Below are 72089 nucleotides of genomic sequence, written 5' to 3'. Positions count from 1 at the left end.
GGGTGTGGGCAAGGATAATACTGACATCTCAGCTGCGTAGCCAAATGTTGCACTCAAACATATTTACTAGGAAACAGTTCTAGGATTCCGCCCCCCCCCCCCCCCGACACACACACACACACACAGTTCCACCATTTTTCTTTCCTGTGAATGGGATGCTGGAAACTGACTTGGAAATGGAAATAATAAATTTCCATTAATTGGAAACTGAAGGGGCAAGATAGAATGGAATCAGAAATCTTTGGGTACAGATTTCTTTCTTGACTGGTTACATGTATAGTAGAGAGAAGATAAGACAATATTCAAATTTAGAGATCACCCAGTTCCCTCCTGTGACTGGCAGAGTTACTCTTGTCAGGTCATGTTATAACTGCCATATTTCTGCTGCCCTTGATGCCAGATATGATCCCACAAACCCTGATAATCTTCCCAAGAGCACCAGATACCTTGGTGCTGCCAACTTAAAGAAGGTAGACTGAGGCAAACTCAAATTACCCAGAAATTGCTTTTATTCAGGAATAGCAGAGACAATTGGGCAAATGCATGGTGTAGCAAGCTGTCAGCTAATTCTTGGAGGTTTAGGGGTGGGCTTTATTGGCAGGCAAAGAATGAAAAGAAGCCAAAGTCCAGCCAGAGTCTTAGCAGTACATTCACTGACATAAGGATGGGGAGAGATTGTTGGCAGATATTTATTGGTCTCTTATAAATCATGAATTAATGGAAATCAGTATCTAAGCTCTTAAGTTCCATTCTTCTGAGGGTGTGAGTATGAGATTCCCCATTTCACACCCCCCAGTTCCATTTTAAAGTCCATTTACACAGAAGCAGGTAACATTTTAAGGGACTAGATCTGATAGACAGAATGCCTGATGAACTATGGACGGAGGTTCATGACATTGTACAGGAGACAGGGAGCAAGACCATCCCCAAGAAAAAGAAATGCAAAAAAGCAAAATGGCTGTCTGAGGAGGCCTTACAAATAGCTGTGCAAAGAAGAGAAGCAAAAAGCAAAAGAGAAAAGGAAAGATATACCCATTTGAATGCAGAGTTCCAAAGAATAGCAAGGGGAGATAAGAAAGCCTTCCTCAGTGATCAGTGCAAAGAAATAGAGGAAAACAATAGAATGGGAAAGACTAGAGATCTCTTCAAGAAAATTAGAGATACCAAGGGGACATTTCATGCAAAGATGGGCACAATAAAGGACTGAAGTGGTATGGACCTAACAGAAGCAGAAGATACTAAGAAGAGGTGGCAAGAATACACAGGACTGTACCAAAAAATCTTCACGACCCAGATAATCACAATGGTGTGATCACTCACCTAGAGCCAGACATCCTGGAATGTGAAGTCAAGGGGGCCTTAGAAAGCATCACTACAAAAAAGCTAGTGGATATGATGGAATTCCAGTTGAGCTATTTCAAATTCTGAAAGATAATGCTATGAAAGTGCTGCACTCAATATGCCAGCAAATTTGGAAAACTCAGCAGTGGCCACAGGACTGGAAAAGGTCCGTTTTCATTCCAATCCCAAAGAAAGGCAATGCCAAAGAATGCTCAAACTACCTCAAAATTGCACTCATCTCACAGGCTAGTAAAGTAATGCTCAAAATTCTCCAAGCCAGGCTTCAGCAGTACGTGAACCATTAACTTCCAGATGTTCAAAAGATGGTTTTAGAAAAGGCAGAGGAACCAGAGATCAAATTGCCAACATCTGTTGGATCATCAAAAAAGCAAAAGAATTCCATGAAAACAACTATTTCTGCTTTATTGACTATGCCAAAGCCTTTGACTATGTGGATCACAATAAACTGTGGAAAATTCTTCAAGAGATGGGAGTACCAAACCACCTGACCTGCCTCTTGAGAAACCTGTATGCAGGTCAGGAAGCAACAGTTGGAACTGGACATGGAACAACAGACTGACTGGTTCCAAATAGGAAAAGGAGTATGTCAAGCCTGTATATTGTCACCCTGCTTATTTAACTTATATACAGAGTACATCATGAGAAACACTGGATTGGATGAAGCACAAGCTGGAGTCAAGATTGCCGGGAGGAAAAACAAAGATTGCCGGGAGAAATATCAATAACCTCAGATATGCAGATGACACCACCCTTATGGCAAAAAGTGAAGAACTAATGAGCCTCTTGATGAAAGTGAAAGAGGAGAGTGAAAAATTTGGCTTAAAGCTCAACATTCAGAAAACTAAGATCATGGCATCCGGTCCCATCACTTCATGGCAAATAGATGAGGAAACAGTCAAAAGAGTTTAAAGTCAAAAGACAGACTTTAATTTTTTGGACTCCAAAATCACTGCAGCCATGAAATAAAATGATACTTACTCCTTAGAAGAAAAGTTGTGACCAACCTAGACAGCATATTAAAAAGGAGAGACATTACTTTGCCAAGAATGGTCTGTCTAGTCAAAGATGCTTTTTCCAGTAGTCATGTATGGATGTGAGAGTTGGACTATAAAGAAAGCTGAGCAATCAAAAGTATTGATGCTTTTGAACTGTGGTGTTGGAGAAGACTCTTGAGAGTCCCTTGGACAGCAAGGAGGTTTAACCAGTCCATCCTAAAGGAAATCAGTCCTGGATGTTCAATGGAAGGACTGATGTTGAAGCTGAAACTCCAATACATTGGCCACCTGATACAAAGAACTGATGCATTGGAAAAGACCCTGATGCTGGGAAAGATTGAAGGTGGGAGGGGAAGGGGACGACAGAGGATGAGATGGCTGGATGGCATCACTGACTCAATGGACATGAGTTTGAGTCAACTCTGGGAGTTGGTGATGAACAGGGAGGCCTGGAGTGCTATAGTCCATGGGGTCGCAAAGAGTTGGACACAACTGAGTGACTGAGCTGAACTGAACTGATGTTAACACTTAGTGGGATAGGTGCCTCAGTACTCCCTTCTTCTCTTCCGAGAAGAACAGCTTTCTCTATCATTGCTTTGCTCCCTCTCAAAGACAGAGACAGATGTATCCAGAGAAGACATATGGCAAGGGTTGTCAGGTATAGCAATAAAAATAGGAAATATCCAAATTTGAATTGTGGATAAATAAGGGACATTTTCGGAGAAGGCAATGGCACCCCACTCCAGTACTCTTGCCTGGAAAATCCCTTGGATGGAGGAGCCTGGTAGGCTGCAGTCCATGGGGTCACTAAGAGTCGGACATGACTGAGCGACTTCACTTTCACTTTTCACTTTCATGCATTGGAGAAGGAAATGGCAACCCACTCCAGTGTTCTTGCCTAGAGAATCCCAGGGACGGGGGAGCCTGCTGGGCTGCCATCTATGGGGTCGCACAGAGTTGGACACGACTGAAGCAACTTAGCAGCAGCAGCAGCAGCAAGGGACATTTTTGGTATAAATATCTCCTATGCAATACTTAGGACATAGTTATGTTTTTTAAAAAAATCTGTTATTCACCTGAAATTCAGGTTTAACTGGATGGCCTTATTTTGTCTGGAAACCCCATAAATGGCAGAGTGAAAAGTCTTGGGGTTTATCAGAAAAGGAAATCAATGATCTGAGAGAACAGCATCGAAACATGTATATTATCAAGTGTGAAACAGATCGCCAGTCCAGGTTGGATGCATGAGACAAGTGCTCGGGGCTGGTGCACTGGGATGACCCAGAGGGATGGGATGGGGAGGGAAGTGGGAGGGGGATTTAGGATGGGGAACACATGTAAATCAATGGCTGATTCATGTCAATGTATGGCAAAAAACACTACAATATTGTAAAGTAATTAGCCTCCAACTAATAAAAATAAATGGAAAAAAAAATAAAACAGCTTATAAATTGATTTAATCTTTCTGGAGGGCAACTTGGCAATAAATGAAAAACCTTGAAAACACTTAAGACAGATTTTGGAAAGCATGCATGTGTGTAGAAATAAGACAGAAACGCAAAAAAAAAAAAAAAAAAAGAATTCAATCCCACTTCTGCTACCTTGCAGATGGGTGCCTTTGGGAAATTTACTTAGTCTTTCTGAGTCTGTTTCTTCCTTTGAACAACAAAGATAATAGTACTAAAGTATCACAAGCTTGGTGAGAAGATTAAATATACTGATATGAACTATGTGGCTCAGATGGTAAAGAATCTGCCTACAATACAGGAGACCCAGGTTCAATCCCTGGATCAGGACGATCCCCTGGAGAAGGGAATGGCAACCCACTCTAATATTCTTGCCTGGAGAATTCCATGGACAGAGGACCCTGGAGGGCTACAGTCCATAGGGTTTCAAAGAGTTGGACATGACTGAGTAACTAACATACTTTCACACATGTAAAATGCCTATTAACTGAAGGACCTCAATAAAGATGGCTCCATCTAGGGCACAGCAGTTCAGAAAAGAAAGTGAAAGTCACTCATTTGTCTGACTTTTTGTGACCCCAAGGAATATACAGTCCATGGGATTCTCCAGGCCAGAATACTGGAATGGATAGCAGTTCCCTTCTCCAGGGGATCTTCCCAACCGAGGGATCAAACCCAGGTCTCCTGCATTGCAGGTGGATTCTTTACCAACTGAGCTATCAGGGAAGTATTTAGGGGGTCCCATGAAAACTGATAACAATGATTTATGATAGAGTTTGAAAACTCTTCTGAAAGGGTTTTCTTGTCTAGATGCATGATCAGTATTTGATTTTCACGTAAATGTTGAGATAGTCTTAATTTCTGAAGGATGTAGGGTAGTTTTCTATGTAAAATATTTCAAAATCTAACTGAAATCAACTAGAGTCAGTGTTCCCTTGTAAATTCATCCTCTAAAAATTTGCTTATCACATGACTATGTTTGATTCCCTCTGCTAGGTAGCTGCTCTGCACACTCCCTTTTTATCTCACTAATATACGTGAATTCTGCAGACTGACTCCTGGCCACTGAGTTCTCAGTCTCTGTGTCTCTCTGTTTCTCTTTCTCATAGAAACTCTCCCTCTATCTCTTATACACATCCCCACACACATACCTACTTTTACCTGGGGAAAAAAAGAGCCCATTTGTCTGTCTCAAAGAGAATAGCATAGGTGTTCCAGAGATTTTTTAAAAATGTATTTTCTATTTAGAGAGGAGAGAGAGAAAGGAGGAGGAAGAAAGATAACCCCCACGAAAGTCAAACTATCTATTTATTTAGCTATGTGTTTTGGGTTGCATTTTGCATTAATCGCCACACACACAGGAGCCCTGCAATTTATTATTGGTGATAAGTGTGGACAGTAGCTATTATTTTCTCTCCCTTTTCTAAAATGTGGCATAGTGGGACACTTAGATTTATGGAACATACATTATTCAAAACTCTAGTTCTGGGATGCTCAGCAGGAAGACTCCCAGCTATTTCCATAACCTTTTTTTTCAAAATTCTTCCTCACTTGCTTTCTTCGTTTCCATATCAGGTGTTAAAAATCACTCGAAACTCAGAAGTGAGAGAATTCATCATGGAAATCTATCAGTACAGTATCTTTCACAAATAGGAATGACTAGGAAACCCCTATTCTACAAAATCCACTGAAAACCCCTGGAGGAAGAAAGTAGATTTTCATTAGAAGTAATGAGATGAGCACCTACATAATTCTCTAGTGAATTCCTTAGGTGTTAAAGACCCAAATGATATAACCATTCCCCATGCCCCCCACCACCAAACTTGAGTGTGCTAGTAACCAGAGATTATTTATCAGCAATCATTTTGCTTTTTTTCACTCCACATCCTAGTGCTTCATACATGTGCAATATACTTGAAAAAAATCAAATTAGAAATCTAAGAAAAGTATATAATAAAAAATTATAGTATAAAATATCAAGAAAATAAACTATACACATAATATACTGTATTAACACTGCTATATTTAATATAAAGCCATTTGGAATTGTCAGAGTATAATGCTTATAATTGCTACTAATATTAATCATCTTTTTGTATGTAGAATTTTATGAGAGGCTCTATATAAATTTAAATTAAGAATTATTGTTACAAAATAAACAGCTTGCTATGGATAAGAAATCCATCTGAAAATGGCTCTGAACTAACAACGAGAGGTGTAAACTCTTAGAAGGATTTGGAACACCCACCAATGAGAGGAGTGTGAAAACAGCATTTGACACTATGGTAACCTACAGTGAATTGATGGAATCATTGACTATAAACAATACAGAAGAGAGAGATAATATAGAGGTGTGGTTAGAAGTCTGATTTCAAGATAGTTGCCATATAGTTCTGATTCTAATAACAATTATTTCTCTAGCTTTCAAAAGATTTGTTGTCTGATTTTCTTCAGATTTGTGAAACTATGAATTTCTTAAGGGCAGGAACCATATATCACATTCTATGGTTCCTAAATGCTTAGGTTTGTGCCGTCATCCATACTCATTTGTTTTTGTGATGATAAATAACCATATACAGACACCATCTGTGTGTCAGCCACCATGATACAGATGCATTATTCCAACCCCCACTCCAAGATCTTAGTGAATTCTTATATCACACTGAAGAAGACTTTATTAATAGCCCTCTATTTACAGATGCTTAAAAGGGGAGAAAGTTTGTTGAATTCCTAAGGAATTTCTCAATGCTGAGATAAGATGAAGTTTTGGCTCACTGAAACCAGCAATGACATGAAAGTTAAGGCATGTTTTATGATTCTTACAGCTGGGGACTTCTGGGCTCAACCCAGCAATGAAAAGGGCTCAGACTGGATCTAATTTCTTCCATCTGACCTAGACCTCTTCTCTGGCCCATTTCACTATAGCATAATGGTTAAGGACTGTGACTAGACCACTTGCAGTTGAATCCCAGTTATGCCATTGATTAGAATATGGCCCTGAGCAAGTTATTCAGGTGTGTGTATCGGCTGTAGCCATATAATGAGTTTGCGTGAGGAAGCCATATAATGAATTTATGTGAGGAAGCCATATAATGAACTTGTGTGAGGAAGCCATATAATGAGTTTGTGTGAGGATTTAATGAGTGAATAATTATGAATGACAAAGCAGCAGGGCTTCCCACGTGGCTCAGCAGTAAAGAACCTGCCTGCCAATGCAGGAGACGTGGGTTCAATCCCCGAGTTAAGAAGATCCCCTGGAGAAGGAAATGGCAACCCATTCCAATATTCTTGCCTGGGAAATCCCATGAACAGAGGATCCTGGGGGCTACAGTCCATGGGGTCATGAAAGAGTTGGATATGACTTAGTGACTAAACAACAAAAACTTCAAGCAGTGCCTGGCATATAGTGAGTACTATGTAAGTGTTATCTTTTAATTACCTGTACTCTTGTTGTATCCTGGGTGAACTGGGAATAAACAGGGGCCTTTAGACAAGTTCAGGGGAGGACCCCTGCTCTATTAGGTTGGGAAGGAGAAATAAGGTATAACTTTGCCTTTCCACTGCTGTCTCCTTACGTGAGTTCACAATTTTGTAGGGAAAATAGGATTGGCAATTCAGGCTATTTTGAATATGTTATGATTCTAATTGGAGAGAATGAGAGCATGCTACCAGTCAGATATAAAACTGAATCCAAGGTGACCCCTTAAGTGGAAATCTTCTGAGAAGAGCCTCTTCTAGAGAAGGGCAATTTTGTCTTTCCATGGTATATCACATTCGAGAATGTTCTACTCACGTACGTGAGACACATCCTTAAAACAAACACTTTTCTTTTTCCCCTTGTTTACTTGATTGGTGTGTATGTATGGGTGGGTGATTTGGGAAAAGTAAGGATTGGGAGAAAAAAGGAGGAAGCAGGACAATTGGAAGTGTTCTGAAAAAGTTACCTTAATTGTTGCATGTTTGTGTTGGATTTCCAGGAGTGACTAAGACCTCTGAGGTCAATTCTGAGTTAGGAAAGGTAATAAATACAGTAGGTTAAATAATCTGCTTACATAAAACTCAAGAAAACCTATTGTATGACCTGTGAACTGTTGAAGATAAGCTTAATTTAACATCAGTCCCATCTTCCTCTTTGAGCTTCTATTGTTGGAGTGTTGCCTAATACATTAGTGTTTGAAACAACAAGTCAGTGCCTGTAGAAACTCACATTATTCCTTTTTACCTGTTCTCCCTTTCTGTCTTGGCTTTTCCAGAGTCTAATTCAGAGATGGGAGGATTAGCATCAGATAGGATACTAGGTACATCCAGAAATTCTGTTGCTCCCATCAGCCGCTAGCTGTAGGGAAGATTAACAAGCAGTAGTGTTTCCCTGGAAGTGCCCACCAGAAGCCCCTGGACTGGGCTCTAGCGATCTTTGAGGAGTATGGCATTTGAGAACCTCAGAACAGTGATTATTTACCCAACTCAATGGAAATATCAATATCTTGATATTTTAATGGCCACTAGGACTAGTACTGGTGTGCCTGTTGAATAGAAACCCTCAGTTCAGTTCAGTTCAGTCACTCAGTCGTGTCCGACTCTTTGCGACCCCATGAATCACAGCACGCCAGGCCTCCCTGTCCATCACCAACTCCCAGAGTGTACTCAAACTCATGCCCATAGAGTCAGTGATGCCATCCAACCATCTCATCCTCTGCCGTCCCCTTCTCCTCCTGCCCCCAATCCCTCCCAGCATCAGGGTCTTTTCCAACGAGTCAACTCTTCTTTGGCCAACCATCAGGTGGCCAAAGTATTGGAATTTCAGCTTCAGCATCAGTCCTTCCAATGAACACCCAGGACTGATCTCCTTCAGGATGGACTGGTTGGATCTCCTTGCAGTCCAAGGGACTCTCAAGAGTCTTCTCCAACACCACACTTCAAAAGCATCAATTTTTCAATGCTCAGCTTTCTTCACAGTCCAACTCTCACATCCATACATGACCACAGGATAAACCATAGCCTTGACCAGACGGACCTTTGTTGGCAAAGTAATGTCTCTGCTTTTTAACATGCTATCTACGTTGGTCATAACTTTCCTTCCAAGGAGTAAGCATCTTTTAATTTCTTGGCTACAGTCACCATCTGCAGTGATTTTGGAGCCCCCAAAAATAAAGTTTGACACTGTTTCCACTGTCTCCCCATTTATTTCCCATGAGGTGATGGGACCAGATGCCATGATCTTAGTTTCCTGAATGTTAAGCTTTAAGCCAACTTTTTCACTCTCCTCTTTCACTTTCATCAAGAGGCTTTTTAGTTCCTCTTCACTTTCTGCCATAAGGGTGGTGTCATCTGCATATCTGAGGTTATTGATATTTCTCCTGGCAATCTTGACTCCAGCTTGTGGTTCTTCCAGCCCAGCGTTTCTCATGATGTACTCTGCATATAAGTTAAATAAGCAGGGTGACAATATACAGCCTTGACGTACTCCTTTTCCTATTTGGAACCAGTCTGTTGTTCCATGTCCAGCTCTAACTGGTGCTTCCTGACCTGCATACAGGTTTCTCAAGAGGCAGGTCAGGTAGAGACCCTATTCACATGTACATTTAAGCCCCCATGCTTTTATTAATATTTAACATTATTTGGTAAATCTTTTATAAAAAGCCATATTACTTAAAGTGATAAAGTGGCCAGAATAAAATTTAGGCCTTCCCTAATTTCCTTAGTCTTTTCCTTCCTCTTCAAAGTTGTGGTCTTGTAAATTCTGATATCAAAAGTATGTCAAGAAAATATTTTGGAATAAAAGTTTGTTTTCTATTTTCAACTTTATCAAGCACACTTTTTTTCAAGACATGAAGTCTAATCAGAAACTAATATCTACTTGGAGGAAAGTTTAAACAAATGGACACTGCAGAAAACACCATAATAACCAAAAGAGAAGAAAACTCAGAAGAAAAGATGCTGTGAGCATTGGGCTTTTCATAGTTCCCTTGGTTTATATTTGTGGTTTAAATAGGGAGATGTTGTCATAGCCTGGACTTATGGTATGCAAATGTTGTACTATATCATTCACTTGCTTTCTACTTATTGGTCATGAATATGGATGCCATTTACCCTGTAATTAAAATATAGTCTAGTAATTTATACCTGAATTCCATTACAGCCTTAAAATAGTTTCTCCACTAAAATCTTACAAAAAAACTCTGGGTTGTTTAGCTCCTGTTCTCATAGTGAATGATAATACTGGCCAAGTCTTGGCCTACCAGTCATCCATCCCTCTTGCTAGGCACTCTTAGAGGTTTCTTTCCATGTTTCAGACTCCTTAACCCTCATGCAATCATATAGCATGCTTGATGAACATTTACTCTACTTCCCATCTCAGGAAAGTACAATATAATATTTTATATGTCTATGCCATATTTACCATAATTCTGTGTTAATCCTTATCGTTTTGCAACTTATTTTTACCTCTTTCCCACTAACATATGCAGTTCTAGAGAACAGATATTTGTCCATTTCACATTGTCATCTTTGTGGTTAGCATGCTTACATATAGCAAGTATTGGATTGGCCAAAAAGTTTTTTTGGGTTTTCCATGAGAAGTTCCTGAGTGAACTTTTTGGACAACTCAATATTTAAAATGGGTTGATTCATGAATGAAAAAACAAGGAATGCAATGTAACAAACGCCACAGTGGATAAAAATATTGTTATCTCAGTGCTTATTTTTAATGCTGGTTTAAAAAAAAGTTATGAGGGATGCACTTAGGTAGAAGAATATAATAACTGTTTTTAACTATGTTTGTTTCAAAGTGTGACAGATTTATTCTAAATACTTGCTGTCATTGTTGTTGTTCAGTCAGCAAGTCATGTCCAACTCTTTGTGACCCCATGGACTGTAGCATGCCAGGCATCCCTGTCCCTCACCATCTCCCAGAGTTTGCCCAAGTTCATATCCATTGAATCAATGATGCCATCCAAACATTTCATCCTCTGTTGCCCCCTTCTCCTCCTGCCCTCAATCCTTCCTAGTATCAGGGTCTTTTCCAATGAATAGGCTGTTTGCATCAGCTGGCCATGTACTGGTGCTTCAGCTTCAGCATCAGTCCTTCCAATAAATATTCAGGGTTGATTTCCTTTGGAATTGACTGGTTTGATGTCCTTGCTCTCTAAGGGACTCTCAGGAATCTTCTCCAGCACCAAAATTCAAAAGCATTAATTCTTTGCCACTCACCCTTCTTTATGGTCCAGCTTTCAATTCCACACATGACTACTGGAAAGATCAGTAGCCTTGACTATACGGACCTTTGTCAGCAAAGTGATGTCTCTCCTTTTAAATACACTGTCTAGGTTTGTCATAGGTTTCCTGCCAAGAAGCAATTGTCTTCTAATTTCATGGCTGCAGTCACCATCCACAATGATTTTAGAGCCCAAGAAGAGGAAATCTGTCACTGCTTCCATGAAGAGGAAGTGCCATGATGGGACTGGATGCCATGATCTTAGTTTTTTAATACTGAGCTTTAAGACAGCTTTTTCACTCTCCTCTTTCACCCTCATCAAGAAGCTCTTTAGTTCCTCTTCATTTTCTGCCATTAAAGTGGTATCGTCTGCATATCTGAAGTTGTTGATATTTCTCCTGGCAATCTTGATTCCAGCTTGTAACTCATCCAGCCTGGCATTTCACATGATGTGCTATGCGTAGAAGTTAAATATACAGGGTGACAATAAACAGCCTTGTTGAACTCCTTTCTCAATTTTGAACCAGTCATTTGTTCCATATAAGGTTCTAACTGTTGCTTCTTGACCCACAAACAGGTTTCTCAGGAGGCAGGTAAGATGGTCTGGTATTCCCATCTCTTTAAGTTTTCCACAGTTTGTTATGATCCACAGAGTTAAAGGCTTTAGTGTAGTCAATGAAACAGAGGTAGATTTTTTTTTCTGAAATTCCCTTTCTTTCTCTCTGATCCCATGAATATTGACAGTTTGATCAACAGTTCCTCTGCCTTCTCTAAACCCAGCTTCAACATCTGGAAGTTTTCAGTTCACATGATGCTGGAGCCTACCTTGAAGGAATTTGAGCATAAACTTGCTAGCATGGGAGATGAGTACAGTTGTGCAGTAGTTTGAACATTCTTTGGTACTACCCTTCTTGGGAATTGGGATGAGGATTGACCTTTTCCAGTCCTGTGGCCACTGCTGGATTTCCCAAATTTGCTAACACCCTAAAGGCAGCAATTTAATAGCATCATCTTTTAGGATTTTAAATAGCTCAGCTGGAATTCCATCACCCCAACTAGCTTTGCTTGTAGTAATGCTTCCTGAGGAGCACTTGACTTCATACTCCAGAATGTCTGACTCTGGGTGAGCAACCACACCATTGTCGTTATCCAGGTCATTAAGTTCTTTTTTGTATAGTTCTTCTGTGTATTCTTGCCATCTCTTCTTGATCTCCTCTGTTTCTATATTAGGTCTTTACTGTTTCTGTCCTTTATTGTGCTCATCTTGGGATGAAATGTTCCTTTGATATTTCCAATTTTCTTTAAGAGATCTCTAGTCTTTCCCCTTCTGCTGTTCTTCTCTCTTTCCCTGTATTGTTCATTGAAGACGGCCTTCTTGTCTCTCTTTGCTTTTCTCTGGAACTCCGTGTTTAGTCGTGTTTACCTTTCGCTTTCTCCCTTGCTTTTTGTGTCTCTTCTTTCCTCAGCTATTTGTAAAGCCTCCTCAGACAACCACTTTGCCTTCTTGCATTTCTTTTCCTTTGGGATGCTTTTGTACAGTGTTACAAACCTCAGTCCATAGTTCTTCAGGCACACTGTTTACTAGATCAAAACCCTTGAATCTATTCATCACCTCCACTGTATATTCATAAGGGATTTGGTAAGTTCTACCTGACTTGCCTAGTGGTTATCCCCACTTTCTTTAGTTTAAGCCTGTAATAACCCCACTCTTAAAAACACTTCATGAGTGTGTCATTCATTATTTATCTAAACTTTTCTAACCTGTATCTCATATTGATGTAAGTTGGATGTAAGTCTAGTCTTGAAACAGTTTGTCTTTTTTTTTTACAAAGATAATAGTAAACTTTCCAACTTACATCAATATGAGATACAAGCTCTGTTTGATTATAAAGGAAATTTGTGGGTAAGCTCACTTTGATCCCATCCATAACTTTCATTGGTTTGGGGCTCATATGCCTCCGTGACCTCATCTTAACAGCATGAAGAATTTTTAGAGTTTGGATCTGCCATCACAGTGCATCATTGCTTGCTGCCATTCCCTTGATAATTTTAACCACATAAGTGTGTTTTATTTCTTGAAGAGAAAAAATGACAAAAAATTAGTATACCAGTTTAAATGAGAAAAAAATGTGATTTTGTTATGTATAAGATTGTGATTTGGATGTTATTTCCAATTTCCTTCCTAATGAAGATCATTCTCCTGTTGCTTATATTTTTATTCTACAGAAACACTAGTTCAGACTTTTCAAGGATTAATCAGAACAGGGGCTTCCCTGGTGGCTCAGAGGGTAAAGAATCTGCCTGCAATGAGAGAGACCTGGGTTCCATCCCAGGGTTCAGAAGATCCCTTGCAGAAGGGAAGGACTACCCACTCCAGTGTTCTGGCTTGGTGAATTCCATGGACAGAGAAGCTTGGCAGGCCACAGTCCATTGGGTTGCAAAGAGTTGGACCCAATTGAGCATGTCCCATATGAGCATGTCAGAACAGGTTCCCACATTGCTTTCTAGGTTGTACTATCCTATTAGGCTTACACTTAGTGAAAGGCCCATAGTCCCCTTCTGAATATTTTTCCCCCTAAAGGTATTTGAACATGGTCAAGTACAAGTTATTTTTCAAATACTGTATATATGTGAAATCAACACATAATCTTTAAAATACTTCTGCATCTTAATATACGATGAAGAACTCAGTGTAACCTGTAAACCTGAAATTTCATTGTTTACTCCATATTCCAAAACTTATAATAACAGTAGTTAAAACAGGACTTACAATGGGCAGGTCCACTATATTTTTTTCACTCAAATGTATGATTGGTTTGTTTTCTATCTTTATTTTACTGATATGTGCCTCCTTTCATCATCATTTCATTGTTTTGGACATTGTTGTTGGTTAAAAACTTACAGTTAACTAGCAATTATTATAAGAGGCTTTAAATATATATATATAAATATAAATGTTAGTGATTTTTCTTTCATCATATGGTTATTTACCTTCTTAGTGATTGCATTTGGGATGCATCTTTAGTTTGCTCTCTCTTTTTAAAATTAGAAGACATATTTTATAGTGAGCAATAATATAAATCATAGCAAGAAAATAATTTAAGAGTAATGATAACAGTAGTAACAACAGCTAGCTAGCATCTGTGTGTTTTTCATGTGTGTCCCCATTATTTAACATGTTTTCTAAGCACTTTAAATGTATTAAATTATTTGATCCTCTCCCCAACCTTCAGTGAAGCCCAGAAAGGTTGAAGAGAGTTTCACAGCTAGTTAATGGTAGTGTCAGGATTCAAACCCAGAGCATCTGATTTTAGAGCCTGGGCTTTTAACCATTTGGTGATCCTGATTCCCAGCTCATTTTTGTATGGTGGAACTGAGAATATATTCTTTATACAGATATCTTTGAATGAAATAAAAAAGTTCCTTTGTTTTTTTTCCACCAGGGGAGAAATGAGTCACTTAATGCTGGCTGTTTCTTTGTTGCTAGACTATTGAGTCCCAGAGACTTGTTTCTATGTGATCAATCTGAGGGTTTCACTTATAAAAAAGTTATTATGTAACAGTTACATTGATATTTGCCTTAACAGATTTTTTTTAAACTTAGTAAATGACACATGGTAAAACTTAAATACCTAAACATTAAGAATATTTTGATTATGCCTCCTAAGACTTTGTAATTATTAGTCCTGGATTTTTTTTCTGACTCTAATTCCGAGACATCTGTTAGGGTCTTTTGTATAGTAGGTACTCAAGAGTTTTCTCAGGAATGAATGAATTTTATAAGTAACAGTATTCTTTTCATTATTTCAGTGATTTCTGTTTTAGAAACCTATCTCCTTTGCCTTCTGAGATAACACAGCTGTTGCTGCAACATTAATTTCATCATATGTGTAAATTTAGCAAAATTTTTAAAAAGTTTGTAATCAGATAAATGTAGATTCCAAACTCTTGGCTGCCAACTGGGTAATAGGGGACAATCAATTTCCACCAGACTCAGTTTTCTCATCATCCATTCATGAATGGTCATAGTAGCTACTTCAAAGAGTTTCTGTGAGAATTAAATGAAATAATACAGGTAAAGTGCTCATTGCACTACCCACACATAGTAGGTATAACATTATACTCTATAAGCCACTCTTCAATAGTAGGAACAATAACTGCTTTTAGATATGCTCTTAATCCTTTCCCTCATAGTCCATATGCTCTTAAAATATATTTCTATTCACTAAATTTGACTAGTGTTAGCTTTAAATATTTTCTGTGATACAGAATTTTGTTGGCATAGGCATCAGGTCATTGATTAGAAGCTTCTTCGAGAGACTATAGTTCCAAGTACCATTAGGTTTATGATGTGTTTATTTTTGATGATGAAGAGTTCAAAACGGTAGATACATACATACACACACAGTATAAGAAAATATGTTTACCCTGGCCCTGTGTTTTCCCATGAAGGATCTTTTGCCATGGAAGATCTGTTTCCATTCAGTCCCACACTGTCTTTGTGAACCCCATCAATTCTGCCTTGCTCCTCGGAGACTGAAGGGCTGTCATCATCATTATAACACTTGCCTTATTACACGTAACACATGCCCAGTTCTGCCAGTCTTAGTGTGGAGAGCTGATATTCTGGCATGTTCACCTGTGTAATCCAGACAGTCCTCTAAGTCCTGTGGGCACCCCTCAGCACAGCTGTTGAGTAATTCATAAACAGATGTGAGTCAGAATTAGTGGGCAAAGGTAATAGGAGTAAGGGACAAAGGAATAATTACACTGGAGTCAAAGCTCTAATATGTAGGCTTCAGGTTTTAGGTAACTACAAGAAATACCTGGGTATTAAGATTATGTTATTTTCCCATTCCCAAAGATATTAATTTGGGGTTAAGATAAGTGTAACGATGTTGTGACATTATTTTCAACAAAACATTATAAGAATAGAGTAGAAACAAGAAGCAAACATTTGTTGGACTCCTATAATCATCCAGGATGATGATTGCTTCTTGCTTCTACTCTATTCTTACAATGCTTTTATATCGCCTTTAAATCTCACAGTAGTTCTGCATGAAAGGTTGCATTTGATCCATTTGGAGAGGAGAGTTCTGGCCCAGAGATGTTAAGCAGCTGGCCAAAGTTCATGTAGTTCAAATCTGAAAAAAAGTATTTCTGGTTCTGAAGCCCTTAAGTGTTTTTAACGTATAACATTGATTCCAAAGGAATTTTGTAGATAAGGATATGTATCAACATTTAAGGACATAATTAAACTTTTTAGGAGTGACACAGTGAGGAAATGAAAATTTCCGTTATTTAAATGGTTCTAGGTTCTTACCAGAATGAGGTTGCCATTTGACTCCTCCCACTGCAGTCTTTAAGACAGAGGGGTTGATCTGTGAGTCATGATGAAAGGAAAGGGAAATGGTTGAGCAGTGGATAGGAAAGAAATTTGGTCCACTTGACCTTGTATTGAAAGTTCTCACCTTGAAGTTGTCCCAAGTCTGCCTGAATAACGAGGGCTGTCATGAAGGAGACTGATAAAGACTGAATGTCTGACACTGACAACAATAACATTTCATCATTGGTAAAAATGTTCCACAAGGGACTGATAATATACCCAGGGATCATGCATGACTTATTCACATAATGGCAATAGCTCCCATTCAGAATAGCTTCTGAAGACAATGGAATATGGGCTGGCAAAGCGTTTCCGCTCCATCAGCAAACACATCTTTGCCCAGCAGAGAGGCTGATGAAATAACACTACTTGAATCCTTTCATTTTTTGTATGTCAAAAGGTGTGAGGATGAAAGTTCAAGGTAATTTAATGGATCTATGTACTTTTATGTGAAATATGGAATTTGGCATTCTTCTATATATTGGTATGTGAAATAAACTTAAAGGTAAAAAAAAAAGCAAGATGATAAAGGTCACTTTGTGTTCTAGAACTGATAGTGCAGGGGAGATCCGCTTACATCTCCATCATGTGTGGTATCCTTTGAACATTAGCATAACCACCTGTGGATTTTGTAGAATTTGAGGGTGCAATGCAATGAACATCATGAACATGTTATCTGAAGAGTCTGTTTTACTTCAAACTTTGTGGAAAAACCACAAAGGAGAACAGTGGCTTAGCTTTATTTAGTCATCCAGTGTACACCTAAGCAATCACAGTAATGTGGAAATTTTCTTTCAATATGGGTGGAAATGTAAATTAACAGAATAATTTTAAATATTTTAAAAATTTTTAAAAATATTTAAAATAATTCTTTAAAACAAGTTAAATATACTTATTAAAATGTAAAGTGTTTCCTTTGATTCAGCAATCCCTGATATAACATTCACACAGAAATAGTCATGCAAGTACAAAGATTCATACACTTAAAGATATCCATTCCACCATTCATCACAATAGCAAAAAATTATAAACAATCTCAATTAATAAAGGATTAATTAAATCATTTTTGAATATGCATACAATATGGTAGTATCCCTGAAGGAGGGCATGGCAACCCACTCCAGTATTCTTGCCTGGAGAATCCCATGGCCAGCCCATGGGGTCGCAGAGTCAGATATGAATGAGTGACTAAGCACAGCACAGCATGCTAGTATACACTTGATATAAAATAAGTTATATCTATGTCCCTTGTAGCTCAGTCAGTAAAGAATCTGCCTGCAGTGCAGAAGACCTGGGTTCGATTCCTGGGTCAGGAAGATACCCTGGAGAAGGAAAGGGCAACCCACTCCAGTATTCTTGTCTAGATTAATCCCATGGACAGAGGAGCCTGGCAGGTTACAGTCTCTGGGGTCGCAAGAATTGGACACGACAGAGCAGCTAAGCACACATACAGATAAATATCCAAGACATACTGTGAAGAAAAAGAAACAAAGAATAGGAGGTATAGTCTTTTTTAAAATTTATTTTTAACTGAAAGATAATTGCTTTATAGCATTGCATTGGTTTCTACCAAACCTCAACATGAATCAGCCATAGGTTTTATATTGTAACTTTGAAAAAGATAAAGTGCATGTGAGGGACACATGTGTGTATACACTGTTCTACAAAAACAGAAAACTGCATTTAAAAATGAAGATATATACCAAATAATTAATAAAATTATAGATTTGTTTTCCATGTTATACATTTCTATATCACTTTATTCATAATAGAAAGCATATTCATTTAAACTATATATAACTTTTATATAATCAGAAGAACATATATATTTAAGAAAAACTACAGAGTAAATTAAAGGGAAAAGAGCAGAAACCCTGACCTAGGGAAGCTTTTAAAGCTACTAGTTTCAGTGGAAGTACATAAGTCACACTTTTAGAGTCTCCAGCATGTACTAAGGGAAACACCGTAAACCTCAAAAGCACAGGTCAAAAATATCTAGTATTTAATTATTTGACATTTCTCAGTTCTAAATAATTTTCTGACTGTCTTCATATTTCTCTATCCTGTTTCTAAGTTTCTTCAGTTCAGTTCAGTTCAGTCACTCACTCGTGTCTGACTCTTTACTATCCCATGAATCGCAGAAAACCAGGCCTCCCTGTCTATCACCAATTCCTGGAGTTTACTCAATCTCATGTCCATTGAGTCGGTGATGCCATCCAACCATCTCATCCTCTGTCGTCCCCTTCTCCTCCTGCCCCCAATCCCTCCCAGCATCAGGGTGTTTTCCAATGAGTCAACTCTTCTCATCAGGTGGCCAAAGTATTGGAGTTTCAGCTCCAGCATCAGTCCTTCCAATGAACACTCAAGGACTTATCTCCTTTAGGATGGACTGATTGGATCTCCTTGCAGTCCAAGGGACTCTCAAGAGTCTTCTCCAACACCACAGTTCAAAAGCATCAAATTTTCGGTGCTCAGCTTTCTTTATAGTCCAACTCTCACAACCATACATGACCACTGGAAAAACCATAGCCTTGACTAGACGGACCTTTGTTGGCAAAGTAACATCTCTGCTTTTTAATATGCTGTCTACGTTGGCCATAACTTTCCTTCCAAGGAGTAAGCATCTTTTAATTTCATGGCTGCAATCACCATCTGCAGTGATTTTGGAGCCCAAAAAAATAAAGTCTGACACTGTTTCCACTGTCTATTTCCCATGAAGTGATGGGACCAGATGCCATGATCTTAGTTTTCTGAATGTTGAGCTTTAAGCCAACTTTTTCATTCTTTTCTTTCACTTTCATCAAGAGGCTTTTTAGTTCCTTTTCACTTTCTGCCATAAGGGTGGTGTCATCTGCATATCTGAGGTTATTGATATTTCTCCTGGCAATCTTGACTCCAGCTTGTGGTTCTTCCAGCCCAGCGTTTCTCATGATGTACTCTGCATATAAGTTAAATAAGCAGGGTGACAATATACAGCCTTGACGTACTCCTTTTCCTATTTGGAACCAGTCTGTTGTTCCATGTCCAGTTCTAACAGTTGCTTCCTGACCTGCATATAGGTTTCTCAAGAGGCAGATCAGGTGGTCTGGTATGGCCATCTCTTTCAGAATTTTCCAGTTTATTGTGATCTACACAGTCAAAGGCTTTGGCATAGTCAACAAAGAAGAAATAGATGTTTTTCTGGAACTCTCTTGCTTTTTTGATGATCCAATGGATGTTGACAATTTGATCTCTGTTTCCTCTGCCTTTTCTAAAACCAGCTTGAACATCTGGAAGTTCACGGTTCATGAATTGCTGAAGCCTGGCTTGGAGAATTTTGAGCATTACTTTACTAGGATGTGAGATGAGTGCAATTATGCAGTAGTTTGAGCATTCTTTGGCATTGCCTTTCTTTGGGATTGGAATGAACCTGGCTCTTAATGGATCAGAGGATAAGCAGAATAATCCACTTTAAGAGAAAGTAAAACTCAACAGTTTAGAGGCCATTTCAAGTTCTGATACTTGTAATTCAGAAGCTGAGAAAGGCAGGGGTTGCAGTCACTACAATAATTTATTTTTAGGTAAATTTTGAGAAGGAGTATTCTCATATGTATCTATTTATGAGTTGACAGATGGCCAAGTTCATTAAAAGAAATTTTTCAGAATTAGGAAGAAGAAATGCAGATTTGTATTATGAATCTTTTAAGAGACTTCAGTTCAGTTCAGTCATTCAGTCAGGTCTGACTCTGCAACCCTGTGGACTGCAGCACACCAGGCCTCCCTGTCCATCACCAGTGCCCGGAGTTTACTCAAATTCATGTCCATTGAGTCAGTGATGCCATCCAACCATCTCATTCTCTGTCGTCCCCTTCTCCTCCCACCTTCAATCTTTCCCAGCATCAGACTCTTTTCCAGTGTATCAGCTCTTCGCATCAGGTGGCCAAAGTATTGGAGTTTCAGCTCCAGCATCAGTCCTTCCAGTGAATGTTCAGGACGGATTTCCTTTAGGATGGACTGGTTGGATCTCCTTGCAGTCCAAGGGACTCTCAAGAGTTTTCTCCAACTCCACAGTTCAAAAGCATCAATTCTTCAGCGCTCAGCTTTCTTTATAGTCCAACTCTCACATCCATACAAGACTACTGGAAAAACCATATTCTTGACTAGATGGACCTTTGTTGGCAAAGTAATGTCTCTGCTTTTTAATCTTCTGTCTAGGTTGGTCATAACTTTTCTTCCAAGGAGCAAGTGTCTTTTAATTTCATGGGTGCAGTCACCATCTGCAGTGATTTGGGAGCCCCCAAAAATAAAGTCTGTCACTGTTTCCCTATCAATTTGCCATGAAGTGATGGGGCCGGATGCCATGATCTTAGTTTTCTGAATGTTGAGTTTTCAGTCAACTTTTTAACTCTCCTCTTTCACTTTCATCAAGAGGCTCTTTAGTTCCTCTTCGCTTTCTGCCATAAGGGTGGTGTCATCTTCATATCTGAGGTTATTGCTATTTCTCCCGGAAATCTTGATCCCAGCTTGTGCTTCATCCAATCCAGCGTTTCTCATGATGTACTCTGCAAATAAGTTAAATACACAGTGTGACAATATACAGCCTTAACATACTCCTTCCCTGATTTGGAACCAGTCTGTTGTTCCATGTCCAGTTCTAACTGTTGCTTCTTGACCTGCATACAGATTTCTCTGGAGGCAGGTAAGGTGTTTTGGTACTTCCATCTCTTAAGAGACTAATTTTATAAAGAATTATCTGCTTGGAAACAAATTTGGCTTACATTTTTTTAAATTGTATAAAATATACACTTGATTTCTAAAAATGGAAATAATGCCACAATACTGGAGTGAGTTTCTATAAAAATTATTTCTTGAGAGCATGAAACTCCAGAAAATGGTGCATATTTAACTTCAGCAAAAAAACAAAGTAGACATAATATTGATTCTGAATTCATAGGGATAACTATCATGTATAAATGATTTTTAATACATTTTACATATTTAAAGTTCACAATTTGTTGGGGTTTGACACATGTATACTAACCATCACTGCAATCAAGATTATCAGTCTTTCCATTACCCTCAAGTTTCCTCCTGCTCATTTGTAGCCCATTCATCAACCAACCCCATCCTTAGCAACCACTGAGCTGCCATCTATAAATTAATTTGCATTTTTTTTTAGAATTGTATTTGAATGGTCTCATCCAGAATATATACTTTCTGCCGGGCTTTTTCTACTGGACAAAATGATGCTGATATTTAGCTGTGTTGTTGTATCAGTAACTTTTTATTGCTGAGTAGTATTACATGTAGATATACTATAATCTGTTTAAATAATCACTTGTTGATGGAAAGTTTTTTCTCCAGTTTTAAGCTATTACAATGCTATGAACATTGATGTATGAGGCTTTATGTGGCCGTATGTTTTCATTTCTCTTGGGTAAAATATCTATATGCAGAATGAGAAGATCAAATGGGAAGTATATGTTTAATTTTCCAAGAAACTACCAATGTATTTTTCAAAATGAATTTAGCATTTTGTATTTTCCACCACCAGTGGATGAAACTTCCAGTTGCTCCACATCCTGGCCAGTCAGTCAGTATGTAGTGGTATCTCATGTGGGTTTAATTTGTAGTTCTCTGATGTTCTCATCACTAGTTCTCAGCTAGTGATGCTGAACGAAGTTTTGTGTGCTTAATGGCTATGTTCAAATCTTTTACCTATTTTTAGTGCGTTCAACTTATTAGTGAGTTGTTAAGATTTATCTATTCCACATACAAGTTCTTTGCCTGATACATGTGCTGCAAATATTTTCTCCCAATTGGGGCTTCCATCTTCTTTCTCTTAACGAAATTTTTTGAAAAATAAGTTTGTAATTTCAGTGTTCGTTTTAACAAATTTTAGTTCATGTTTTATGCTTTTTGTGTTCTTAAAGATACTTTTTTAACTACTCCAAGGTCACAAAGCCTATCACTTTAATATGGTTTTAGATTTTACATTTAGGGTTATGATCCCTAAGTGATTTCCAGTTAATTTTTGTAGATGGTGTGAAGTAAGAGTTAATTTTTTTCCCCCACATACACAGCTGTCCCATCACCATTTGCTGAAAAGACATTATTATCTTTCTTGGTCAACTTGCTTTGGCATCTTTGTGGAAAATCATTTTATTATTAATGTGTAGGTTCATGTCTGGACTCTCTATTCTATGTCATTAGTATATATGTCCATCTTTTCACAAATATCAAACTATGTGGATTGCTATTAGCCTTAAAATTAGTTTTGAAATGAGGTATGCCACATCCTTCAATATAGTTCTTTTTAAAAATTGTTCTAGGGCCAATGCATTTCTATCTAAATTTTAAGAGTTGACTTGTCAATTAAAAAAAGAAATCTCTGGTATTTTTATAGAGATCAGGTCAACTCTAAAGGTAAATTTTGGGAAAATCTGCTGTCTTAAAAATATGAACCTTTTAACCAATTAACATGGTAGGCTTATCTGTTATCTGGATCTTTAAATTTTCTAATATATCTTTCATAGATTTCTATTTTTATAGAGATCATGTCAACTCTAAAGGTAAATTTTGGGAAAATCTGCTGTCTTAAAAATATGAACCTTTTAACCAATTAACATGGTAGGCTTATCTGTTATCTGGATCTTTAAATTTTCTAATACATCTTTCATAGCTTTCTAATACATCTTTCATAGCTTTCTTTAAATTTTCTAATACATCTTTCATAGAAAAGGTTGAACACCTTTCTAAGTGTCTATTTTTGGGTGCTACTGTAAATGGAATTTTAAAAGCAAATTACTTTCTCACTGTCCTTAATTTATAGGAACTGATTTATATATTAACTTTGAACTCCTATAATACTGCTAAATTCATCACCTGTTATGGAAATTATTTTGTGAATTTCTTGGAATTTTCTATGAAGATAATCATACCAATTGCAAATAGTAATCATACCAACTGCAAATAGTAGTGTTACTTGCCTCTATCCAATCTTTCTTCTTTATACTGTTAATATGACAGACTGCTTTGATTGATTTGCTTCCATAACTTACCATTTCTGTAATAAACTTCACTTATGTTGACATACATACCCACACACATACATACATACACAGGCTTCCCTGGTGGTTCAGGGGTAAAGAATCTGCCTGCAATGTGGGAGATGCAGGCTTGATCCCCAGGATGGGAAGATCCCCTGGAGAAAGAGAAACCTACTCCAGTATTCTTGCCTGGAGAATCCCATGGACAGAGGAGCCTGGCAGGCTACAGTTCATGGGGTCACAAAAGAGTTGGACAAGACTTAGCAACAACAAAATATCTATACACATGTATATATAGATATGTGTATGTTATATAGGATTTAATTTGCTAATACTCTTTAAGAATTTTAAATGAGTGTTAAATGTATTTATATGAGTGATATATTTATGGGTGATAAAAAATCCTGTAGGGCTGTTTTTGTTTTTGTTTTCATTATGTCTTTTTATCAAGGTTTACATTAGGTTTATACTGGCCTCATAAAACAAGTGGTATTCCATCTCTATTTTCTAGAAAAATACATGTAAAGGAAATTTTTTTTCCTGTAGTAACAATTCACTAGTGAAACAATACCTGAGTCTGGATTTTTAGGAAAGGTTTTTGATAATAATGTGAATTTCTTTAATAGCTATAAGGCTAGTCACATTTTCTATTTCTTTTCCTCTTAATTTTGATAAATTCTGCTTTTAACACATTTGTCCATTTCATTTAATTTGTTGCACGATGCTGGGAGGGATTGGGGGCAGGAGAAGGGGACGACAGAGAATGAGATGGTTGGATGGCATCACTGACTCGATGGACATGAGTTTGAGTAAACTCCGGGAGTTGGCGAGGGGCAGGGAGGCCTGGTGTGCTGCGATTCATGGGGTCGCAAAGAGTTGGACACGACTGAGCAACTGAACTGAACTGAACTGAATTATTACTATGTTGTTAGTATCATTTTTGTGTATAGGACTTTTGGGGATAACTTTTGTTTTAAATTTGTTTTTAATTGGAGGATAATTGCTTTACAACGTTGTATTGGTTTCAGCCATACATCGATGTGAATCAGCCATAGGTATACACAATGTCCCCCACTTCCTGAACCTCCCTCCCACCCCATCCAACCCCTCTAGGTTATCACAGAGCACCAGGATGAGCTCTCTGCTATATAAGCAAATTCCCACTAGCTGCCTACTTTAATATGGTAATATATGTATTTCAATGCTACTTTAGTCTCAATGTGTCCCACCCTCTCCTTCCCCTGCTGTGTCCATAAGTCTGTTGTCTATGTGGTGATAACTTCTGTTTTTAGTGTTATTGGTGATGTGTTCTTTCTTTTTTCTTGTTTATTCCAATTGGGGCTATGTTGATTTTGATGGTTCTTTGAAAAGAACAACTTTTGGCTTTTGGAAGCTTTCTGTATTCACTTTTCATTACATTATTTTATTATTTCTACTTACCTTGGGCTAATTTACTCTTCTGACTTACTTGGTTTATAAGGAATTTATCTTAGATCATTTCTTTTTTCCACTAAAATACATAATGAAGCTTGTAAATGTCCCTCTAAGTACTGCTTCAGCTGCCTTTCACAAACTGTTGTGTTGTATTTTTAAGACCATTCAGTTCAAAACATTTCATCTTGTGATTTCTTATGTAACCCATTGGATTATTAATTTGCAGATAGTTGGGATTACCTAGGTATCTTATTACTAATTTCTAGTTTAATTCCAAATGTGGTTAGAGACTATTTCTGGTGTTTCATTCTTTTAAAATATGTATTTTACATATGTATATACACACACAGCCAAAATCTAGTAATTATCATGTAATTATAAAAATATTTAAATCATGCAAAGAAAGGTTGTATGTGTATACACACACACACACACAGAGTTCACCTTTGAACACTGCAGGTTTGAACTGCACAGGTCCACTTACATGTGGAGATGTTTCAATAGTAAATACTATAGTACTGCATAGTTTATAGTTGGCTGAATCTGTGGGTACAAAGGAGCTGCAGATACACAGGGCTGATCATAAGTTATATGCAGATTAACCCCCACATCATTCATGGACCAACTGTATATATCATTGCTGCAAAACTTGGAGGGCACACAGTTCTTTCAAAAATATAATATCAGTCTAGTTAGAGTTAATATTGCACTAGTTGATGTAAAATGTAGAGGTCTTGTACCCATAAAGGATAAATGTCCTGTCCTACTCCTACTGTCTATTGAGGTAGTATGTATTATATCTGTATATGTTGAAAACACCACCAGACAACGTTACAGTTTTTGCAGTCATTTGTATTTTAAAGAACAAATTAAAAATTACATATTTTAACTGAATCACTTTCCACCTGAAACTAATGCAACGTTGTAAATCAACTATACTTGAATGTACTTTTTTACATTCAAGTATAGTTGATTTACAACGTTGCATTAGTTTCAGGTGGAAAGTGATTCAGTTATATATTTATTCCTTTTCAGATTCTTTCCCATTTTAGGTTATCACAAGATATTGAATATAGTTTCCTGTGCTATGCAGTGAATCCTTGTTGGTAATCTATTTTATATATAGTAGTGTGTATCTATTAATCCCAAACTCCTAATTTATCCCTCCCCTGCCCTGTTTCTCTTTTGGTAACCATAAGTTTGTTTTCTGTGTATGACTATTTGTTCGGTAGTAAATTCATCTGTACCATTTTTTAGATTCCACATATAAGTGACATCATATATCTTTCTCTGACTTACTTCACTTAGTATAATAATCTTCATTTGTTCCTGAAGTTGCCCTCACATCATTTTCCTTTAGTTTGAAAAACTCTCTTTAGAATTTATTGTAGAGTAGGTTCTGCTTGAATCAAATTATCTTAGTATTTCTCTACATGAAATGTGTTTATTTTACCTTCAATTATAAAAAGATGCCATTGTACAAAGTTTAAAGTAGTTTGAGTTGGCAGGTTTAAAAAATACTTAAAGATGTTCTATTGTTTTCTGGCCCCCATTATTTCTAAAAATGTAACTATTAAATCTGTGGGTTTTGGAAATACTGTTCCCCTGCATACAACATGACAGTTTTCTCTACTTTTAAGATATTATTTAGGTTTGATTATCATCAGTTTGATTATGATTTTCCTAGACATAATTTTCTTAGATTTAACCTATCTAGGGTTAAGGAGCTAACTGAATGTATAAATGTATGGCATTCACAAACTGGGAAGGCTTAATCTTCTTGTACTCTGCACTGGAACTCCAGTTATATTTTTAAAATCTTTTTGTATAGCTATCTATCAACTTAAATATCTGTTCATTTAAAAAAACAAACATTTTTTTTCTTTCTGTTCTTCACCATTAGATTATTTCTTTTCAGAGTGGTTCATTCTTACCTTGTTTGACTGCCATGTCTTTTAAGAATGGATGGAATTTTTCTGGTTACTCATATGGTGAGTAAGTTTGAATGTGATACTGTGTAAATTCTTGGTCTTGTTATAATCCTTTGGAGAATGTTTTAGTTTTTATTTTTCCAGCAATCAGGTTAGACTGACTATAAATTTGTCTTTACTTCCACAGGGTGTAGTCATGTCACAACTGAATTCTCTCAGCCTATCTAATTTCATGATAGCTAGCATGCATGGTTCATGGTCTAGAGTAAGATTTAGATGGGTTCCTATATAGAAATTGAGGGCCCCCTTTTGTCGTTCTAATCCTTCCAGGATTTCCTCCTTACTCTCCAGATGCTCAGGTCCCATTCTGTGCTTTCTCTGACTAGAAAGATAGCTGGGTCTTTTTCAAAGAATTAGTTGCCTGTAGTATCCTCCAAATGAGGCGGCTTTCTGAGGGAAGAGAACTACAAGGGGAAAAAAAAAGAACAAGAAGTTATCTCCATACAGGTTTCCTCTCCAAGGTTTGCTGCTCCTTCACATTCTTCCTGCTTTTATCTAGTTTTCAACTCTTAAGAGAGCTGGGCTTTTTTGTTCTGTTTCAGTTAAATTCACTTCAGTCGTTCAGTCGTGTCTGACTCTTTGTGACCCCATGAACCGCAGCACGCCAGGCCTCCCTGTCCATCACCAACTCCCAGAATCCACCCAAACCCATGGCCATTGAGTCAGTGATGCCATCCAACCATCTCATCCCTCTGTTGTCCCCTTCTCCTCCTGCCCTCAATCTTTCCCAGCATCAGGGTCTTTTCCAATGAGTCAGCTCTTCCCATCAGGTGGCCAAAGTACTGGAGTTTCAGCTTCAACATCAGTCCCTCCAATGAACACCCAGGACTGATCTCCTTCAGGATGGACTGGTTGGATCTCCTTGCAGTCCAAGGGACTCTCAAGAGTCTTCTCCAGCACCACAGTTCAAAAGCATCAATTCTTCGGTGCTCAGCTTTCTTTATAGTCCAACTCTCACATCCATACATGACCACTGGAAAAACCATAGCCTTGACCAGACGGACTTTTGTTGGCAAAGTAATGTCTCTGCTTTTTAATATGCTGTCTGGGTTGGTCATAACTTTCCTTCCAAGGAGTAAGCATCTTTTAATTTCATGGCTGCAATCACCATCTGTAGTGATTTTGGAGCCCAGAAAAATAAAGTCAGTCACTGTTTCCACTGTTTCCCCATCTATTGTTCTGTTTAGGCAAAAGTTTTTAGTTGTATTGAGTGGGATTGTGAATACCATTTTTAATCTTAGTTTCAGAATTCATTAGTTTGTGATACTGATTAAATTACCTGACTTAGTCTGAGTCTTGATTTTATTACTTGTAAAACAGAGATAACAAATTCATCATTTTGAGGATGAAATGAGATACTCTGTATAAAATATCTCACAGAGGTTGCTACATAATTTTCTTATTCTACTCTTTGATTACAAGGCCTAAGAAAGGCTGTTTTCTGCAGTTACACTGCAATCCCTGATTGGCTCCTTCAGAGAGCTGTACTGCTTGGGTCCTTCCTAACTGGCCTTCACCTAAGTCAGGTCTAGTATGTGCGTGTGCTGTGTGCTAAGCCACTTCAGTCGTGTCTGATTCTTTGCAACACTATGGACTGTATCCCGCCAGGCTTTTCTGTCCATGGGATTCTCCAGACAAGAATACTGTAGTGGGTTGCTACATCCTCCTCCAGGGGATTTTCAGACCCACACATCAAACCCATGTCTCTATGTCTCCTGCATTGGCAGATGGGTTCTTTACCACTAGCACCACTGGGGAAACCCTAGGTCTAATATGGGTTCTTTAATACTATTCTTGAGGAAAATGGCTCTCTGCTACATGAACACACGTCATCTTGAGTTTTGTCTTTGTATTGAAAAATCAGCAAGAAATAAATTATTAGAGCCAGAAGAAATCTTAGCAACCATTTTCAGTCTTCACAGGGTTTGTTTTATTATTTTTGACTTGGCCAAAGTCCCAAATTGTTAGGTAGAACTAGAGTTTAGTTTCTTTTTTGACTTGTTTTTTCTTAATTGAGTATGTTTGATGTGTAACATGGTGTAAAGTTAGTGTACAACATGTTACTTTGATATATTTATAGACTGTAATATGATTGCCTGTTTAAGAGTGATATTTATCACATTACAAACCATAGTATATCATTACTGTGTCTAGTTATTATACTGTGCACTAGGTCTCTATGGCTTCTTTACTTGGTACAGGTTTGTATCCTTAAATACCATCACTCTAACCTCTGCCCCATCCCCTGGGTGGCCACTGTTTTCCACTGCCAGAAAGGCTGTGCTGGCTCACTGCTGGACTAGCTGCCACTTTCTCTGTTCTTATCGTCTCTTCCAATGGCAGCCGCACTGCTGCTTACCTCACTCTGTTGCCTCCTCCCCCGTCTAGTCTATCCCCTTTCAGGTACACAGATGGATGTATCTCCTGGTCGTCCTGGTGGGATGTGCAGAGGTGGTTTTTTCTTCTTCTTCTGGCTGTGAATGTCCAATTAGCTGTAAAGGGGAGAGGAAAAAGGGAGCTATTCATGGTGCCATGATGCTGACTTCACTCTGAGCTTAGTTTCTCCTTATTCTTCCAACTCCTGTGCCTGTTATGAAAAGCAGTATTTATATACTCATTTTCACATCTTAAAGGGAGGCAAACATTTCCACATCACATCTATACAAATGCTAAGAGTTCTTTGTTAGATTTTATCCAGGGACCTCAGAACTTAAACATATGTGACAAATTTTGGGTAAGTGTTCTGCCTAAGGTATATTGCCAATAATTAGCTAACTTCTGAAAGCAGGCCTAAAAACTGATCCCATATCTATTTTGAACTTTCTGAAACAGATTAAAGCCTACTTTTGTGGGAAGGGCATGGTTCTTTTCTAGATTCCCAGAAGTGAAACTGGTGGAGCAGAGTTCTTTCTAATGATTTGCCATAGTTGAGTTACTGACATTATCAGTCTTGGACCCTAGCTTAGACTCTCTAAATGAAAATCATAGTTTTGGTTGAATGTGTAGCAGATATCTTTCTACATCTAAGTGCCATACCAAAGACTTGTTAGGCGGAATGATTTGTGGCAAGGCTGTAGGACTATGGTAGTTTTGAATTCAGTTTTGTGCAACCAGGGTGGGGACAAGTTGTTATATCTGTATCAGACAGATAGATGTTTAAAGGGGGTTATCAATTACTATTCTGACAGGACCATGTCATTTTGAACACAGTCATATCATATCTAGTTCAATTCAACTACAGTTAAGGTAGTAAATATTTCTACTTTTAAATACTGCCTCCCAAATTTGGGCTGACAGAACTAGCATCTGGTGCTATAGAAATAACAGTGTAGGTCATGCGATGTGTCACTACACACTGGCTCTGTCACTGTCCTTGTCTCTTCGTTGGTCATTCTCCCAGACAGCAGGTAAGCTCCTTGAAGGTAGAAATCACATACTGTTAATCTTTGTACCCCCAGAGCATATCTTAATGCCTGGCACAAAGTAGGTTCTCATACTGTTTGAATTAATTAAAAGCAGTATCAAAGACTCCCTGTAATGAGTCTGGATGGACAGTGGATATCTGATATATTCTTCATACTTAAAATCTCTATGTAACTTTATAATACTAACTGGTTAGAATTACCAAGAAGGAAATAAGAGTATTGCAACTTTTACTATCTCCTTCTTAGAAGATATTGAGAACACAATACAGATCTTTTACAGATTTTATTTAAATGAATTATGTCATCTCCTCTGGTTCATCAGAGAGAATCTAAATAGACTATAGACTATACATTCAGTAAACACAGATACCATACATATTTTGGCAACCACTTTGTTGAATTAATCACTGAGTTTTTTTGGTTGGATTATACTGAATCTCTTTCTAAAAGTGATATAAGGAAACATAAATGGATAAAAGTAAAAAGAAATGTATAAAAAATAGGACAAGGAGAAAATGGGTACAACGAATAAGCAGAATGAGGGGTAAGAGAACTGTACAAAAATACCTGAAATACTGTCTTGTACAGTTGTTAGATATGGGCCTGCTTTTTATTTGGTACTCTACAGATGTCAATACTGAAATGAAACACAAAACCAAACCAGTAACACTGTAATAGATGCTATTAGCACTTTGCCCCTATTGTCAACCCTTTTTGTATGTTGCAGCCAGCATTTAGGTGACCTTGCCTACATCTGTGCCTAGGATTCTTCCCCAGAACTTCAGAAAGCAGACAGAAGTGTGGAGAAAGTAACATCCCAGAGCAGCTCAACCAAAGACTGGCCATAGTTGGTATATAAATATCTCTACCCTGTTACCACTTGGGAGTGACTGTTCAAAGGCATGTGTATTTATCCTTTCCCAGAGTTTCTCTGTGAGATTAAATTTTAGCAGCTCACTCTGATAGATTTTCATGTCCTTCCATTTTCTGTATTACGTCACCACTTCTTTGCTAGTATTGCTTGTCCTTCCCAAATATACTACTTTTACTTGAATCCTTGTCTCTGAGGGAGTTTCCTGCAAAAGCCAAAATAAAATGAACATATACACACACACACATAAAAATGAGATTCCAAACATGACAAGGATAAAATAAACCATTATAGCAGGAAGAACATTATTCTGAAAAAAGCTTCTTCATGGATACTCCTAAAGTGGGCGGAGGATAATGTATGAAACAATATCTTTGATGACACTGATAAGGCAATGTCTCTGACTCCTATGACCATGGTGGCTTCTCACTATGAAAAGACTCTGAGAAAGGAACATTATTTAGTCCATTTGCTAGTAGAAAAGCTTCCTACTTTTGAATTGGGATTAACTATAAATTAGGATTAGGATTACTGTTTTATATGTGTGTGTGTGTGTGTGTGTGTGTGTGTGTATTCATGCTAGTCTCTTCAGTCATGTCTGACTCTGTGCCACCCCATGGACTGTAGCCTGCCAGGCCCCTCTGTCCATGGGATTCTCCAGGCAAGAATACTGGAGTGGGTTGCCATTTCCTCCTCCAGGGGATCTTCCTGACCCAGGGACCAAACCTGCATCTCTTATGTCTCCTGCATTGGCAAACAGGTTCTTTACCATTAGTGCCATCCACTTTTCTTGGCACATAGGCTTAGTTGCTCTGTGGCATGTGGGATCTTCCCAAACAGGGATTGAACCCATGTCTCCTGCCCTGGCAGATTCTTTGCCACTGAACCTCCAGGGAAGCCCAGGATTCTTCTATCCTTGCTAACCTGAATACCATTCCATTTTCAGCCCAGTCCCCATCTACTTTTGTCGCTGTGGTTGGCTGTACTCATTAGAAAGTTGCTGCTTGTTAGCTACTTGTTACAGTTTTGGCTGCTTACTTTCCAAGTCTCTCTACACATTTGGTGTCACACATTTTCCTTGTAAATTTACCTTTTTGAATAAAATTTGTCATGCATGATCCCTGTGGAGATGAGCAAGCTCTCCTTTGTTTTCTCCTGGGAAAAGAAAAAAAATAATAAAGGGAAGGATGATGTGCTGACATACTGAATACTTACGCCAGACATTTCATTAATGTACCTAGAAAGTTTTGATCAGGAGTCTGAGGGACAGTGCTAGTCCATTCTTTGTTTGCTGCCCTTGGACACAACCAGCTGTCATGTCTTCTACGCGTCTGCCATACAACTGTGGCAAGTAATCGTGCTTAACTTTTTATATCCCTGTTTCTGTCACTGTCCCCTAATTATTCAGGAAAAACAGGAAAACTAAATTCCAGGAGAGTAAGAGTTAACCCAGAATTGAATGAAGTGAGAGATTCAGGCCATGCTCAGACAACTGAAAATAAGCAGATTGTGTCTTAGTTGGTCTAGTTATTTTAGCTTCTTTGACAGCTTGTTCAGAGCACCGTAGTCTAGCTGTGATTAATTGTTTGGCTATCACTTGCTAATATGGCAGGGGAAAAAGTGGGGGGGGGGCAGGGGGGAGAATCAGCTATGCTACTGCAGATTAGACGTGTCATACAGACATAGAAAAATAAGAGTTTATAGACTAGAAATATACTGCTGAAGAATTAAGTGGTGACTAATCAGAACAAACCACCAGTGAGGAAAATTCAGTACTTCTCAACACTTCCTATCCTCTCTGATCTCCCTACCCCAGAAATCCTCCTTTTCACACATCTGAAATGTGCTCTGTTTAGTAGGTACCAAAGCTGTCAGTTTGCTTATATATGGAAAACACTATAGCTAAATGTTATTGGAGAAACAACAGTTGCTTATTTAATTTAGGCAGGTCAGTATCATTTAGAATCTTAGAAAGAAGCAGGTTAAATGAGTGCAGGTTCCCTGGGGATGGAGGGCAGCATGATGTTAGGGAGTAGGAGGACTGTTATACAGGATTGCATTAATAACAAACATGCACTGAAAACCTTATTTGAGGGCTAAACTCACCACTTAGCCCCCTAATGCCATTCATTGCTTAATCCTCACAATAATTTTGAGGTTAAAAAAATGTCATTGTCCCCTCCAAAAGAAGGAATTGAGGTCAAGAAATTAGTTGTCAAGGAGTAAATGGTAGAGTCATAATTTTTTACTCAGACTCACTATAGAACCAACAGTCTCAATAAAGCCCCCATGTTTAGGGAGTCAGGTGAGCGTACTGACGGACAGCTCATTACAAAATGAGAGAAGAGAAAGAAAAATCTAGAACTCTTCAGAAATCAAGGTCTGAGGAGAGAATGATCCTGGGTTCCAACACTTCCAGAAATTTCCTACATTATCACAGAAGAGATTTCCCAGGAACCCAAAGAAGATAAATATTGGAACAGAAATGACTTGCATCTAGGCATCAAAGTTGGTTACTCAGAAAAACCTACATCAACTAAGAGATACCTGTAGATACCTGTTTAGCGTCTTATGAATAGATTTCCCAGATGTCATTAGAAACTTAAGAACAACCTACACTGAGACTAGGTCTTTTATTTTTCCCAACGTTAGATTATTTCTGAGTTGTGGACACACTTCTTAGAGGGTAAGAAAACTAAGGAGCAGGGCTAGCCATCCAGACAATGCTTATAAGACATGGAGCATTAAGCCCATTGCTTTTCATGAAGTTTTGCATTAAATTTACTTCAAGAAATGTTTCAAATCTCAGCTTTAATTTGTCCATGTTAGTAGGAACAGAGCAACAGCAGAAATGAAGTGGCCTTCTTTTGCTATGTAATCCAGGTAGCTGTAGAGGAAGTAAGAAAGAATATGATTAGTACTTCTGAAATGGAGCAATACTGAACAATGAGCAGAGACCACTTTCATAAGCCAGTCAATGAGAGGAAGTGTGGTAATTTATGTATTATGATTTTTATAAAAGCTTTATAGGAAAAAGAAAGGTTTGAGAACTGTTACATATGCTTTTCTTCTCTTGCATATTTGCATATAAAATTCTTTCAGTAAAGAAATCCTACTAATTTTGTTTAACCCCCTGATTCCTAAACATATCTGAGACATAGATAATACCTTTTAATATCTGTTGACTCTTAGGATCCCATTTAAGGAAATTTTTATATAAGTAAATCACTTAATTTTACAAGTGAATAAATTAAGGGGTAACTCAGATACAGACATAAATATTGAGTCCTCACCATGTGCCTTGCAATGCCATGCAGTATTCTAGGTACTTGGTAATAACAAAGATCTCTGCCCTTATAGAGGTTTATATTGCTCATGACAGGTTATGTTCTCTGGCCAGTACTGGCAGAACAGCCTCACTGATAATCAGGAGACTTCAGTCTGTGACTTTCAGAGCCTTCTCAAGAATCAAACTGATATTTCAAAGAGATTAAAAACTGAAGGGAACATATGATATCCCTGTTCAAATCCAAGACTTCAGATTTAATGAAGCCTGTATCAGAATGAGATATGATACAGCTGTCATTAAGTAAGCCTAAAAAAATAAGATATCAAATTATATTTGTTTAGTTCAACACAGCCTAATAAATTAGTGCATTTAATAAATATTTATCTTATTTTAATGGCCATGTAGTATGTTTCAGTGGTCTCATCTCTCTAAATGGTTCACTTCAATATTTATTAGATGTGATTTCCATTTCTAAAGTAATATATATGTCTTTATGTTTACAATTCAAGATTACTTGGCCTACTTCTGCAATCTTAATTACAGTTTGATTTCTAATTTTGAAATATAAATTCCTACATCGTCACAGTTGAATCATTTCTAAGTAATGTAATTTTCATATTGATGTCCTATAGTACAATAGCAAATTGAACAAATAGTTCATCATCCCTGGGTTTGGAAGTTTCTAAAGGTATGGTAGTCAACTTCCAATTAAAATAAAGTTATATAACATGATCATTTGTAAAAAGGTTACCAACAGTAATATTCTGTGTATTATGTATTTGATACAACTCTCAGGTTTTGGTCAGTAAAATGATAAATGGAAATACTAAGCAATTTTAAGGAATGTCATTCTAGAAGTCTAGGCAAAGAGCATAATAAGGTTTGGGTTTTCAGGCAGTTCTGAATTCCAATTGCTTAATAATTTTATTCTTGGTATTATTTTCTAATGAAATACATTGGGTTTTCATTATTTCTAGAGTGCCAATTTGCATTGGGAATGTCTAGAACATAAGTAGCCACTGTGAATTGGAAGCAGGTTACTATAAATCACAACCTTTGTTTTAGATGAATAAGCTGAGGGCAAATTCTAAATCAACTAATTTTTTCCTATTATAAATTATGTAATATATTGAAATACAGTTTCAGATGTATAGAATAGTGATTCAGTATTTTTACAGATTATAATAAACTAAAAGTTATTATAAAATAATGACTATAATTCCCCATGTTATACCATATATCCTTATTGCTTATCTATCTTTTACTTAGTAGTTTGTATTTCTTAATTCCATACCCTCTCATTCCCTTCTCCCTGTCCCTCTTCCCACTGGTTACCACTAATTTGTTTTCTGTATCTATGAATCTGTTTCTATTTTTCTCTATGTATTTATTTTTTAGGTTCCATATATTAGTGATATCATACAGTATTCAGAGGAGGCAATGGCAATTGATTCCAGTACTCTTGCCTGGAGAATCCCATGGATGGAGGAGCCTGGAGGGCTACAGTCCATGGGGTTGCGAAGAGTCGGACACGACTGAGCGACTTCACTTTCACTTTCATGCCCTGGAGAAGGAAACGGCAACCCACTCCAGTATTCTTGCCTGGAGAATCCCAGGGACGGAGGAGCCTGGTGGGCTGCCATCTATGGGGTTGCACAGAGTTGGACATGACTGATGTGACTTAGCAGCAGCAGCAGCATACAGTATTTGTCTTGCTCTGAGTATATTCCATTGTATATATATGCCACATCTTCCTTATCCATTCATTTGTTGAAGGACACTTGAGTTGCTTCTTCATCTTAGCTACTGTATGATAGTGCTGCTAGGAACACTGGAGTAGGTGTATCTTTTCAAATTTTGTTTTCATTTTTTTCTTCCAGATAAATATCCAGGATTGGAACTGTTGGATCATATGGTAGTTCTATTTCTAGTTTTTTAAAGAAAACCTCTATACTGTTTTCCATAGTGGGTGCACAACTTTTACATTCTCAACTACAGAGTATGAGGATTCCCTTCACTCCATATCCTCAACAACATTTGTCTATAGACTTTTTGATGATAGCCATTTTCACAGGTGTGAGATGATCTCTCATTTTGATTTGCAGTTTTCTAATGATTAGTGATGTTGAACATCTTTTCACATGCCTATTAGCTATCTGTATGTTTTTTTGGAAACATTTCTATTTGGATCTTCTGACCATTTTTGCACTGAGTTTGTTGTTTTTATATTGATTTGTATGAGCTGCTTATATATTTTGGATGTTAATTCCTTGTTGGTCATATTGCAAAAATATTCTCCCATTTCACAAGTTATCTTTTCATTTTGTTGATGGTTTTCTTTGCTATGCAAAAGCATTTAAGTTTAATTAGGTCCCATTTGTTTATTTTTGCTTTTATTTCTTTTGCTTTAGAAGACTGATGCAAAAAAATATTGCTACAATTTACATCAAAGAATGTTCTGCCTGTGTTCTCTTCTAGGAGTACCATGGTTTCAGGTATCACATTTAGGTCTTTAATCCACTTTGAGTTTATTTTTGTACATGATGTGAGGAAATGTTTTAATATCATAGTTTAATATGTAGTTTTCCAGCACCACTTATTGAAGAGACAGTCTTCTCCACTGTATATACTTGACTCCTTTGTTGCAGATTAATTGACCACAGAAGTGTGGCTTTATTTTGTGGCTCTCTATTCTCTTCATTGAACTATGTTTATTTTTGTGCATCATGCTGTTTTGACAACTATAGCTTTGTAGTATACTCTAAAGTCAGAGAGGGTAATACCTTCAGCTTTGCTCTTTTTTGTCAAGATTGTTCTGTCAATATTGGGTCTTTTTGTGGTTCCATATAAATTACGGTTTATTCTTTCTAGTTCCATGAAAAATGTCATGGGCATTTTGATAGTATTGCAGTAAATCTGCAGAGTGCTTTGAGTTATTTATGACCACTTTAATAATATTAATTTTTCTAATCCAAGAGCACAGGACATCTTTCTATCTCTTTGTATCATCTTCAGTCTCCTTCCTAAATGTTTTATAGTTTTCAGAGTATAGGTCTTTCCTTTCCTTGGTTAAGTTTATTCTTAGGTATTTTATTCTTTTTAGGTGTGTGATTTAAATTGGAGTTATAAAAAAATATATTTTTTGATAGTACATTACTTCATAGAAAAGCAACATATTTCTGTAGATTAATCTTGTATCCTACAACTTTACTGAATCAATTTATTCATTCTTATACATATATATGTATTTTGGTGGATATATATATATATTTATATATAATAAAATTTATAAATATATATTTTTTGGTGGAGATATATATATATATTTTATGTGTGTGTGTGTGTGTGTGGATACTTGAGAGTTTTCTGTATATAGCACCGTGTCACCTGCAAATACTTAGGTGGCTAGGATTCCCAATATTATGTTAAGTAGAAGTGGCAAGAGTGAATATTCTTGTTTCTAAACCTAGGAGAAAAGACTTTTAGCTTCAGTTTCCAAGCTGACATCTTAATATGAATTAGACTGTATATGATTCCTTGTTTTTAACTTTTGCCATTTTAATTATAATGTGTCTTGGTGTGGGTCTGTTTGGGACCCTCTGTGCTTCTACACCTGGATATCTGTTTCCTTCTTTAGGCTAAGAAGTTTTCAGCCATAATTTCCTCCAATATACTTTTGATCCCCTTCTCCCTTCTTCTGGGACTCTTATAATGCAAATATTGGCATGCTTAATGTTATCTCAGAAATCTCTTTAACTATTATCATTTAAACAGGCTTTTCTCCTTCTTGACAATTAGGTGGTTTCCATTATTCTATATCATTCAGATCACTCTGAGTTCTTCTGAATCATTTAGGCCGCTATTCATTTCTTCCAGTGTGTTTTTTTTTTTCTTTCAGCTATTGAATTCTGAATTTTTGATTGAGTCTTTCTTAGTTCCTTGTTAAAATTCTCATTGTGTTCATCTATTCTTTTTCCTAATTCAGCTAACATTCATATTACCAATTCTTTGGATTCTTTATCTAGTAAGTTGTTTATTCCTGTTTCATTATTTTTCATGACTTTTCTCTTGCTCTTTTGATTGAGACCAGTTCCTCTGCCTTTTCATTTGCTTAACTTTTTCTGCCTCTATACGTTTAGGTAAAATAACTACCTATTGTGATCTTAAAAGATGTTTTTATGTGGGAGCACCCCTGTGTAGACTGTGTGTGCCCAATGCCTTTGATGGGAGAGAGAGATGTGACATGAACACAAGTCACCACTTTCCTCAGGGTGAGCTGGCAACTATCACTTTGGGAAAAGATGGGGCTAGAGTTGGATTAAGGCAGGACCTACCCTCTTCTCAGTGGCTGTCAACACCCTATCAGAGGCAGGGTTTGGTCCCAAGTTGCTAGAGTAGAAGCTCTGAGCTGGCACTGTTCCCTTCAAGGGTGTGTTTTCTCCTCTCCCAGGACCAGGACCTGGGAGTGGGGGAGTAAAGAAGCAAGGGGTAGGAGGTTGGTACAGGTGCTCACAGCTCGTGTTGGCTTCAGACAGGTCTGAGCTGTCTCCTGTGTGCTGCCTGTTCAAGTACCAGCAATTGCTCCCCTCATTCCCCTCAGATGCAGCCTTGGGTCCAAGTCTTTGTTCCTCTGTCAATCACTGCCTCCAGCCACCCTTGCCCTGTTGTGGAGGTGGGGTGTGGGATGTGTGGACTCGTAGTATGTACCATGTGTGAGCTACGGGGAGCAGCTTCTGTCAGAGATCCGGGCTGCTTCCAATGTGCTGCCTGAGTAAGTGCCAACCAAAGCTGCTACTAGCCTACCCAGGCTCCACCTCAGGACAGGGTAACCTCTGTGTCCCAAGGTAAAGTCTTCTCCCTGGTCATGGCAGCTCTCGATCCACTGCTATGTTCTGCTGTGGAATAAGTGGGGCTAGAGTTTTCACTCAGCTTGGCCTGGCATGCACACTGAGGCACATGCAGTGAACCTGGCAAACAGTGGAGCAGTCCTCAATCCTGCCTCTCTGCCTCGCCTTGAGGGCAAGCCAACATATGCAGACTCCTTATGAGAGAAGTCCAGGCTTCCCACAGCTCTCCTGTTACTCCCAAATGTCCTTTAACCAGCCAAGGGGGCTCAAATGCCCTGTACAAGACCCCAGGACCAGAGCACCCGATCTGTAGCCTCACCACTCACTCCCCACCCGTGTATTCTCCCTTTCTGACCAGATTGTTTTTCACCACCCTTACCCAATTACATGTGGATCTTTCTTACAGCCTTGGTTGTAGAGGAGTTTTTCTGCCAGTTTCCAGTTACTTTTCACTGAGAATTGTTGCACACGTAGGTGCATTTTTGATGTATCCCTCAGGGGAAGTGATTTCCATGTCTTCATACTCTGCCATCCTGATTGATCTTTGAATCAACTTCACATTATTCCAGAGCAGGTCATTTTGTATGAATGAGACTTAGGAAACATTTGTCAAATAGTGAATGAATGTACAAGTCAAATTACTTCACCAGTGCATGCAATAAAGAATCCTTGCCAACTTTTAAACTTCTCCAAACTTCCAAAATTACAAGTTTAGAATTCTGTAAAATTATTAGCTTAGTCGATGTTATCCATTTGTTGCTTGAATTGCTTTGTCCTGATAAATTAGCTAATAATTTTACAGAATGCTTTGTAGTAACTACAGCCCAGAAAATAGCCATTTCTGTTTTAGAGATAATGCACCTGAGAAAATCTCACATAAAACATTTCACTCATTCAAGTGTTGCTGTAGGTGCTGTGGACACAGTAGTAAGCAAATTAAAAAATATGTCTTAAAAGAGTTTATGAACTCTAAATAAAATCACATGTAGTGTAAAAGTGTTTTGAATAAAAATAAAAGTGTGATCAGGGAGCTAGTGAAGGGACAGCATATCTAAAATAAGACGTTCAGGGAAGGATTTTTGATGAGTTACATGAGTTGAGCTCGAAAGAAAGTAAAGAAATACGCCCTTCAAGATAACCTGGGAAGTTTTCCTGAGAGAGAAAATAGTGGGTAAAACTGCCTTGAAGCAGAAGGCAGTGACTAGCAAAGAGGCCAGTGTGTATTGAAAGGGATTAAGTAGAAGAAAATTAATAGGAAATGAAGTCAGAGAAAGGTAAGTAGGAGGTGAATAACACGGGATTTTTGTCTGAAATGGGAAACTAGTGGGTATTTTTAAACAGAGTGCTGAGACTTGACATATTTTTAAACTCTGGTTGTTGAATACAAAACAGACTCTGGGCTAGGGAATTCACAATAATCCAGACAAATGAGAGAATGTCTAGGACAAGGTTTGTAGCTATGGTAGTTGTAAGGAGTGGCCAGTTTGGGGGATATACTTTGAGGGAAAGGACAACATTTTGTGCATTGGTTGAACATAAGGTGTAGAAAGAAACAGGACTCAAGAATTTTCCCATGGTTTTTAGCATAAGCAACTAGGATAACAGAAATGCTATTTACTGAGATTGGAAGGATCAGGTTGAATGGTGTCAGGGGTTGAAATGAGTTCTGTCTGGGACACACTGATTTTGAAACACTTGTCTCATGTAGAGATGACAGGAGACAGCTAGAAGAGTCCAGATAAGGGAAGAGGTGTTGTGCTGACGTATACATTTGGGATTCACTAGGTAGCATTTAAAGCCTAAAAGGAGTAGGAAATGGCAATCCACTCCAGTACCCTTGTCTGGAAAATCCCATGGACAGAGGAGCCTGGTGGGCTACAGTCCACGGGGTCACAGAGAGTCACACACGACTGAGGCGACTAAACAACAACAAAAGCCTAAAAGCTGATGACATTATCTGATTAAGAATAGAATGAAGAGAGAAGTGGTACATGAAGAAGGTTGTGGGATAACTACTAGCATATATAATGATGAAACTAACATGAAACTACTAGAACTATTACAAAAACAGTTGACACTAGAGAAATAAGATACAAACTCTGTATCTTGGTTCTCAAAATATAATCAATCCAGTAATATAACTGTTTCTCAAAGGATGGCATTGGAATTAACTATGACCTTTCAATAAGTCAATTGGTCTAAAACAAAGTTTTTTTGAAAGTTCCTAATATAAAGGGTCTAATTTTTTCCCCTTTATTTGACTCCCGATAATTATTATGAACTAAAATATCAGTTCTTCATGAGATACCTCAGAGCCCAGGATCCAAAAATCTGACAGGAGGTAACCCTTCACAAAGCCTATGAACCACGGTTATGTTGAGGAACAGAACCCTTGATTTTTCAGACTCCCATTGAGAAGGTAAAGAGTCAAGAAACCCAAGGTTCCAATACCTTTTCTTCTTCTTAAGGCATTGAATGCCTTCCGTTATGTATCTGAAAGGGTGAAACAAGTCTTCTCTGACTTCTCTGCTCCTATATGATAGGAGACACTGAAAAAACCACATATAGCCAAAGCATTAATTCTAAATATACCCTGGCTTTACTAAGAAAGAACATGAAAACAACACTGTCAGAATTGAGCTGAACATAAGGAAGACTGTCTTGACACCATGGCTTGTTACCATGCTGAAATATATTATCATTTTCTAAAAATGTTACACACTTGACGTGGTTGTAAGCCTCTGTTTTTTTTTTTTTTTTTTCCTACTAAGGCTTTCAAAATCATATTACTAGTCTAGAATGATTTAGGTGTAATTTGGATTGAAGGGCAATGGCCTTCAAAAATTAGTGTCTTTCAAGGGCTTACCTAGTACATGATTTTATTATTTTGTTTCCTTGGGGTAGTTTAACCTCATTTACCTTTGATGTGGCAGGAGCTTTTTCCCCCTTTCATCATATTTTCCAGATGACTGTGCAACCATTAGAAAACTGCATGGTATAAAGAATAATAATAAGGAAGAAAAAAAAAGAACACAAGAAAATGAACCAAGTTAAATAAATAGATCAAACAACTATAAACACCCTTTATCATACTAGGTGGGGAGGTTTGGGATCTCTGTGGAAAATTAACTGCCCCCTACCCTGGTCTTCTAATCTAGACACAATTAGCTACGCCTGTTTGTTTGCCACAGTATGTGTGTATGTGTGTGTGTATATATATATATACACACACAGTATGTGTGTATGTGTGTATATATACATATATATATATATACAATTTAGGACCCAAACTATACAAATGTTACAGACTGAAACTTTGGAAGTATACTCAGAATGCAGTAGAATATCTCACAGTGCATCACTGATGAGATAACAGTGCTACTCTATTAGATTATGATAATAAAAGTATAGCATAGCCAAAGAGAGATCTATATTATAGGAAAAGCATTTCCTACTTGAGAGAAATGTTAATGTCTAAATGAGGATTCTCTTCAAGAGTTTCAGATACTTTGTTTCTTTTGCAACTAGATTTCACAAATGTGAGGTAGATTCAATCAGGCAGGTTCCCACTGTTTCTCACCCCTACTAGTCATGGTTTCACTAGTTAAAAAGAGCTATTCTAACTCTGTGTTGTTGTTGTTTTTCCTTTTACAGAAAATTCTTTTTGCCAGAGTCTCTAAGAAGTGTTTTTTTTGTTTGTTTGTTTGTTTGTTTGTTTTTTGCTCTGAGATGGCTCAGCTGGTAAAGAATCTGCCTGCAATGCGGGAGACCTGGGTTCGATCCCTGGGTTGGGAAGATCCCCTGGAGAAGGGAAAGGCTACCTGTAACTCCAGTATTCTGGCCTGGAGAATTCCATGGACTAGTCCATGGGTTCGCAAAGAACTCAATATGACTGAGCAACTTTCACTTTATCACATCCATGTTCCCCTAAGAACTCACAGAGAACAAATTATAAATATTTACTATGTTTGCTGCACCTCATTCCAATTTTAGTTTTCATTCAGTTTTCTTGGTGCATCATCATTCTAATTGATCATCAGGGCCAACAACTAAGAAATGGAAAATGTACCAAGAGATTCTATGCTTATCCTACACATTGACATTAGTTTACATAACAGAATAACCTTTCTCTTTTTCTCTATGTACCAATAGCATGGTGGTGGTGGTTTAGTTGCTAAGCTGTATCTGACTCTTGAAACCCCATGGACTGTAGCCCGCCAGGCTCCTCCATCCATGGGATCTCCCAGGCAAGAATACTCGAGTGAGTTGCCATTTCCTTCTCCAAGGTATCTTCCTGACCCAGGGATTGAACCTGAGACTCGTGACTTGCAGTCAGATGCTTTATCATCTGAGCCACCAGTGAAGCCTGTTCCAACAGCACAGCCAGAAATTATTCTAGACACACAGTCTTAGTAATATTAATAACAGATTAGCTTTCTGGCTTCAACTATCTCAGTTTAGTTCAGTTGCTCAGTTGTGTCCGACTCTTTGCAACCCCATGAATCGCAGCACGCCAGGCCTCCCTGTCCGTCACCAACTCCCGGAGTCTACCCAAACTCATGTCCATCGAGTCAATGATGCCATCCAGCCATCTCATCCTCTGTTGTCCCCTTCTACTCCTGCCCCCAATCCCTCCCAGCATCAGGGTCTTTTCCAATGAGTCAACTCTTCGCATGAGGTGACACTCAGGACTGATCTCCTTTAGGATGGACTGGTTGGATCTCCTTGCAGTCCAAGGGACTCTCAAGAGTTTTCTCCAACACCACAGTTCAAAAGCATCAACTTTTCGGTGCTCAGCTTTCTTCACAGTCCAACTCTCACATCCATACTATCTAGCCCTACATTAAGTCCTAAATTTAAAGCAGCAGTGTTTGGAGCAACTAAAGAGTCATCATGGAGAGGTTGCTATTTATGTAGCATCATAGGTGGAAGAGGTGTAGTATCCAAAGTTTAACAATCTCTTTGACCTTCCCTGTTTTCTATTTCTTCCCTCCCCACTTCTATCAAAGTCTATGTATTCATCCATCAACTATGTATAGACCCCAGCTATCATCTATCAATTGTTGAGTATTCTGTAATATGCATATAAATCTAGGACCCCCAAAATTTGGCATTACGTGTGGCACAAGCTCTATTAGAGGTAGGATAACTGAATTCCTGCAGATTCTACTATAGGACATAGTGTGTCAGAGAGACAGAAATGGAGAGATACACAGAGAGACTACTTTAACTTTTTTTAGTATGTTTACTCCATGTGAGACCTCAGGGATTGCAATATCAAAAGCATTTCATATCACTCTGAAGTGTAAGTCTCCCTATAAGTCATTAAGTTTCATTTTACAGATAAAAAACCCAGGGCCCAGACAGCTGAGGTGACACTACCTGTTAATAGCAGAGCTTACATCTTATACTCACACTTCCTGATCTTCAATCAATCACAATCCTTTCCCTCTACTCTAGCTAAAATCTATAAGTTCTTCCTCTATTAAGAGAAACATAAATCAAATATAAATGACTATAAAATACAGAAATATTAAAAGGAAGGAAAAATGAAGGGCAAGTTTAAGTACAGTTTAAGAGTTATCAAGTTTTGCTTATTTTTTCCATATTTAATATTTTTAACTCATAAAAAAACAAGATCAAAAAGCAAGTTTGCTGTGAATGATAAGTTGAACTTATTTATCAACAATTATAGGATGCACTGCCTATCACAGTATTTTGAAAATAAGTTGAAAGTCCTTTGAAAAGTATTTTTTAAAAAGTGACTTAAGCTGAGGTTGATGTAGTAATGTCTATAATTTTGTGACTAACATCAATGGGTGAGACCTTAGACTAACCATAAGAAGATGTGATGGCTTTTCCTTAGTTTTATTGAATAGTGCTTATGTTAACTTGTACCAAACAGAAAGTTTCCTGCTCATAGATAAACAACTGTCCTCAGCTTTTCATCTGCTTTTGTCACCTTGTAGCCAAGGCTGAAATGCTTTCTACAGTGCCTAACAGAGTACCTGACATTTAGCTGATTTTAGAGTCATGACTTTATAATGACTATTTTTCTTTTTATAAAATAATGAGAAGCTTCCTTCTGAGCTAGCAAATTGGATTAGCATAGCAACTAAGCATGTCTGTGGTTCTTTATGGGCCAGTGGAACAAATTCTTCCACAAAGTATCAAGCAGATACACTGCCTTAATGCTTCCATTCCCACTCTATAAAAGAAAAACCTCAATGAAAGCAGTTGTACAAAAAGACCTCTAGACAAGGTTGTCTTTAGTTTCCATTACTTTAAGGACACTTCCAACTTTGGAGTACAATGATATATTCATTCTGCAAAACCACTGAAGATAGGAGCTTTTCCCTATGCCAGATGTAAAGTTTTAAATTAAAATTTTTAACAATTACCTAACAAAACAATCTGTCATTATTTGCAATCTCACAGTATCTGACCTGGTACAATATCTGATGAATAGGAAAGCCAATTATGTCAGAAATACACACATTTTAGTTTACAATTTTATTGAATTTTGTAATTTTATCCTTAATTACTTTAAGACTTAAGAAACTCAGCAAAAAGTTCAAATATTTTTAGAAAGTATTATAGTGTTCATCGTTGCTTTTCTTGCTAAATTTTTTGAAGTTAGCTGACAATGTCATAATCATGGATTATGAGATCACAATCTCATAATCATGGATCACTGTATGCTATCATACAGATAAGCTGTGAAACCAAATACCACATTTCTTTATGTAAAACGATATGTCTGAACTAAATTAGTTATTTATTCACTTTGCTAAAATGTAAAGGATTCATTTTCCTGGTTCTTTTTATTGGCAGAAAATGAAATAATGAGACTGCTGTTAAAATCTGATCCATTATCATCTGCTTTAGACAGGAGAAAGCAAAATACAGCCCATGGGCCAAATACAGCCCACTACCTCTCTTTGTAAATACTTTTATTAGACACAACTATAGTTTTATTTACATATTTGTCCATGGCTGATCATGCTGCCACAACAGAACTGAATAACTGGGTCAAAGGCACTATGGCCGACAAAGTAAAAAATATTTACTGTCTTGAAGATGGTAGGGTAGAAGTACACGAGCTAACCTCTCTTTACAAAAACACCAAAATCACAAATAACTGCTAAACAACCACTGACCAAAAAATGGTGAAACCTACAAAAGAAGTATCCTACATCCAAAGACGAGAAACCACAACTAGATGGTAGGAGGGGGTGCAATCATGATAAAGTCAAATCCCATATCCACCAGGTCTGAAAAATAATTATATCACAGAACTTCTCCCCACAGAAATGAAAGTTCAGTGACCCATGTCAGACTCCCCAGCCTGGGGGTCCAGGACTAAGAGGAGAAACCCCCAGAGAATTTGGCTTTGAATGCCAGTTGGGCTGATTCATAGGAATTCCACAAGACTGGAGTAAATGGAAACTACACTCCTAGAGGCCAAACACAAGGTCATGTGTACACCAGGACTCAGGGAAAACAGCAATGACTTCAGAAGAGCCTGAGCCAGATTTACTTGCTGGTAGTGGAGGGTTGGCAGCCAGGAGGTGGTTGTGACTCACTGTAGGGGCAAAGACACTGATAGCTCTGGGGAATGCTCAAAGACATGGAGTAGCTCTGGGGAACACTCACTGGCATGGAGCAGCTCTGGGGAATACTCAAAGACATGGAGCAGCTCTGGGGAATACTCAAAGACATGGAGCAGCTCTGGGGAATACTCAAAGACATGGAGCAGCTCTGGGGAACACTCACTGGCATGAGCCCTCCTGGAGGCCACAATTTTTTCACAAATACTTGGCCCTGCCCATTAAGCTCCAGTGCTGGGACAACTCTGGCCAAACACCAAGAGGGAAGGGACATAGCCCCACCCATTATCAGACAGGCTGTTTGAAGTCTTCCTAAGCATACAGCTGCCAGTTAAAAACATGCCCTGACATGGCCCTGACCACCAGAGGACAAGACCCAGTTCTACCCACCAAGGGGCAGGCACCAGTCCCCCCCGACTCCACCAGAAAACCTACACAAGTCTCATTCACCAGGGGCAGACAGCAGAAGCAAGAACTACAACCCTGCAGACTGAAGAATGGAAAATGCAATCACAGAAAGTTAAGACAAAATAACAGAGCAGAGGAATGTGTCCCAGATGAAGGAAAAACATAAAACCCCAAAAGAACAATTCGGTGACTGGCAATCTACCTGTAAAACAACTTAGAGTAATGGTGTGCATGCTTCATCGTTTCAGTCATGCCCAACTCTTTGCCACCCTGTGGACTGTAGCCCACCAGGCTCTTCTGTCCATGGGATTCTCCAGGCAAGAATAATAGAGTGGGTTGCCATGCCATCTTCCAGTGGATCTTCCCAGCCCAAGGACTGAACCCGTGTCTCCTGTGTCTCCTGCATTGCAGGTAGATTCTTAACCGCTGAGCCACCAAGGAAGTCCTCAGTGTAATGGTAATAAAGATGACCAAAGATCTCAGAAAAAGATGGTGGTATAGATCAAGAGTATAAAAGACATGTTTAACAGTGACCTAGAAGGATTAAAGAAAAACAGAGATGAACAATAACTGAAATAAAAAATACACTAAAAAGAATCAATAGAATGAGGCAGAAGAAGGGATAAATGATCTGGAAGACATAATGGTGAAAATCACTACTGTGGGAAAGAACAAAGAAAAATGAAAAGAAATGAAGACAGTCTAAGAGATCTCCTGGACAAAATTAAATACATGAATATTTGCACTATAGACTCCAAGAGAGGAAGAAAGAACCTGAGATAATAGCTACAAACTTTCCTAATATGGGGAAAGAAACAGTCATCCAAGTCCAGGAAGTACAGAGTGTGGCAGGCAAGAAAAATCCAAGAAGGAACACAGTGAGACATACAGCAATCAAATAGACAAAAATTAAAGACAAAGAAAAAATATTGAAAGCAACAAGGGAATAGCAGCAAATAACATACAAGGGGACTCCCATATGGTTATCAGCTGATTTCTTAGCAGAAATTATGCAGGCCAGGAGAGAGTGGCACCATATATTTCAGGGAAGAACCTACAACCAAGAATACTCTACCAGCAAGACTTAGATTCAGATTTGACAGAGATGTCAAAAGCTTTACAGAGAAGCAAAAGCTAAGAGAATTCAGCACCACCAGACCAGCTTTGCAAATAATGCTAAAGGAACTTCTAGGTAGAAAAGAAAAGCCCACAACTAGGAACAGGAAAATTACAAATGGAAAAGCTCACCAGTAAAGGCAAACATACAATATAGGTAGGAAATCACATACAAATATGATAGCAGAACCAGCAAGTGTGGGAAGAGGAGAATACAAATGTAGGATACTGGAAATGCATTTGAAATGAAAAGACTAACAACTTAAAAAGCAATCTTGTGTACAAACAGACAGCTATATCAAAACCTCATGGTAACCACACACCAAAAAGCTAGAATACACACACAGAACATAAAAAGGAATCCAAACCCAATAGTAAAGTTAGTCATCAAATCACAAGAGAACATAAAAGGGAACAAAAAAAGTTCTTACAAAAATAAATCCCCATTACTAAACAAAGTGGCAATAAGAAAATATATATCAATAATTTTAAGTGTAAATGTATTAAATGCCCCAACCAAAAGACACAGACTTGTTGAATGAATACAAAAACAAGACTCATATATACTGTCTGCAAGATTTAGGGACACAGATGGACTGAAAGTTAGCAAATGGAAAAGGTATTCCTTGAAGGTGGAAATCAAAAGAAAGTTGGAGTAGCAATATTCATATCAGACAAAATAGACTTTAAAATAAAAACTGTTATAAGAGACAAAAAAGAAAACCACAGGATAATCAATGGATCAATCCAAGAAAAAAAGAGAACAACTGTAAATATATATGCCCCCAAATTAGGAGCACCTCAATATATATGGCAAATCAAACACCTATAAAAGAAGAAATTGACAGTGAAACAGCAACAGTGGGGGATATTAACATTCCACTTTCATCAATGGACAGATCATCCAAACAGAAAAATCAATAAGGAAACACAGGCCTGAAATGACATACTACACCAGAACTTAATTGACATGTATAGAGCAACCCATCAGAAAGCACCAGAATACATTATTCTCAAGTGATAAGGAACATTCTCCAGGGTAGATCACATGCTTACTAGGTCACTAGTAAGCCTTGGTAAATTTAAGAAAGTGTTAAGTTGCTCAGTAGTGTCCAGCTCTTTGAGATTCCATGGATTGTAGCCCACCAGGCTCCTCTGTCCATGGGATTTCCCAGGCAAGAATACTGGAGTGGGTTGCCATTTCCTTTCTCCAGGGGATCTTCCTGGCCCAGGCATCAAACCCTGGTCCCCACACTGTAGGCAAATTCTTTACCAACTGAGCCACAAGGGAAGCTGTAAGAAAACTGAAATCATATCAAGCATCTTCTCTGACCACAATGCTGTGAGATTAGAAACCAACTATAAGAAAAAAGTAAAAAACATAAAGACATGGAGGCTAAACCATATGCTACTAAACAACCAATGGATCACTGGAGAAATCAAAGAGGAAATAAAAAAATACCTAGAGACAAATGAAGATGAAAGAACAACAATCCAAAACCTATGGGATATGGCAAAGGTAGTTCTAAGAGGGAAGTTCAAAGCGATACAATCATACCTCAGCAAACAACAAAAATCACAAACAATCAAGCTAACCTTCCACCTAAAGAACTAGAGAAAGAAAAAAGCAAAACCCAAAGTAGCAGAAGAAATCATAAAGATCAGACCAGAAATTAGTAGCAATGAAAAAAATGATAGAAAACCCAGCTTTTAATTTCACTGATCTTCTTTGAGAAGATAAAAAAAACTGATATATCTTTAGCCAAGAGAAAAAGGAAGAGGGCTCAAATCAATAAAATTAGAAATTAAAAATATGCCACAAAAATACAAAGGATCATCAGAGACTACTACAAGCAACTATATATGCCAATGAAATAGACAACCTAAAAGAAATGGACACATTTTTAGAAGGTACAATCTCCAAATACTGAACCGGGAAGAAACAGAAAATATGAACACATCAATCACAAGCAGTGAAACTGAAAATGTGATTTAAAAACAAACAAAGGTCCAGTACCAGAGGGCTCCAGAGGTAAATTATACCAAATGTTTAGAGAAGAGTTAACACCTATCCTTCTAAAACTGTTTCAAAAAATTGCAAAAGGAACACTACCTAACCCATTTTATGAGGCCACCATAACCCTGCTACCAAAACCAGACAAAAATAATACAAAATAGAAAATAACAAGTTTATATCACTGATGACCACACACACACACACACACAAATCCTCAACAAAATACTAGCAAATTGAATCCAAAACTACATTAAAAGGATCCTACACTGTGATCAAATGGGATTTATCCCAGGGATGCAAGGATTTTTCAGAATATGCAAATAAATCTATGTGAAACACCACATCAACAAATTAAAGAATAAAAACCATATGATCATCTCACTAGATACAGAAAAGTCTTTTGACAAAATTCACCACTCATTTATGATAAAAAATACTCTCCAGAAAATGGGCATAGAGGGAACCTATGTCAACATAATCAAGGCCATATATTACAGGCCTACAGCTAACATACTTAATATGAAAGGCTGAAAGCATTTGCACTAAGGTCTAGAATAAGACAAAGATGTCTACTCTCATCACTTTTATTCAACACAATTTTGAAAGTCCTAGGCGTGGCAATTAGAGAGGAAAAAGAAATAAAGAGAATCTAAATTGGAAAGGAAGTAAAACTGTCACTGTTTGCAAATGACATGATACTGTACACAGAAAATCCTAAAGATGCTACCAGAAAACTACTAGTGCTCATCAATGAATTTGATAAAGTTGCAGGAGACAAAATAAAAACACATCAATCTGTTGCATTTCTATACACCAACCTAGACAGCATATTAAAAAGCACAGACATTACTTTGCCAACAAAGGTCTGTCTAGTCAAAGCTTTGGTTTTTCCAGTAGTCATGTATGGATGTGAGAGTTGGACTATAAAGAAAGCTTAGTACCAAAGAATTGGTGCATCCCTGGGAGGGAACTGAAAAGAAGAGTACACATGGACAGACACTTGCCCTGGGGAGCAAGCAGATGGAATCACAGTCTGGTCACTCAAGTCCTAGGGTCCTATATAAAGGAAAAGAGCCCCTGGGAGGACTGCTGGGACAGAGAGAGGGCTGAAGAGGCCCAGACTTGACTCCTTAGGAGTAGGCACATGCTGCCTTGCCAATGATCAGGGCAGAGAGACAGCACTTTGCATTGGAAATTGCCACCCACCTGCACTCCCCTAGATGAATGAGGTGAACTCCCTAAACCCACTCATCCCACAACACAGACTGATGCAGGATCTGGGCCAAGCAGCCCTGGAAAAAGACAAGTTCTAGTTACACACACACAAATACTACACTTGATCTTAGCCAAAGGTCCGTATAGTCAAGGCTATGGTCTTCCCAGTGGTCACATAGGGTTGGGAGAACTGGACCGTAAAGAAGGCAGAACACCACAGAACTGATGCCTTCAAACTGTGGTGCTGGAGAAGACTCCTGAGAATCCCTTGGACAGCAAGGAGATCAAACCAGTCAATCTTAAAGGAAATGAACCCTGAATACTCATTGGAAGGACTGATGCTAAAACTGAAGCTCCAGTATTTTGGTCACTTGATGTAAACAGCCAACTCATTGGAAAAGTCTGTGATGCTGGGAAAGATTGAAGGCAGAAGGAGAAGAAGACATAAGAGAATGAGATGGCTGGATGGCATCACTGATGCAGTGGATATGAACTTGGGCAAACTCTGGGAGATGGTGAGGGACAGGGATGCCTGGCATGCTGCAGTCCATGGGGTTGCAAAGAGTTCGACACAACTGAGCGACTGAACAACAACAGTTACACACAATGTACTAGATGGCCTGAGGTGTACTCTTGGTAGGGTGGTGGTGAACACTGTCGTCAGTCTCAGGAGCATGCAGGGGTTTGTCTCCCACCAAGAGCACTTTGGCTCAGCCCATTCCACACCAACACTTGTTCGAGATCTGAGACAGGTCCTGGGAGAAATCCGCCACAGAGACAGTGTCGGGCTCTGGTGGCAGCACAGCCACCCCAATTCCTGCAGTCACAGCATTCCAAGCCCCAGCCTCAGTCTACTTTAAACCAAAGCACTGTACTAGATCTGGGACAAACGTACCAGGGGAAGGGACGGGACCGTGGGCTGCTTCTGAGTAGAGCTCCGCGCGTCTACACAGGGAAAGCGTAGGTCCTCTGTGAGCAGCCACCTCCTTTGTGGCAGGGCATGCACTAAAGAGCGATGGAGCCTGACGGAGCCTGACAGGAAGAGCTCCTACTCCAACTGGGGAGCAAACCCCATCCTTGAGAAAGAGGTGACACTACAGAGCAGAGGGGAAGACCTGCCTCACATTCTGAAAAGGCTGTAAATCCCCCAACATCAGCCATAATGGCCAGGACACTCTGAGGAAAAATATGGCTGGTGTATCAAAATCAACCTTCTTACCAAAGGCTGTGGACACAGAAAGTGGAGATTCACAGGGACAATCTCACATAAAAACACTCCTTCAAAACCACAGTAGATTATTTTCTCCTACATTCGTAGAGATAAAGCTAAGTAAAATGAAAAAGCAGAGGAACCACTCCCAACTAAAAGAGCAAGAGAAGTGGCGACAAAGAACAAACAATGAAACAGAGCACAGCAGCGCTCAAAGAAGCGGTTACGCAAACGTTAAGAGAACTAAGAAAAATTATCAATGGAAGGTGGTAACTGACACTAAAAGATGAACTCCCCAGGTCGGTAGGTGCCCAATATGCTACTGGAGAAAAGTGGAGAAATAACTCCAGAAAGAATGAAGAGATGGACCCAAAGCAAAAACAACACCCAGTCGTGCATGAGAATGGTGACGGAAGTGAAGTCCGATGCTGTAGAGCATACTTAGAGGAACCAGGGATGTTAGGTCCATGAATCAAGGTAAACTGGAAGTGGTCAAAAGGAGATGGCAAGAATGAACATCGACATTTTAGGAATCAGTGAACTAAAACGGACTGGAATGGGCAAATTTAACTCAGATGACCATTATATCTACTACAGTGGGCAAGAATCCCTTGGAAAAAATGGAGTAGCCCTCACAGTCAACAAAGAGTCTGAAATTTAGTTCTCGGGTGCAATCTCAAAAATGACAATGATCTCTGTTCATTTCCAAGGCAAACCATTCAATGTCACAGTAATCCAAGTCTATGCCCCCACCAGTAATGTGGAGGAAGGTGAAGTTGAATAGCACTATGAAGACCTACAAGACCTTCTAGAACTAACAACCAAAAAAGATCTCTTTTTTGATATAGGGGACTCGAATGCAAAAGTAGGAAGTCAAGAGATATCTGGAGTAACTGGCAAATTTGGCCTTGGAGTACAAAATGAACCAGGGAAAAGGCAGACTTCTGCCAAGAGAATGCACTGGCCATAGCAAACACCCTCTTTCAACAACACAGGAGAAGACTCTACACATGGACATCACCAGATGGTCAATACTGAAAACAGGCTAATTATATTCTTTACAGCCAAAGATGGAGAACTCTATACAGTCAGCAAAAACAAGACCAGGAGCTGATTGTGGCTCAGATCATGAACTCCTTATTGCCAAATTCAGACTCAAATTGAAGAAAGTAGGGAAAACACTAGACCATTCAGGTATGACCTAAATCAAATCCCTTACGATTATACAGGGGAAGTGACATTTTTTTAGATCTGATAGAGTGCCTGAAGAACTATGGATGGTGGTTTGTGACTATACAGGAAACAGTGATGAAGAACATACCCAAGAAAAAGAAAAGCAAAAAGGCATAATGGTGGTCTGAGGAGGCCTTACAAATAGCTGTGAAAAGAAGAGAAGACAAGGGCAAAGGAGAAAAGGAAAGATATACCCATCTGAATTCAGAGTTCCAAAGAATAGCAAGGAGAGATGAGAAAGCCTTCCTCAATGATCAATGCAAAGAAATAGAGGAAAACAATAGAATGGGAAAGATTAGAAGTCTCTTCAAGAAAATTAGAGATACCAAGGGAACTTTTCATGCAAAGGTGTGCACAATAAAGGACAGAAATGGTACAGAAACAGAAGACATTAAGGAGTGAAAGTTGCTCAGTCATGTCTGACTCTTCACTACCCCATGGACTGTGCCCATGGAATTCTCCAGGCAAAAATACTGGAGTGGGTAGCCTTTCCCTTCCTCTAGAGGACCTTCCCAACCCAAGGATTGAACCCAGGTCTCCCGCATTGCAAGCAGATTCTTTACCAGCTGAACCACAAGGGAAGCCCAAGAATACTGGAATGAGTAGCTTATCCCTTCTCCAGCGGATCATCCTGACCCAGGAATTGAACCAGGGTCTCCTGCATTGCAGGCAGATTCTTTACCAACTGAGCTATAAGGGAAGCCCATATTAAGAACAGGTGGCAACAATACATGGAAGAGCTATACAAAAAAGTTCTTCATTGCCCAGATAACCACAATGGTGTGATCACCCACCTAGAGCCAGACATCCTGGAATGTGATGTCAAGTGGGCCTTAGGAAGCATCGCTATGAACAATGCTAGTGTAGGTGATGGAATTCCAGTAAAGCTATTTCAAATCCTAAAAGATGATGCTGTGAAAGTGTTGCATTCAATATGCCAGCAAATCTGGAAAACTCGGCAGTGGCCACAGGGCTGGAAAAGGTCAGTTTTCATTCCAATCCCCAAGAAAGGCAATGCCAAAGAATGTTCAAACTACTGCACAGTTGCACTCATCTCACACACTAGCAAAGTAATTCTCAAAATTCTCCAAGCGAGGCTTCAACAGTATGTGAACTGTGAGCTTCCAGATGTTCAAGCTAGATTTGTAAAAGACAGAGAAACCAGAGATCAAATTGTCAACATCCACTGGATCATCAAAGAAGCAAGAGAGTTCCAGAAAAACATCTATTTCTGCTTTATTGACTATGCCAAAGTCTTTGACTGTGTGGGTCACTGCAAACTGTGGAAAATTCTGAAAGAGATGGGAATACCAGACCACCTGACCTGCCTCTGGAGAAATATGTATGCAGATCAAGAAGCAACAGTTAGAATTGGACATGGAATGACAGACTTGTTCCAAATTGGGAAAGGAGTATGGCAAGGCTGTATATTGTCACCCTGTTATTTAACTTCTATGCAGAGTACATTATGCGAAATGCTGGGCTGGATAAAGCACAAGCTGGAATCAAGGTTGCCAGGAGAAATATCAATAACCTCAGATATGCAGATGACACCACCCTTATGGCAGAAAGTGAAGAAGAACTAAAGAGCCTCTGATGAAAGTGAAACAGGAGAGTGGAAAAGTTGGCTTAAAGCTCAACATTCAGAAAACTAAGATCATAGCATCCGGTCCCATCACTTCACAGCAAATAGATGGGGAAACGGTGGAAACAGAGACTTTATTTTGGGGGGCTCCAAAATCCCTGCAGATGGTGACTGCACCCATGAAATAAAAAGATGATTACTCCTTGGAAGAAAAGCTATAACTAACCTAAACAGCATATTAAAAAGCAGAGACATTACTTTGCCAACAAAAGTCCCACTAGTCAAAGATATGGTTTCTCCAGTAGTCATGTATGGATGTGAGAGTTGGACTATAAAGAAAGCTGAACACCGAAGAATTGATGCTTTTGAACTGTGGTGTTGGAGAAGACTCTTGAGAATCTCTTGGACAGCAAGGAGATCCAACCAGTCAATCCTAAGGGAAATCAGCCCTGAATATTCAATGGAAGGACTGATGCTGAAGCTGAGACTCCAATACTTTGGCCACCTGATGCAAAGAACTGATTCATTGGAAAAGACCCTGATGCTGGGAAAGATTGAAGGTAGGAGGAGAAGGGGATGACAGAGGATGAGGTGGTTGGATGGCATCACTGACTTGATGGACATGTGTTTGAGCAAGCTCCAGGAGTTGGTGATGGACAGGGAGGCCTGGTGTGCTGTAGTCCATGGTGTTGCAAAGAGTCGGACATGACAGAGTAACTGAACTGAACTGATCAGCAAAAGTGAATTATCAATGTAAGAAGGAAGTAGAAAATATAACATATCATACAAAAAAGACGATTCAACTGCTGAAATCAAGAACAACCTAAAAAGCAATGCATAGCCAAATAATGAAACAGAACAACAAATAAGTGATCTTGAAAATAGAATACTGAAAATCAATGAATTAGAACAGCAGATAGAAAGACAAATTAAAAACTAAAAGAAAAATAGGAGATCTATGGGATAATATAAAATGTTCCAACTTACGCATAATAGTAGTTCCAAAAAAAAAGAAGAGAGAGAGAGAGGCAATTGAAAATATATTTGATGAAATTATAGCTGAAAACTTTTCAGATCTAAAGAAGGAAACAGATACCCAAGTATAGGAAGTACAGTGGATTCCAAGCAAGATAAATCCAAGCAGATCCACACCAAAACATATAATAATTAAGATGGTAAAATTTAAAGACAAAGAGGATTCTAAATGCTGCAAGAGAGAAAGTCACGTACAAGGGAATAGCCACTGGGGTATTGTTCTCTGCAGAACAAAGGGCTATAGTCATATACACAAAGAGTTAAAATAGAAAAATCTGTAACCTAGGATACTTTACCCAGCAAGATTATCATTTTGAACAGAAGAGATAAATAATTTCCCAAACAAGGAAAAATTAAAATAAAACTGAACCTACTCTAAAATAAACATTGTAAGTTTTTTTCTCTAAATAGAAGTTAGAATCTATAGGAGAGGGAAAATCACAATAGGAAAGGCACATATACACTAAGGATTGAAGATCACTTAAAAAACCAATATGTAGATTAAAAAAAATCAAAAGAAATTGTGACAGTGTTTATAACTACGGGACTATAATAAATAATAAAAGGAAAGGATTATGATTTAAAAATAGGACATCAAAATCACAAAATATAGAGGAAGGGAGTATAAAAAGGCAGATTTTTTAGAATGTGACTGAATTTAGATAGCTATCAGTTTAAACACATAGATATAGGTCAACATACTTGAACTCCATGGAAACCACAAATCAATAATATACAATAGATTCACAAAAAATAAAATGAAAGGAACCCAAGTGGATTACAAAAGAAAATTATAAAAATATAGGAAATATAAAAGATATGAACAAAGAAGAAAAAAATAGAAAATAAGGATTAAATGGCACTAAGTACATACCTATCAGTAATTAAATCCCAATGGAGTAAAAGCTTTGATCAAAAGACATACAAGTGGTAGGTAGGATTTAAAAAAAAACAAGAACCTGCAATATGGTACCTATAAGAGACTCAATTCAGGATGAAAGACATACACACACTGAAATAAATAGATGAAAAATGATATTTCATGGAAATAGAAACAACAAAATAGGGTGTAGCAATGCTCATATCACATAAAACAGATTTTAAAACAAAGGTCATAAGAAAAAAATGAAGGCATTATAAAATGCTCTCAATACAAGAAGAGGATATATACTTATTTATGCACCCAGTATAGAATACCAAAATATATAAAGCATATACTAAGAGACATAAACAGAGAAACTGACAATAATATAATAATAGTAAGAGACTTAATATCCCACTGACATCAATGGACAGATCATACAGACAGAAAATCAATAAGGCAATAGATCTTAAATGACACAATAGACCAGTTGAACTTAATTGATATCTATAAGACACTACATTCCTCCAAACTAGAATACAAAGTCTCTTCAAGAATGCATGGAATGTCCTCTAAGACAGACCACATACTATCACAAAAAGAGCCTCAACAAAATTGAGAGGATAGCAATGCTTTCCAACATCTTTTCTGAATACAGCAGTATGAATATAGAAAAATGAGAAAAGTTGAAACACATGAACAATAAACATGTTACTGAAAAACCCAATGGGTCAATGATGAAATTGAATAATGAAACAGAAAATATCTCAAGACAAATGAAAATACAACTTTACAAAATCTACGCGATACGGCAAAAGCAGTTCTAAAACGGGAGTTCAAAATGATACAGGTCGTCTTCAAGAAATAAGAAAAACTTCAAACAACCTAACCTATCACTTGAAAGAATCAGAAAAAGAAAAACCAAAGCCCACAGTAAAAAAAAAAAAAAAAAGCAAAGAATAAAGCTCGAAGAGGAATTAGAGTTTAAAAGATCAGTGAACCCAAGGACTGGCTTTTTGAAAAGATAAACTAAAATGACAAACCTCAATGTAGGCTCACCAAGAAGAAGAGGAGATTTAAATAAAGAAATGAAAAAAGAGAAATAACAACCAATTACATAGATACAAAAAAATCATTGAAGAACGTATGTCAACAATAGAGAAGAAATGCACAAGTTTCTAGAAACACAGTTAGCCATGGCATAGTCAAGAAGAAACAATCTGAAAAGACTGACCACTAGAAGTGAAACAGTATCTGTAATTAAAAATAAACAAACAAAAAGTCCCTGCAAACAAAAGTCCAGGACTGGACAGCTTCACTGGGGACTGCTACCAGACATATAAAGAAGAACTTATACCTATCCTTCTCAAACTATTCCAAAAAATTACAAAGAAGGAACACTTCCAAATTTGTTTTATAAGGCCACCATTACCCTGATACCAAAACCAAACGGAGACTCCATAAGTAAAGAAAGTGTCTGGTCAGTATTTTTAGACAAATGTAGATGCAAAAATCCTTAACAAAATATTACCAAGACAAATCCAACAATACATAAGAAGGATCACACACCATGATCCAGTTGGATTCATCCCATGGTCACCAGGATGATTCAACATACATGAATCAATTTCATATACCACGTTAACAAAAGACAAGACCCACATGACTATTTCAATAGACACAGAAAAAGCATTTGACAAAATTCAATTTCCATTTGCAAAAGAAAAAAAAAACCTCCCATCAAAGTGGATATAGAGGGAGCATATAATAAAGGCCATTTACAATAAATGCACAGTTAACATGAAACTTAACCACAAAAACGTGAAAGTATTCCCACTAAATTCAGAAACAACACAAGGATGCCCACTATCACCATTTCTATTCAACATAGCATTGGAAATTCAAGCCAAAGAAATCAGACAGGAAAAAAGAAATAAAATGTTCCAAATTGGAAGAGAAGACATAAAGCTATCTGCAGAAGGCATGATACCCTACATAGAGAATCCTGAAGACTCCATACAAAAACTATAAGAACTAATAAATGAATTTAGCAAGGTAGCAGGATACAATACTAATATATAGAAATCCGCAGTGTTTCTTTACACTAACGACAAATTACGAGAAAGAAAAAATTAAATTCTGTTCAAATTTAGGTCCAACAAAACAAAATACTTAGGAATAAACTTAATCAAGGAGTTGAAATACCAATGTTAGACCACTAAAACAAAATGATAAAAATCAGTAACATGTTTATATGCAACAGTTTTAAGACATCTGTTCCTACAGTTATTTGTTGTTGTTTAGTCACACCTAAGTCATGTCTGACTATTTTGTGACCCCATGGACTGTAGACCACCAGGTTCCTCTGTCCCTGGGATTTTCCAGGCAAGAATACTGGAGTAGGTTGCCATTTCTTTCTCCAGGGGATCTTCTCAACCCAGGGATCTAACCCGTGTCTCCTGCATTACAGGTGGATTCTTTACTGCTGAGCCACCAGGGAAGCTCCTTCCATAGTTCTTAATTTTATAACAGAGAAATGAACACTTATTTTTGTTTTCTGGAAGGTCTCCAGTCAATTCACTTCCAACTTTCAATTAAATTCTTAACTACCATAGTGTCACATACCATGTCTTAGACACAATTAGAGATCACAAAGATCTCCTCATTCATTCAATAAATCTCTACTATTTCTCATGTATAATATGCTGGAGTTAAACATGAGAAATGAAAATAGCTACTCTTAAGTAGGTTGTAAACCAGCTGAAGAAATAAAATAAATGCGCTAAGAATTGTGGTACAAAGCAACATGTGATAAACATTATACATGTAGTACTATTGCTGTTCTAATCAAGACACTTAGAAACACCTAAAAGAGAAAGAAATCACCTCTAGCTATAGGGACGAGAAGCAATCCTGGTGGAGATGGCACTGAACTGTGTTTTTAAGTGTAGAAATTTAACAGATACAGATGTATGGAACAGAAATTTGCATTCCATGCAAAAGGAATGGCATAACTGAGGACATGAACTTCGGGGAACAGGAATGCGCATTAATGGGACCAACTGGCAAAGGTGAAAGCGTATTAATGAATCACTTTGTATTCAGGGAAAGGGTACAGATGAGGTAAGAATTAAAACTAAGAAGAGTGCAAGGTAGGTTAGGGAGGACCTTGAATGGAAGGGTTAGGTATTTGCTTTCTCAGAGTCAATGAAAGCTAATGGAAGATTTTTAAGCGAGGGATTAAATTTCATAGATTCATTTGGTAGCACTTGGCAGGAGAGTAAGGGGAAAGATAAGTGATATGGAGGTAATAAAATCAGGCCCGCACAGTGGCGAGACTATAAGAGAAGAGAAAAGATACTTTAAAAAGGAGTCAGTTCAAATAAGTGACTATAAGAACCTACATTTTATCCATTTTATATTCATTTAAATGAGCTGGCAATGTGAGGAGAGGTAAAGAAAATGTGGCAAGAGAGCCCATGACATAGGAAAGAATTTATCCAAAGATGGTATGTAGGGTATTTTTCATATGGCTAAATAATATTTTGCCAAAAGACTCATTTTTCTAAATTAAAATTTTTTTAATTTTTGTTGAATTTAATACTACATATACATGTATATTTAATGAATATACATTTAATTTAATAGAATTTAATACTACATATACATGTATATACATGTATATACATGTATATACACATATGCATATACATGTATATACATTATATATATATATACATGTATATACATATATATAATTTAGGACTCTAATGAATTTGCCTATATTACTAAATATTTTCTATTAAGTTAGTATCTTAGTGCAGGCTGCTAGAACAAGATACTGCTACACACGCCAGTATTGCCCAGAGAATCCCACGGACAGAGGAGCCTGGCAGGTCCATGGGGCAGGCTCCATGGGGTCACAAGAGTCAGACATGACTTAAAACCACCAATCAAACCAAACCAGGTGATTTATAAACAACAGAAATTTATTTCTCACACTTCGGGAGGTTGGATATGCTAGCTTAGGGTGCCAACATGGTTAGGTTCTGGTGGGAGCTGTTTTCTGGGGGTGCAGACAGCTGACTTCTCATTGTATCCTCACATGGCAGAAAGGAGGTGAGCTCCGTGGGGCCCCTGGTGTAAAGGCACTAGTCCCATTCATGAGGGCTCATGACCTAACGACCGCATAAGGCCCCACTTCCTGATAACATCACACTGGAGGTCAGGATTTCAACATACAAATTTGGCTATAGGGGACATATTCAGTTCATAATAGTGTCAAGAAAAATGCAAAAGTACTTGTTTTCTATAACCAACTGTGTTTAGTTAATATCTATTATCTATTGCATATTATGTCAGTGATTTGATTATCAATTTAAACAAGTGATGATGGAAAGTGTACAAATCTGTGTCTGTTAAAGAAGTGCTAGACTTTGTTCAGTCTATGAATCAGCCTTGTTTTCTGGCCACATATTAGTTTTTCGATAAAGATGGCAGAATCGTAGCTGAAGTTTTTCTCCTAATCATGAACTTCACAGTCTTAACTCTCCCTCTGTGTATTCTTACCCCTCTTTGCCTCATCATCTTAAATACAATGAGTTCATCTGCAGCACATTTTAATGCATAATATAAAGTGTCAGTCTACAATGTTCAGATAACAATTGCAGAAAAACATGGATTGCTTCTGTTTCCTGGGAGTCTGCTCTCAGCAATGTCTTCCTTCTGAGATTCTCACTGTTCTTTTAGGTGCATTCTAGTTGTTTCCCGTAAGTTTTAGACATGTTCAAACACCTCTCTTCATTCTCTGGGCACTCTCTGCCCGGATTAACTGTCCCTTTCTTGCCATATCCCATATCTCACTTTTAAAGGCCAATTAATCCCCCTACATATCCTAAATAGTGTGTGAAAAAGTAAAGTTTTCCTAGCACTTAACTAAAATATGACTATGTTTTAGTTGATTAGAAAACTGAGTTTAAATAAAAACAGCAAAAAGAACAATGAGAACCAAGACTTCGTATGAATGATTAACAAAAAAAGACTTTGCTTGTCTTACAATTGTTATTTTTCTTCATGTCAAATATATGAGACTTTAATATAGAGGAATATGCAGCTGACCGAGACACTTGAACAACCTCAAGGTTAATTTGATTTAACAATAAGGATTTCTGTCTTCAGCCTCTCTCATAACCTATATCACATTTTCATCTACAGGTAGAGAACCCAGCATTATATTTTTCATTCTAGGTTAGGTGGAAGTTCATGCTTTTTGTCAGGCTTTGACCCCACTGATCGTTATTTCCCTAACACCAAACTATCTGTTCTCCTGTGGTTCTCTATACTTGGAAGCCCTTGCTCATTGTTCTTTTTCCTGATTTACCTAACCTGCTGGTAGGACCCGTCCTACTCTGTGGTAGAGTCATCTGTAGGAGCCCTATTTTTTCATGACAGATCAACTTACTTTCTTCAGGGTAAGTTGGTCTCACATCATCATCCTATATTGCTACACACCTCTCACTCCCATTACCAAGTTCCTATCTAATGCAAGAATTTAACTCCTAAGAACCAGGTATTAAGGCCACAAACACAACTAACATGGTGTGCCTGCCCTCAGAGTGCTTAAAATTTAGTGTATATTTACAATTATCAGCTTATTGTGTTTCTATCAGGTTTTAGTGTCCTATCTGAATAGCTCCTATATCCCTGTTCATTTGCAAAGCAGAGATAATTGATATTTTCCACTTAATCATTAGGACTTTCTTGGCTCAGACTACAAACTCCTAATATTACCCTGGTTCTCTGTGCTGGACAGCCCTTAATTATCTCTAGTGGGATGACTGTCCAGCACCCCATAACTATATAAAGGTACAGTAATAAAATTATTTTACAATTAGACTCTAGGTCCTACAGGAATAATGGGAGTCAAATTTTTTCATGGAAAGAAGACAAAGGTGATACAATGGAAAATCATGTAGTTACCATCCTAACATTAATATGCTTATATTTCAAAGTAAATATTAGCCATCTTTGCAGAGGGGAGGAAAAATGTCACGATATGACATTGAACCAATAATAAAAAGATATTGCGACTCCTGATAGTTTTTCTTTTAAGCTCAGTCTTTCTTTTTAATTAATTTTTATTGTAGTATAGTTGCTTTACACTGTTGTGTTAGTTTCCACTGTACAGCAAAGTGAAGAGGCTACACATACATTCCTTTTTTCTGGATTTCCTTTCCATTTAGGTCACCAGAGAGCGCTGAGTAGAGTTCCCTGTGCTACATAGTAGGTTATCATTCGTGAAGGGAAGTTGCTCAGTCATGTGCAACTCTTTGCAATCCCGTGTACTATAGCCTACCAGGCTCCTCCATCCGTGGAATTTTCCAGGCAAGAGTACTGGAGTTGGTTGTCATTCCCTTCTCCAGGAGAACTTCCCAACTCGGGGGTAGAAGCCAGGTCTCCCTCATTGCAGCCTCTGAGTCACCAGGGAAGCCCAGGTTATCACTGGTTATCTGTTTTATACATAGTATCAATAGTGTACATGTCAGTCCCAATCTGTGTGAGTGGAGTCTGTGTCTCTACTTGTGCTTTGAAAATAAGATCATCGATGTCTAGATTACACATACATGTGTTAATGTACAGTATTTGTTTCTCTCTTTCTGACTTCACTCTGTATAATACTAAGTCCACCCACATCTTTACCAATGACTCAATTTGTTCCTTTCTATGGCTCAGTAGTATTCCATTGTAAATATATAATATAAAGGAAACCATAAACAAGACGAAATGACAAACCTCAGAATGGGAGAAGATATTTACAAATGAACCAACTGTCAAGGGATTAATATCCAAAACATACAAATAGCTCATGCAGTTCAACATCAAAAAAAAAGAAACAAAAAACAAATAAAAAAGTGGGCAGAAGCCTAAACAGACATCATTTCTCCAAAGAAGGCATACAGATTACTCATAAACACATGAAAAGATGCTCAACATTGCTCATTATTAGAAAAACGCAAATCAAAACTACAATGAGATACATCACCTCACACCAATCAGAATGGCTATCAACAAAAAATTTACAAAGAATAAATGCAGGAGAGGGTGTGGAGAAAAGGGAAACCTCTTGCACAGTTGGTGGAAATATAAGCTGATACAGTCACTGTGGAGAAGAGTATGGAGATTCCTTAAAAAACTAGGAATAAAAAAATCATATGATCCAGAAATCCCACTACTATGCATATACCCTGAGAAAACCAAAACTGAAAAAGACACATGTACCTACCAATGTTCAGTTCAATTTAGTCGCTCAGTCATGTCTGACTCTTTGTGATCCCATGGACTGCAGCACGCCAGGCATCCCTGTCTATCACCAACTCCCAGAGTCTACCCAACTCATGTCCATTGAGTCAGGGATGCCATCCAGCCATCTCCTCCTCTGTCATCCCCTTCTCCTCCTGCCCTCAATCTTTCCCAGCATCAGGGTCTTTTCAAATGTGTCAGCTCTTCATATCAGGTGGCCAAAGTATTGGAGTTTCAGCTTCAACATCAGTCCTTCCAATGAATATTCAGGATCGATTTCCTTTAGGATTGACTGATTCGATTTCCTTGCAGTCCAAGGGACTCTCAAGAGTCTTCTCCAACACCACAGTTCAAAAGCATCAATTCCTCGGCACTCAGCTTTTGGCAACCCCCTCCAGTGTTCTTCCCTGGAGAATCCCAGGGACGGTGGAGCCTGGTTGGCTGCCGTGTATGGGGTTGCAAAATATCAGACATGACTGAAGCAACTTAGCAGCAGCAGTAGCAGCTTTCTTTACAATCCAACTCTCACATCCATACATGACCAGTGGAAAAAACACCTAGATGGACCTTTAGTGGCAAAGTAACGTCTCTGCTTTTTAATATGTTGTCTATGGTATTCATAACTTTCCCTCCAAGGAGTCAGTGTCTTTTAATTTCATGGCTGAAGTCACCATCTGTAGTGATTTCGGAGCCCAAAAAAATAAAGTCTGACACTGTTTCCCCATCTATTTGCCATGAAGTGATGGGACCAGATGCCATGATCTTAGTTTTCTGAATGTTGAGCTTTAAGCCAACTTTTTCACTCTCCTCTTTCACTTTCATCAAGAGGCTCTTTACTTCCTCTTCACTTTCTGCCACAAGGGTGGTGTCATCTGCATATCTGAGGTTATTGATATTTCTCCTGGCAATCTTGATTCCAGCTTGTGCTTCATCCAGCCCAGGGTTTCTCATGATGTACTGTGCATATAAGTTAAATAAGCAAGGTGACAATATACAGCCTTGACGTACTCCTTTTCCTATTTGGAACCAGTCTGTTGTTCCATGTCCAGTTCTAACTGTTGCTTCCTGACCTGCATACAGATTTCTCCTGAGGCAGGTCAGGTGGTCTGGTATTCCCATCTCTTTCAGAATTTTCCACAGTTTATTGTCATCCACATAGTCAAAGGTTTTGGCATAGTCAATAAAGCAGAAGTAGATGTTTTTCTGGAACTCTCCTGCTTTTTCGATGATCCAGCGGATGTTGGCAATTTGATCTCTGGTTCCTCTGCTTTTCTAAAACCACTTTGAACATCTGGAAGTCCACAGTTCACATATTGCTGAAGCTTGGCTTGGAGAATTTTGAGAATTACTTTGCTAGCGTGTGAGATGAGTGCAATTGTGCGGTAGTTTGAGCATTCTTTGGGATTGCCTTTCTTTGGGATTGGAATGAAAACTTACCTTTTCCAGTCCTGTAGCCACTGCTGAGTTTTCCAAATTTGCTGGCATATTGAGTGCAGCACTTTCACAACAACATCTTTTAGGATTTGAAAGAGCTCAACTGGAATTCCATTGACTCCACTAGCTTGTTCATAGTGATGCTTCCTAAGGCCCACTTGACTTCGTGGTCCAGGATGTCTGGTTCTAGGTGAGTGGTCACACCATTGTGATTATCTGGGTCGTGAAGATATTTTTTGTACAGTTCTTCTGTGTATTCTTGCCACCTCTTCTTAATATCTTCTGCTTCTGTTAGGTCTATACCATTTCTGTCCTTCATTGAGTCCATCCTTGCATGAAATGTTCCCTTGGTTATCTCTAAATTTCTTGAAGAGATCTCTAGTCTTTCCCATTCTATTGTTTTCCTCTATTTCTTTGCATTGATCGCTGAGGAAGGCTTTCTTATCTCTCCTTGCTATTCTTTGGAACTCTGCAATCAAATGGGTATATCTTTCCTTTTCTCCTTTGCTTTTTGCTTCTCTTCTTTTCACAGCTATTTGTAAGGCCTCCTCAGACAGCCATTTTGCATTCTTTTTCTTGAGGGTGGTCTTGCTCCCTGTCTCCTGTACAATGTCACAAACCTCTGTCCATAGTTCATCAGGCACTCTGTCTATCAGAGCTAGTCCCTTAAATCTATTTCTCACTTCCACCATATAATCATAAGGGATGTGATTTAGGTCATACCTGAATGGTCTAGTGGCTTTCCATACTTTCTTCAATTTAAGTCTGAATTTGGCAATAAGGAGTTCACGATCTGAGCCACAGTCAGCTCCTGGTCTTGTTTTTGCTGACTGTATAGAGCTTCTCCTTCTTTGGCTGCAAAGATCATAATCAATCTGATTTCAGTGTTAACCTTCTGGTGATGTTGATGTGTAGAGTCTTCTCTTTTGTTGTTGAAAGAGGGTGTTTGCTATGGCCAGTGTGTTCTCTTGGCAAAACTCTATTAGCCTTGGCCCTGCTTCATTCTGTACTCCAAGGCCAAATTTGCCTGTTACTCCAGGTGTTTCTTGACTTCCTACTTTTGCATTCCAGTCCCCTATAAGGAAAAGGACATCTTTTTTGGGTGTTAGTTCTAAAAGGTCTTGTAGGTCTTCATAGAACAGTTCAGCTTCAGCTTCTTCAGCGTTACTGGTTGGGGCATAGACTTTGATTACAGTGATATTGAATGGTTTGCCTTGGAAATGAACAGAGATCATTCTGTCATTTTTGAGATTGCATCCAAGTACTGCATTTTGGACTCTTTTGTTGACTATGATGGCTACTCCATTTCTTCTAAAGGATTCCTGCCTACAGTATTAGATGTAATGGTCATCTGAGTTAAATTCAACCATTCCAGTCCATTTTAGTTCTCTGATTCCTAGAATGTTGACGTTCACTCTTGCCATCTCCTGTTTGACCACTTCCAATTTGCTTTGATTCATGGACCTAACATTCCGGGTTCCTATGCAATATTGCTCTTTACAGCATTGGACCTTCCTTCTATCACCAGTGAAATCCACAACTGGGTGTTGTTTTTGCTTTGGCTCCGTCCCTTCATTCTTTCTTTCTTTTTTTTTCATTTACCTTCATTCTTTCTAGAGTTACTTCTCTAGTGATCTTCAGTAGCATATTGGGCACCTACTGTCCTGGGGAGTTCATCTTTCAGTGCCAGTGTTCATTGCAGCTCTATTCACAATAGCTAGGATATTAAAGCAACCTAGATGTCCACTGAAACAAGAATGGATAAAGAAGCTCTGGTACATATAAACAGTAGAGGGGCTTCCCTAGTGGTTCAGATGGTAAAGAATTTGCAGGCAATGCAGAAGACCTGGGTTTGACCCCTGGGTTGGGAAGATCCCCTGGAAGAGGGCATGGCAACCCACTCTGGTATTCTTGCCTGGAGAATATCCGGGAATAGAGGAGCCTGGCAGGCTACAGTCCATGGGGTCGCAATAGTTGGATACACTGAGCTAATAAGCACAGAACACACATTACTCAGCCATAAAAAGGAATGCATTTTAGTCTGTCCTAATGAGGTGGATGAACCTAGAGCCTATTATACAGAGTGAAGAAAGTCAGAAAAAGAAATAATATATACTCATGCATTTTTGTGAAATCTAGAGAGATAGTACCAGTGAACCTACTTGCAGAGCAGCAATGGAGATACAGACATTGAGAACAGACTTATGGACACAGCTGGGGGTTGGAGGAGGGGCTGGGATGTATGGAGAGAGTGACAAGGAAATATACATTACCATATGTAAAATAGATAGTCAATGGGAATTTGCTGTGTGATTCATGGAACTCATATTGGACTTGGTAATAACCTAGAGGGGTGGGATGGTAAGGGAGGTGGGAGGGGTGTTCAAGTGGGAGGGGCCATAGGTTAACTATGGCCGATTCATGTTGATGTTTCACACAAACCAATACAAAACTGTAAAGCAATTAGCCTCCAATTAAAAATAAAATTTAAAAATCTATAAACAATAAACGCTGGAAAGGGTGTGAAGCAAAAGTAACCCTCACGTACTACTGGTTGGAATGTAAACAGATACAGCCACCATGGATAACAGCATGGGGGTGGTTTAATCGCTAAGTTGTGTCCAACTCTTGTAACCCCACGTACTGTAATCTGCCAGGCTCCTCTGTCCCTGGGATACTGGAGGCAAGAATACTGGAGTGGGTTGCCATTTCCTTCTCCATGGGATCTTCTCGACCCAGGAATCAAGCCCCAGTCTTCTGCATTGCAGGCAGACTCTTTACTGACTGAGTTACGAGGGAAGCCTAAAGGTTTCTTAAAAAACTAAGAACAAAACTACCACATGACCCAGCAACCCCATTATTGTGCATATACCCAGAGAAAACCTAATTGTTTTTATTTTTTTTTAATTTTTATTTATTTATTTATTTTTGTCATACATTGATATGAATCAGCCATAGATTTACACGTATTCCCCATCCCGTAAGCAGTCTTAAAAAAATGAAAGTTTTATTTTTGATTTGTCATTTCTAACCTTTGTCCCACCCCTTCCAGGATTGCTTTTATCTTCTGTTTTATTCTAAATACTGTATTTTCAATCAGTACATATTCAGAGTGCCCGTAATACACCAGTACCTTTTATACAAATCAAACAAAAAGGTACAGGGTGGACTCCAAAAGGATGTGGAGCTCTGACCCTTCCAATGTCTACTTCTACAGGCAAATGTGAAGTCTTTTTAAAGACACACAGCACACTATCAAAAATATTTATCCTTGGATCACTGTACAAAATGGCAGAGTAGAAAGACCCTGAGCTCACCCTCTCTCATAGGCAAACAAAAATCACAACTATTTGCAGAGAAACCACTGATGCAAAAGTCAGAAAACCATGAGAAAAGATTTCCTACAACTAGAGATATAAAGAAGCAAGTACTAGGAGGGGTGGAACGGAATAACAGTAAAATTCTATACCCCCAGGAGGGTGATTCACAAACAGGAGAATAACTACAACTGCAGAGGCTCTCTCAAAGGAGTGAGAGATCTGAGCCCCATATCAGGCTCCCTAGCCTGGGGACCCTGCACCAAGAAGACAAGCCCCCAGAGCATTTTTCTTTGAAGGCCAGCAGGGCTTACTTTCAGGAGTCCTCAAAGGCTAAGTAACATTTGGTAACATTGTATAGGAGACAGAGATCAAAACCATCCCCAAGAAAAGCAAATGCAAACAGGCAAATGGTTGTTTGAGGCAGTGTTACAATCCCTGAGAAAAAAAGAGAAGCAAAAAGCAAAGTAGAAAAGGAAAGATGTACCCACCTGAAGGCAGAGTTCCAAAGAATGACAAGGAGAGATAAGAAAGGCTTAAGTGAACAGTGCAAAGAAATAGAAGAAAACACTAGAATGGAAAACATTAGAGATCTCTTCAAGAAAATCAGACACACCAATGGAACATTTCATGCAAAGATGGGCATAATAAAGGACAGAAACATTATGGACCTAAAAGAAGCAGAAGGTGTTAAGAAATGGTAGCAAGAATACACAGAAGAACTTTACGAAAAAGTTCTTAATGATCTGGGTAACCATGATGGTGTGATCACTCACAAAGAGCCAGACATCCTGGAGTGTGAAGTCAAGGGGGCCTTAGGAAGTATTTCTATGAACAAAGTTCATGAAGGTGATGGAATCTCAGCCCCCCGCTCTCAAACCCTGAAATATAATGCTGTTAAAGTGTTGCATTCAATACGTCAGCAAGTCTGGAAAACTCAGTAGCAGCCAAAGGACTGGAAAATCATTCCAAGTCATTCCAATCTCAAAGAAGGGCAATGCCAAAGAATGTTCAAACTACTGCACAATTGCCCTCATTTCACATGTTATCAAGGTAATGCTCAAAATCCTTTAAGCTAGGATTCAACAGTACATGAACCAAGAACTTCCAGATGTACAAGCTGTATTTAGAAAAGGCAGAGGAACCAGAGATTAAATTGCCAACATCCTTTGGATCATAGAAAAAGCAAGGGAATTCCAGAAAAACATCTGCTTCATTGACTACATTTAAGCCTTTGACTGTGTGAATCACAGCAAACTGTGGAAGATTCTGAAAGAGATTGGACTGCCAGACCAACTTACCTGCTTCCTGAAAAAAAACATGTATGCAGGTCAAGAAGCAGCAAAACTGGACAGGGAACAACAGGCTGGTTCCAAATTGGGAAAGGAGTACGTCAAGACTGTATATTGTCACCTTGCTTATTTAACTCATATGCAGAGGACTTCATGTGAAATGTCTGGATGGATGAAACTCAAGCTGGAATCAAGATTGCTGGAAGAAATATCAATAACCTCAGATATGCAGATGACACCACCTTTATGGCAGAAAGTGAAGAGGAACTAAAGAGCCTCCTGATGAAAGCGAAAGAGGAGAGTGAAAAAGCTGGCTTAAAACTCACATTCAGAAAACTAAGATCACGGCATCTGGTCCCATCACTTCATGGCAAATAGATGGGGGAAAAATGGAAACAGTGACAGACTTTATATTTTGAGGGCTCCAAAATCACTGCAGATGGTGACTGCAGCCATGAAATTAAAAAGATGCTTGCTCCTTGGAAGAAAAGCTATGACAAAACGAGACACATCGTAAAAACAAAGACATCACTTTTCCCTTAAAGGTCCATCTAGTCAAAGCTATGGTTTTTCCAGTAGTCATGTATGGATGTTAAGAGTTGGATTACAAAGAAGGCTGAGCACTGAAGAATTGATGCTTTCAAACTGTGGTGCTGGAGAAGACTCTTGAGAGTCCCTTGGACAGCAAGGAGATCCAACAAGTCCATCCTAAAGGAAATCAACCTGATGCTGAAGCTGAAGCCCCAATACTTTGGCCACCTGATGCAAAGAACTGACTCACTGGAAAAGACCCTTATGCTGGGAAAGATTGAAGGCAGAAGCAGAAGGGTACAACACAGGATGAGATAGATGGCATCACTGTTTCAATAGACCTGAGTTTGAGCAAACTCTGGGATATAGTGAAAGACAGGGAAGCCTGGCATGCTGTTGTCCATGGGGTCACAAAGAGTCAGACACAACTAAGCGACTGAACAAAAACTATACAGATCAAGGAAGTATATTTAATATCCTGTGATAATTCATAACAGAAAAAATAGAACTACACACACACACACAACTGAATCACTCTGCGGTACAGCAGACATGAACACATTTTAAATAAACTACATTTCAATAAAATTTAAAAACAGAACAAAAAACCACTGGTTT

The sequence above is a fragment of the Cervus canadensis genome, chromosome 7 (genome assembly GCF_019320065.1).
Source record: "Cervus canadensis isolate Bull #8, Minnesota chromosome 7, ASM1932006v1, whole genome shotgun sequence".
Classification (NCBI taxonomy): domain Eukaryota; kingdom Metazoa; phylum Chordata; class Mammalia; order Artiodactyla; family Cervidae; genus Cervus; species Cervus canadensis.
Note: the sequence above shows the minus strand (reverse complement) of the source record.